The 72,089-nt window shown below is 40.4% G+C and overlaps 2 protein-coding genes across 5 annotated transcripts; one reads left to right on the forward strand and one right to left on the reverse strand.

Moving 5' to 3' along the window:
- Nucleotides 1–11,912: 11,912 nt before the first annotated feature.
- LOC149397657 (Calcineurin-like metallo-phosphoesterase superfamily protein) lies at nucleotides 11,913–16,535 on the reverse strand. Of its 4 annotated transcripts, none has more exons than XM_089615797.1 (9): nucleotides 16,391–16,535; nucleotides 16,229–16,279; nucleotides 15,845–15,866; nucleotides 15,101–15,215; nucleotides 14,965–14,997; nucleotides 14,159–14,287; nucleotides 13,412–13,518; nucleotides 13,248–13,319; nucleotides 11,913–12,554 (listed from the first exon to the last, which is right to left on the reverse strand). In XM_089615797.1, the coding sequence occupies exons 1-9, from the start codon at nucleotides 16,508–16,510 to the stop codon at nucleotides 12,169–12,171; spliced, it is 1,035 nt and encodes a 344-aa protein (XP_089471923.1). In that variant the 5' UTR covers nucleotides 16,511–16,535; the 3' UTR covers nucleotides 11,913–12,168. The 4 variants fall into 4 exon arrangements, with proteins under 4 accessions (XP_089471923.1, XP_089471924.1, XP_089471925.1 ...); XM_089615798.1 differs by having other exon boundaries at nucleotides 15,841–15,866; nucleotides 16,391–16,529; XM_089615799.1 differs by lacking the exon at nucleotides 14,159–14,287.
- A 17,897-nt stretch (nucleotides 16,536–34,432) lies between these two features.
- Nucleotides 34,433–36,948, forward strand: LOC149397658 (epoxide hydrolase 2-like). The gene is made up of 3 exons (XM_089615929.1): nucleotides 34,433–34,990; nucleotides 35,637–35,875; nucleotides 36,510–36,948. The coding sequence occupies exons 1-3, from the start codon at nucleotides 34,526–34,528 to the stop codon at nucleotides 36,754–36,756; spliced, it is 951 nt and encodes a 316-aa protein (XP_089472055.1). The 5' UTR covers nucleotides 34,433–34,525; the 3' UTR covers nucleotides 36,757–36,948.
- The last annotated feature ends 35,141 nt before the right edge of the window (nucleotides 36,949–72,089 follow it).

Here is a 72,089-nt window from a genome sequence, read left to right on the forward strand (position 1 = left end):
AATTGTGAGAATATCCTTCATAACCACAAAAGCTTCGTGACAGTGAAGCTCTAGGAAGTCTATTTTCCTCAAACACCCGGCGGAAACAACTAAAAGTTCACCGCCCGGGGCCTCCCGAGCAATGAACTTGGGGGGCTAATGTTGTCGGTCGTTTTCGGAAAATCCGAGACACCAAGAAGGCACGTCGCTCAAAGGGCCGATGGTCAGGCCGGAGGTCCTGAAGAGCGGCAAGTCTTCAAGCCCTCGCCCAAACTCTTGACTCCTTGAGTCGAGTCTAGCCCCTCGAGTTGAGACTTGAGTCGGCTCCCCGAGTTGAGCCTCGCTCCTCGAGTTGAGACTTCATACAGTCTCCTCGAGTCGAGCTTTGCTCCTCGAGTTGAGCCTTGAGTCAGTCTCCCCGAGTCGAGCTTCGCTCCTCGAGTCGAGTCACTCTCGTCAAGTGGAAACCTTCATATTTCGCGTGGGAAGAATGGTATTCGAAGACCCCTAAAGGCCCGCAAGAGTCTGGCAAGACGAGCCATTCGCCGCGCACACAGCACGCTACGCCGGCCAGCCGCGCAGCAAGCAGCGCGCCGCGCCATCAAGGCAGCGCGCCGCGCCAGGCAGGCGCGCGCCGCGCCAAGACGCGCCCGCGCCGCACGCTCCATGCGTCGCGCATCCTGCGCCGCGTGTTGTCAATGGTGCCCACAAGAAGAGTTGTAATCTTTATTTTGTACATTTGATGTAATAAAGTCTCATGAAGACTCTTGCTTGTAATTGCCTATTCATTCATTAATAAAGTTGAAACGTTCATTCATTCTTTCTTTGTTTGAAGCTTTATGATAAAACCTTAGTCTTTTAGTCCATAAACAAACTAAACAACTAACGAAGAGACAAATGTAGATTTGCATGAACAAACTCTTCGTAGTTTGCTTAAAACGATATATTCGCAATCTTAGGGCAAAGGACTATTGACCTCAGTACAATTGTTCGAAGAATCTATGATGTCTGGTTATGAGGCATTGAGAGTTGGAGACTCTATAGTTCTTCTAGGTATCTTCCGGAGGTACTGAATTGACCAGTGCACTTCTAGAGACAAGATAAGAACAAACAATTTAACCTCTTATGTCTCGAAGTCACTATGTATGAATTGCATCATGCTTACCTTAATCCTGAAATGAGACATGCCATTTCACACCTTAGTATTCTCATTTGAGAAAGTCAGAGTTCGGACTCACTATGTGATTCCGAACAGGGCCTATTGGTGAAGTACTAAGTTGTGAGTATGTCATGAGTAACTTTGTGAAGTTCTCATAGATATGGAATTCATGTACAAGATTGCTGAAACGCAATGTATGTCACCTCATGCTTTGTTCCTTGGAGTGTGAATAAATGAACTGGCCAGTGTCCAAATTGAGTCCTGACTCTTTTGGATGAAACAATGTGACTTGTTAGCTCCTCGTCAATACATTGTTTCTAACTTATTCACAAGCGACAAAGGAGTTGAGGAAATAACAGCTAGAAGGGTAAAATGGTAATTTAGTAAATCCCGACTAGCTGATGACATTCATGAAGGGTAGCACAGATAATATTCAGTGGATCCGCTCATCATAATTAGGTCGAATTCTTGAGTAGAAAACAAATTCATTTGAACCGAGAGATTTTCAGTGTCAGCTCTTTAGTGGAGTCAGTTGGCATTAAGCTAAACTTGGAAAAGGTTTGTGAACTTTTGAGTCCAAGTGTTTAGCTCAAGCTTTGTTCATTTGGGTCCATGAGGTCACTGTCACGAATCACATCGATAGGAATAGTTAAACTGGAGGCTAAGTCAAAACAAGAACGAAAATAGTTAAAAAGGTATTTTTGTATTTTGAGACAAAGGATGAAATGAATGTCAATAAATTTTTTGACAAGTTCATTTGATGACTTAATGTCACTCGGCCATGACTTGATCATTGGGCCTTGTGAATTAATTTCATTTCATAAGAATTTTATTGAAAATTCTTAATGGGCCTTTTTCATGTTCTCATGAATAAATGAAGAAGCTTCTAGAAGCTCCTTCTAGACACATGTTGGGCACCCAACATACCTAAGGAAAGAGAGTTTATTTTGTGCATAAATGTATTTAGATACTTGCTAAAAGAAAAAGAGGAAACAAATTTGCATATGCATGCATAGGGGAATCGGCCATGTTGAGAGAAAAGGCAAGCCTTGAACAAAATAGGAAACAAATCAAGGCTTCTAGAAGCCTTGTGTTGGCCGAGTGTCTCAAAGGGAAAAAGAGGAAATTGGCTCATTGTAGACAAGCCGAAAAATAAAAAGATGTGTAATCTCAAACTTTCAAGTGTTCGAGTGAGTTGAAGTTCACACTTCCCTCATGCACTTTCCCGAAATAGAAAATAGGAAAAGATCGAGTATGTACCTTGTGCCTTTATGCACTAATACTACTCTGAACATGTCGATCTAGGATTCTCTTCTAGTTGTCCGCTCTGTCGCTCTCTAACTAGGAAATCCGTTTCCGAACTTATAAGAGTCGATGAACCAACTCCAAAAACTAAGTGGGAGGGTTATACTTGTTGTTTGTAACCCACGATCCCCAACACTAATGAAAGAAGCAATTAAGGTGGGACTAAGAGCCGCTCTTGCGACCCTCACTTAAATGGGAGTACTCCAAGGCGTTATTGCTTCGATCATTGCTCAATGAGCTATGTCCGAGAGTGAGACGATGATGGCAAGGCCTCCCCTTGGGGGATTGTTTTTCAAAGTTGACCTTTTGGACTAAGTGGTTGGTTGCACACTTAGGCTCAATCCCTAGTAATCCTCCCTTGAGGCTCTGCGAAAGGATGTGAGTGATCAAACCAATTTAAAAGGTGGCTAGTCAAAATAGATGTATTGACATCTTGGCTTAGCATTAATGATGTGTCATTTACTTATAAAAGGAGATTTTTTGCGGCCTTCTCTTGATGGAGTAAATTATCGTTTGGTTTATAACACCTTTGGATTTTATAAAAGTCTTAATAAAACTTAAATCCTAAACCAAAGACTAATCATAAACTTGTTTCAACTTTTATAGGCAATATGTCTCTCAACCCTCTCTCAACCATTCTTTCCTCGAATAAACTCGAAGGCGACAATTACGTCGACTGGAAACGTAACCTCGACATAGTCCTTACTGTCGACAAGCACAAATGGGTTCTCACCACCCCCTGTCCTCAAACGAATGATGATTCGACGCAAGAGGAGAAAGACGCCCTGGCGGCCTGGCTTCGATCCGATGAGATTGCGAGATGCTATATTTTGGCATCGATGAACAATGTGTTGCAACAACATTATCGTGATTACGAAACTGCCACCGATATGCTCTACAATCTCCATGAGATGTTTGGAGGGCAAGGACGTCAAGCTAGGCAACAAGCGGTCCGACAATTCATGAACTGTCGTATGAAGGCTGGAACTCCCGTTAGAGATCATATGATGCTGATCATTAGCTATCTAAACGAAATGGAGATCCTTGGACCCGAGATTGATGGGGAGACTAAAATAGATATGATCTTGGAAACTCTCCCCGAAACCTTTGATACCTTCAAGTTGAATTATTCCATGAACAAGCTGGAGTACACTGTTACCGAGCTCATGAAGGAACTTCAAACCGCTGAGGCACTCAGTAAGAAAAAGAGGGCTCAAGGAGAAGTACATGCTACTGCCTCCACCTTTGGATCTAAGAAGAGACCTCGCAATGCCGAGAAGAAGAACCAACCTAAGGTTCAAACGAAGAAGAAGGCGCCAAAGGCTCCGAAGGTGGACAAGTCTAAAGACAAGTGCCACCACTGCAATGAGCCTGGTCACTGGCGTAGGAACTGTCCTGCCTACCTCAAAACCAAAGTAAAAGGTATTGTACTTGTTACTGAAGCTTGTTTAGTAGTTGATAATGTATCATCATGGATTATTGACTCCGCTGCTACTAACCATATTTGCTGCTCCTTGACTGGTTTTAGGACAAGCAAAAACTTAGAGGATGGCGACTTCTGCTTCAAGTGGGGTGATGGGAGCGTGGTGTCTGCGAAGGCTGTGGGATCCGTGACGCTATCTTTTGAAGATCGAACTTTAAATTTGAATAATGTTTATTATGTTCCTTCCTTTGGGAAAAACCTAATATCTGTTGCTCAACTTTTCGAGCAAAATTATTGTTTAAAGTTTATAATGAATGGAATTCGTATTTCTTTTTCTAATTCTTTCGTCACTGATGCATGTATGAAGAATGGTCTTTTTTACATCTATCCCACTCAACCTTCTCTTTTAGACACCGAAATAGAAAATGATCTAATTAGGGAGCCAAAGAGGATCAAACTTTCTGAATCCTCCGATCTAACAAAATCAACATACCTCTGGTACTTGAGACTTGGTCATATCAGTCTAGATAGGATTAAGAGACTTGTGAGGGACGGTCCACTCCAAGACTCTGCAATAGGTTCACTACCTACTTGTGAATCCTGCATAGAAGGAAAAATGACTAAGCGACCTTTCTCCGATAAGGGTCGAAGAGCCACTGAGTTGCTGGAACTAGTACATTATGATGTATGTGGTCCGCTCAACCAACAGGCACGTGGAGGATACGAATACTTCGTTACCTTCACCGATGATTACTCGCGATATGGTTTTGTCTATTTGCTCAAACACAAATACGGGACTTTTAACGTATTTAAGGTCTTTAGGGCTTTAGTGGAAAAGCAAACTGGCAAAGTGATCAAAACACTTCGATCTGATCGAGGTGGTGAGTATATGTCTGGAGAGTTCGATGACTTTATTAAAGAAGAAGGAATCGCTTCTCAGCTTACCGCACCTGGCACACCTCAACAAAATGGAGTGTCAGAGAGAAGGAACCAAACTCTTATGGAGATGGTTAGATCAATGATGAGTTACTCATCACTCCCTCTTTCCTTTTGGGGATATGCCCTCGAAACAGCCGCTTACATTCTGAACCAAGTTCCGTCTAAAACGGTTCCTGGTACTCCTTATGAACGATGGACTGGCCGTAAAGTGAATCTTGGCCGCATCAGAATTTGGGGTTGCCCTGCACACGTGCTGAGGCAAAAGACTAGCAAGTTGGCTAGTAGGTCAGAATTGTGCTTGTTTGTGGGATATCCAAAGGAAACCAAGGGTTTCATCTTCTATAGTCCCGAGGACGATAAGACTTTCGTTAGCACGAATGCTCGTTTCCTTGAGGAGGACTTTATGAAGGATGCAAAACCTAGAAGCAAAATTGTGCTTGAAGAAAAGGTGGGTGAGGAAGCTTCTACCTCATCTGTAAGAACTGTTCCTACCCCAACTGAAACACAACCTAACTCATCAGAATCTCGTCAAGTAGTACTTCGACGTAGTGGGAGGGCTACTCAAAAGCCTGACAGGTACATGTCTTATGGAGACTCTCTTGTAGCCGTCTCTAACATGGATGATCCTGTTTCCTATAGCCAAGCGATGGCTTGTTCTGAATCAAACATTTGGCTTGACGCCATGAAAGTTGAAATGCACTCGATGTATATCAACAAAGTCTGGAAACTTGTAGACCTTCCTGAAGGGATTAAACCTGTAGGGTGTAAGTGGATATACAAGAAGAAAAGGGGTCCTGATGGGAACGTCGAGACGTTCAAAGCACGACTTGTGGCGAAGGGTTATACCCAACAAGAAGGGATTGACTATGAAGATACCTTCTCGCCAGTCGCGATGCTTAAATCCATCCGCATACTCCTATCCATAGCTGCAGCTCTCGACTATGAGATCTGGCAAATGGATGTCAAGATAGCCTTTCTGAATGGCAATCTTGACGAGCGCATTTACATGGCTCAACCAGACGGTTTCGTGGAAGAAATTCAAGAGACCAAGGTTTGTGAGTTGCTTAAGTCCATTTATGGATTAAAGCAAGCATCTAGGTCATGGAATATTAGATTCGATGAAACTGTAAAGAGCTTTGGCTTTGAACAGTCAATAGATGAGCCTTGTGTTTACAAGTTAATACACGAAGGCAAAGTTGTGTTTCTGGTACTATATGTCGATGATATACTACTCATTGGTAATGACGTGGGTAAGTTATCTGAGGTTAAGGTCTGGCTCGCAAAGCAATTCGATATGAAGGATCTAGGAGAAGCCGCGTACATTCTGGGGATCCAAATCTTTCGAGATAGGAAAAACCGGACCCTGTCGCTCTCTCAAGCATCTTATATTGATAAGGTGATGGATCGCTTCTCGATGCAAGACTCCAAGAAGGGCCAAACACCCTTTAGGCATGGAGTCTCACTCTCTAAGGACTAGTCTCCCAAGACTGCACAAGAGATTGAAGACATGAGGAAAATTCCTTACGCCTCTGCCGTAGGAAGCCTCTTGTATGCTATGCTTTGCACTAGACCTGACATCTGTTTCGCCGTTGGCGTAGTTAGCTGTTTCCAATCCAACCCTGGACCCGAGCACTGGATTGTTGTTAAGCATGTTCTTAAGTATCTTCAAAGAACTAGGAACTTGATGCTTACATACTCAGGTACTGACCTGACTATGACGGGATATACCGACTCCGATTTTCAAGCGGATAACGATTCCAGGAAATCCACTTCGGGATCTGTGTTCATCCTTAATGGTGGAGCTGTTGTGTGGAGAAGTATTAAGCAATCTTGCATTGCTGACTCCACAATGGAAGCAGAATATGTGGCTGCTTGTGAAGCATCCAAAGAGGCTGTATGGCTTAGAAAATTCCTTAAGTATTTGGAAGTTATTCCAAACGTCGACGAGCCCATGACCCTTTATTGTGATAATAGTGGGGCTGTCGCTAACTCAAAGGAACCTAGAAGCCATAAGCGCTCTAAGCATATTGAGAGGAAATACCATTTGATTCGAGAGATCGTGCAGCGCGGAGACGTGGAAGTGAAGAAGATCTCAACGGTGGACAACCTAGCAGATCCATTCACAAAGGCCCTAGCGAACAAGGTCTTCGACCAACATCGAGAGGGATTAGGCATGAAAGACTACACACATCTTCTTTGAGTCAAGTGGGAGTTTGTTGTCAATGGTGCCCACAAGAATCTTGAGTTGTAATCTTTATATTATGCATTTGATGTAATAAAGTCTCATGAAGACTCTTGCTTGTAATTGCTTATTCATTAATAAAAAGTTGAAACGTTCATTCAATCTTCCTTGTCTGAAGCTTTATGATAAAACAATAGTCTTTAGTCCATAAACAAACGAAGAGACAAATGTAGATTTGCATGAACAAACTCTTCGTAGTTTGCTTAAAACGATATATTCGCAATCTAAGGGTCAAAGGACTATTGACCTCAGTATGATTGTTAGGAGAATCTATGATGTCTGGTTATGGGGCATTGAGAGTTGGAGACTCTATAGTTCTTCTAGGTATCTTCCGAAGGTACTGAAATGACCAGTGCACTTCTAGAGACAAGATAAGAACAAACAATTTAACCTCTTATGTCTCGAAGTCACTATGTATGAATTGCATCATGCTTACCTTAATCCTGAAATGAGACATGCCATTTCACAGCTTACGTATTCTCATTTGAGAAAGTCAGAGTTCGGACTCACTATGTGATTCCGAACAGGGCCTATTGGTGAAGTACTAAGTTGTGAGAATGTCATGAGTAACTTTGTGAAGTTCTCATAGATATGGAATTCATGTACAAGATTGCTGAAATGCAATGTATGTCACCTCATGCTTTGTTCCTTGGAGTGTGAATAAATGAACTGGCCAGTGTCCAAATTGAGTCTTGACTCTTTTGGATGAAACGATGTGACTTGTTAGCTCCTCGTCAATACATTGTTTCTAACTTATTCACAAGCGACAAAGGAGTTGAGGAAATAACAGCTAGAAGGGTAAAATGGTAATTTAGTAAATCCTGACTAGCTGATGACATTCATGAAGGGTAAACATAGATAAAATTCAGTGGATCCGCTCATCATAATTAGGTTGAATTCTTGAGTAGAAAATAAATTCATTTGAACCGAGAGATTTTCAGTGTCAACTCTTTAGTGGAGTCAGTTGGCATTAAGCTAAACTTGGAAAAGGTTTGTGAACTTTTGAGTCCAAGTGTTTAGCTCAAGCTTTGTTCATTTGGGTCCATGAGGTCACTGTCACGAATCACATCGAGTAGGAATAGTTAAACTGGAAGCTAAGTCAAAACAAGAAAGAAAATTGTCAAAAGGGTATTTTTGTCTTTTGAAACATATGATGAAATGAATGTCAATAAATTTTTTTGACAAGGTCATTTGATGACATGCATCACTCGGCCAATACTAGTCTTATTGCGCCATGTGGATTAATTTCATTTCATAAGAATTTTATTGAAAATTCTTAATGGGCCTTTTTCATGTTCTCATGAACAAATAAAGAAGCTTCTAGAAGCTCCTTCTAGAGGACATGTTGGGCGCGTACTACCCAAGAGATAGAGAGAATATTTTGTGCATATATGTATCAAGATACTTGCCAAAAGAAAAAGAGGAAACAAATTTGCATGAGGATGCTTTAGGGTAATCGGCCAAGAGAGAGACAAGGCAAGGCAAGGCAAGGAACAAAAATGGAAACAAATCCAAGCCTTCTAGAAGGCATCCTTGGCCGAGCATCTCAAGTGGAAAAAGGAGGTAATTGGCTCATGAATATGTGATATTCTATAGAAGAGGAAACTACCTTATAGAAGGTGAGACCTCTCCTATAAATAGGAGCCCCTTTTCTTCACAATTCATTCATCCAAGTTTAAGAGATTTGAGAGACTCTCTCTCTAGAACTTTGGCCGAACTCCTCTCTCTCTCTAGTTTATTTTCGATTTTGTTTTGGCACCTAGGTCCTCATTTGACCTAGAGTTTAGCTCTGCGACTTCAAGACTCGTTCTTAAGTCGTAGTGTTTAAAAGTGCCCACTCACTAATTCCTTTTCTCTCGAGTGATTTAGTGATAGAAACTTTCGTGGTTGCTCGAGGTGCCGAGGAAAGAAAGAGGGACGTGTTGCGAGGGGAGATGAGCGTTGCAACTTTCTAAGAGCTTCTCAAAGATCAAGCTTCAAGAAAGGTTAGTAATCTTCTTAGCTCATAATAGTTTTTAATTACGTGTACTTGCTCTTTGTCTAGGTTAGTAAAAACTGTTTTTACTTGTAAAAGAAAATTTTTAAAATTCTGCCTCTTACCGAAGCCTTAATTATTTTCTTAAACCCTAGATCGATTCCAACATTCACAACTTAGTACTTCACCAATAGGTCATGTTCAGAATCACATAATGAGTCCGAACTCTGACTTTCTCAAATGAGAATACGTAAGCTATGAAATGACATGTCTCATTTCAGGATTGAGGTAAGCATGATGCAATTCATACGTAGTGACCTCGAGACATAAGAGGTTAAATGGTTTGTTCTTATTCTGTCTCTAGAAGTGCACTGGTCAATTCAGTACCTTCAGAAGATACCTAGAAGAAATATAGAGTCTCCAACTCTCTATGCCCCATAACCAGACATCATAGATTCTCCTAACAATCGTACTGAGATTAATAGTCATTTGATCCTTAGATTGCGAATACATTGTTTTAAGCAAACCATGAAGAGTTTGTTTATGCAAATCTACATTTGTCTCTTCATATGTTGTTAGGTTTGTTTAAGGACTAAAAACTATAGTTTAACATAAAGCTTCAAACAGACAATGGAGAATGAATGAACGTTTCAACTTTTATTAAAGATTTAGCAGTTACAAGCAAGAGTCTTCGTGAGACTTTATTACATCAAATGTACATAAGTAAAGACTACTACACTTCTTGTGGGCACCATTGACAACATCATGTGGCCTTCACAGTAGTGGAGAAGGAGAACACGTCCACTTGGACATGATTTATGATGCTGCTTCATGTAGATCTCAATGTCTAGAACGCGACATGATTCACTATGATGAGTGAAAGACTAAAAGGACTCGAGAAGGCATTGACAGATGTGTTTCCAGGGGTGGAGTCTAGGTTCTATCTTAATGGATGTCTAGTTCATGTCAATATGACCAATTTTTTTTATGTTACACAACACAATTAAGAACCTACTTTTGATGGCCACTTTTTGTGCATAATATGATATAAAGATGTGTTGATGTTATGGTCAGTGTTTTGTGAACAAATTAGTGCCATATTGTGCTTGATATTATGCAGAATCATTTTTAAAATATTATGCAAGATCATTGCTCATTCTGTCCATTATGTCCACTTGATATTGTGCTTGATATTTATGCAATTTAGTATCCATTTTGTGCCAAAATATTGAGCCAATATATTACGAAAAATAAGGGCTACAAAACATACTATTACAATCTGAATAATATCTGTTCCAATACAATTATCATCACAAGCACAAAAACACAAACAACACAAGAATTCAATAAGCTCTTTCATTCAAGAGTACTTCAATGAAAGCTAATACATTCACCAAAACAAGCAGAGCAACAACACAACTAATAAAGTTATCATCACAAGCACAAAAATAGCCAAAACAGATCTCCAATGGAAGCTACGACATTCACTCATATGTTTAACCTATTCTTCTTCTTCTTCTTCTTCTTCTTCTTCTTCATTCGCCATCCTCTATTTTCCAATCCCGAATTCCAATTGATTTAATCTTCAGAGCAATCATGGTATCACATGCTTTGATATCTCACAAATTTAAGGGTCTACTCACTCTCAAAAAGTGCACGCACCCTCATTTCATTCTAAAAGTAAGAAAACGAAAACAAAAATTAAAGAACAAATATGAAAATACCTAAATAACAACATTTCATTCATTATCTTTCCCTTGTAGCAGCTAACAAACCTTCTGCAATGATTCATATCAGTCCACGACGTTTTCACAACCACCGTCGATTCATTACCTTTCCCTTGTAGCAGCTATGCCACAAAAACACCTACGAACCCGCAATTGCGAATCCTCGCTCTTCGTTTGCCACCGTCAATTCATATTGCGAATCCTCGCTCTTCCCTTGTAGCAGCTATGCCACAAAAACACCTACGAATCCGCGATTGCGAATCCTCACTCTTCGTTTGCCACCATCGATTTATATTGCTACTACTATTTACGAAACACGAGTTCGCATCTTCCATTTGTGCGATTATGAAGTTATCCAAAAGAAAAAGAAGAAGATGAAAACTGAAGATTTTAGGGATTTTGAATTTGGGGATTTCAGATTCTATTCCAATGTATATTTAAAAGGAATGATTTTATTTGTTTTATTTTTTCATTGCGAAATGTAAAATAAAATTCATGTTTTTATTAGTATTATTTGTTTTCAGATGCCTATGATCATCACAACCTTCCACGTGTATAGACATCCAAAATTGACGATGCTGGCATTGACGGAAGTATAGAAACTTGACATTAGGTACTTATAAGTGTAACGACTCGTAAACATTATGTATTTATGCCGCTATATTCTCTATATGTAAACCTACAGATGAACAAAATTCACTAATGGTAAATGATTATATCACATAAGCTGTAAGTCGCAAGTTCTTATTTTTACCATACAATGGTAAATTCTTTTCAATTTACATAAAACTATGCGCAAAACAAAGCGTCAATAAAACTTGCTCAAATCAATTGTGGGAAAAATTGAGTATCATCAGTAGTGCTCGAGAAAAAAAAAATGCTCGAAAGAAACACATGAAATGAAAGGCAAAGGCAATGCATACTTTCTTGAAAGATAAAATATTCACCCTGGGTGGACGAATCTGTCAGGTCAGATTTTAATATTCAATCAACCAACATAGAGGGTTAAAGTGAATAAATGAGCATGAATAGTTGCTTTAATGGCGACCTGGAATCTTGCAGAACTTGATTCAGCAATATTGTCTTCTCTCTTATCTTCTAGTTTAAAGATTCAGCAATATATTATAGTGAAACACAGAAATAAACCAGGCAAACGTTGCAAATAATAATAAAATAAAATAAAATAAAAAATCTGTCATTAGACAATCAAACATTTGTTCTGTACACAATAAAGATGTACAAAAGTACAAATATATTGCAGAATATATATCAGGCCTTATATACACCAAAAAGACCTTTTTTTACTCACAGCATTTACGGGAATATGCTAATTTTTCATGATGAGTGGAATCTTTAATGTAAGTGTGTGTGACAAAGGAATCAGACCAGAATATGAGACCCAAGGCAGATAATAGAGTTCTAGTCACTGTTTCTTTTGAACAGCAAGTGCTCTTCTTCCAATTCGGTATGGTCTCCAATAACAGAGACCCAGCTCTCAGTGACCTTGTCAACTCTTCCATCCAAAATGTCAACTAAAGTGAACACTCTAAAAGTGCCTTTGGGCTCTTGCAGGGAAAGATTGGCCATGTCATCGGCGATGTCGGTGCTGATGTTTCTCCGATCTATTGATGGTCTTACCCTCGGAACCACAGCACCATTCAGATAAACGGTTTGGTCGGAACCGACCACTATCGTTTTCCGGAGACCGTTCCCTTTTGCAAGCTGTTTGTGCATGTGACCAAACACTACCAACGGGACTGAGGCTTTGTTGTTCGCTTTTATGAGGGAAATCGCCTGTTCTAAATCTGCACCACAAATGTATTGTAAGGTACAAGATGTGGGATGGTCTCTGTTAAGGACCTTCGTAATTCGTTGATACACGACAGTATGGAAATTGGAAATACAGCATAATAATCACTACTATATTGATTTCATCCTCCCAAGGCTGTGTTTGGAATCCACATTTCGCGATAAAAGATGAAAATTTGAAGGAATGAGTGAGGGAAAATCAGAATTCTCAACTATGTTTGGAAGTCAAAGGAGATTCCAAGGGAAAGATAATGGAATCCTTCGTCTTAAATCCCAAGGAAAGCCCTGACATTTTTTTTAATTTTTGCTTGGTTTTTCATTTTCCACGCTTTTTTCAAAGGAAAATAAATCCTAACTATAGTTATAAACTTTTCCTCGGATTTTCCTCAATCCAAACAACAAATGAAAAACATAGTACATTTTCATCTTTTTTCCCTCAGTTTTTCTAGGTTCCGAATATTTCCTAAAGAAATCTTTCTAATATATATGGACTAACATGGTACTGCTAATTCTGAAATGACCCATTAACTAAGTAGTAGTTATTAGAAGTATTTTAGACCTCTAAATCTTAACAGCCTCATAAGACTAATGGACGCTTTGTTGAAGAACTAACACTGGAATCTCATCATTTAATGCAGAGAAGATTAGCGATCTTTATCAAATCATAAGTTTAAAACCCAAGTTGCTACCTGAATCACCGTGATCGCCGGCTCCATAAACCCAATCTTTTCCACATATGTCGTCATAATTAGAACCGAGCCCTACAGCAAGTATTGACCACGAAAATTTCCTTCAGGCAAAATCCATAGATGATAACAGAAGTACGGAACCTTTTATGTCTGTAGATATTCACCTGTAGGTCCATTATGTGCAAGAAGGATGAGAAAATGATCGTCCGGTGCACTCAAAGCCGCTTTATGGATTTTCTTAGCACTTCTATCCGTGTCTTCAACTCCATATCTAACAGCATGTAGTGAAAGATTAAAAATCAAACTAAAAAGGGACATTTCTGAAAAATCAAGGTTTAATCCTGCAGATTGAAGATATAATGAACGATTTGTTGTTAATACCATAATTAGCAGGCCTAAATACAGTCAGCGATATTGTGGTTATTCTTCAGCAAAGCTGCTCACACCATATATGTTAGTTTTAAGATCTACCCACTTTTACATTTTTTAAAATTTTTATACTTAATTGTGACATTATTCGGCGATCACTTTCAACCCTGACACATGAAAGCTCATGAAAAACTGAAAACACAGCAGTTACAAACTCTGGTCAAACAAGATTATACAATTTGATGGTTGATCTACGGAGACTTTTTACTGTTTCATTATACGAGACGTCCATTATCACCTTCTACACTTTGTAACACAATATAACTCGCATCTCCCCACTCTAATCGAACTACTAAAACGAATAGTTTGATACAGTCCTCGGTTCTGAACCAACAAAACAGGGTAAACCACATATATAATATGATCCAACAGGACCTGATTAGCACAGAATCTATAAAAATGAAATTGGGAAACATCTAATAACAGAAAAAGATTACTGATAAAAGAAAAATCAAGAGATATTGGAGTACTATGTTAAGTACCTTGCAGATAGAAGTTTTTTCCTGAATAACTTGCCGCTTCCCCCGGCAGAAAATGGCCGTCCACCGACAACACTCACTCTCACCGATGGAAAGTTCAAACACTTATAGCCTACATGGGCATCACCAAGACTGAACACCATAAATTATATTAGTTGTCACCATTATTTCTTCTATATTTCCAAAAATTAAGCTTGAGGTATCAGTAATTTGAATATGATCAACAGACTAGTGCACTGTCATTAATTTTTTCAGGCTCAAACTCCTTTCATTTTGTTTTATGTCCTCTACGAGGCTACAACTGCATTACATCCCTTTTCAGTCTTCAACTGATTTCTCCGAATCAATTTACATTTTTTCTAAGTGCTCTGTAGTTGACTTTTGCTAGCTCTGTTGAAGCGTAGAACTCAGTAAAATGATAGACAAATGATTGAAGCAAGTAGAACTCACTACTTGCTTAATTTCGACAAATGATTGGCATTCTAAAAGAGAAGTAGCAACTGGTTCAGGAAACAATCGTCTTGATTCTTTGCAGTAATGGTTGGTGAGATATACAGCAGTAATCTAGGATGTAATGTTTTAAAGTTGTAGTGATAGACTCCAAATTCAACACATATTCTGGAAAAATAAAAATGCCTTGAATGTAATATCCAATTCACTGATTAGCTTTTGTCCTTTATGGTTATTTCTCATATTTGAGCAACTAATATCCATTTCATTAGAGTCAATTGTTTGATTGTGACTGCGCTTGTAGGATTCCTATTAAGCATAAACCAACAAAATAGTTTTAGCAGCCATATAGAGGTTACCTCTCAAGCTGAAGTTGAACACCGTCCTTTTTCCTGTTTTCCAGTTCAAAGCTTAGTTTAACTTGATAAAGAAATTTTTCAGCACTGCATCTGTCTTAAAGATTACTAATTCTAGTCCTGTGATGCACAAACTTACTTTACGGAAAACTGTTGAGTGTACCAGGCGTCGTGGTTCCCAAGGATAACCGCCTTGGGAAATTTCAGATTCGCTACACTTTGAACAAGTTCAACATTCTCTTCCCCAAAATCACCTACTAAATGTTGGAAAAAGAAACAAAGCAAAGTTAGAAGCGAATCCAGATTAGGCCAAAATCATTAGTATTGATGAGTGAGAAATACACAATCACGGAATATGTTTCAGCATATCCGATGCTGTTGGACAATTTTCCTATGAATTATCCTAGCCCAGACAAAACTCAAAATACCGGCTCTGACAAGAGTCAACACTACGAGAGTCATCAGAGAGACCCGTCATCCTCAACGCTTCAAGGATGAGGATTTGCCGCCTCTTGTAGTACATGTTTTTTCTCATCTGAGTTGTTACTCTTTTATCACTTGAGAAAAATACTTCAAGTCAGATTCTGCTTTTGGGTGTGTAGCGACCCGGGAATAATGACAAATGGACTAAGTTGAATAATTTTTCATTTGTCTCATGTCACAGCTCTTTACTCCGAGTTCATGAACTTTACCAGTCCCATTGCTAACAACAAGCATTCGTGGGTTCAACTCTAGTAAAGTGTAGCAGAATAACAAGCATTTCGAAAATTACTTACAAATTGGTTTCACCTAAATTACCAAACTAATAAATGAAACCCAAAATGCAAGCCATCAAATTTTTTTTATTAGAAGCACATGAACTGATACAGAGAATAGAACCTGCCTGTGAAGAGCACCAAATCTGGCTGCAAATGCAATTCATAACAGATCAAAATCAGCTACACTGAAAATTTTGAAATAACATAATAAAGAATGCATATATAACGTAATAGACATTGGTTTTTGGAAGAACAAGTAAAGAAAAGTCGTTGTAAGAATGAAAAATACCGAAATTTAACAAGTCGACATACACGTGGTATGATCACCTCAAATTTATAAATACGAAGTCTGAATTTCGCTCTAAATTCGTGACTGAAGTTCTTATTTGCAATCAAAATCGATTTTCACATTAATTTTACTTGTAGAACTCACAAATTTCGCAGCTTGAATTTAAATTTCCTACTGCTAAGATGAAAATGAAATAAGAGAGTTAGAATAGAACTAATACCTGGAGTAATTCAAGTGCTTTTGTATCTTCTTCGAGGTGCCAATCATTATGCTTCAATAATAAAAAAAAGATCAGTCCAAATAAATTCATGTATGTATATATATACATATCAATGTATAAATATATATATATAGAGAGAGAGGGAGAGACTGAGAGACTTACAACATCGCCGACGACGGCGATTCGAGCTTTGGCAGGCATGGAAGTGCGAGAAGAGAGAGAAGGGTTTGGGTGGGGGAGAGGAGGAGAGAGGATTGGCGCGTGTAATAACGTGCTCAGCATCAGCTTATATTTTTTTTTTCTTTTTTCTTTCTTTTAATTTGCTGTAACTGTTGATGAAGAAGAAAGATTGGTTGGTCAAAGTCAAACAAAGGGATTGCAAAAAGTCAACTATACTGGTACCGATTCTCAACATTTATCAACGTAACCCATTTACTCAAGGATTAACATACTCCCGTCTTCAGGTTTACTGGTTTACCTTTTAACTTCTATTATGCCGTAATAATGTCAAAATTTACAAATTATCGTTACTATTGATAAACCGTTACCGTTGAGATAAATAGCTAAAAAAAAGTATTTTTCGTGGTGTATTTATTATATAATTTTGAAAAAAAAATTCACAAACATATATATTATAAAATGTTCGATCCATACTTAATTTTGAGATTGGTTGTTTTGCAGTAGGCAATACTCATACCAAGTCATCACCTGAGCATATGTCGTAATGAACGTCTCCATATGACGGTCGTTGTTATACTGCTATATTGATTGTACATGAACTTAAATTCTTAAAAAATAAAAGCATAAGAAACACCCTAACTTTGGCCAAGAACTAAACCATTTACCAGAGCAAAATTTGCAGTATTTGTGGTATATTTGCAAAATTTGCGGTAAATGTACAATTTAACTTATATTTTGGGTGATAAATTTCGGGCATTTGCGATATAGGAAGATATTTGCGGTTTTTGTGTGATATTTATGTGACAAACAAGGTAAGTTGCAAAATATATTCAAAACGATAGCGCGAGCGTATGGATGCGGAATTTCACGCGGTATATGCGCGATAAATGCGGTATTTAAAACTTTGCATTTACTACATGGTTTCATTTTTGGTTACGCCCACCATCGATCTCATCCTTGGTGTTGGAATAGATCTAGGATTATGAATAATTTATTGCTTCTAGTAAGCGGCGGAATATAGAAAATTCTTTAAAACATGTAAAACGATTTTACTACCTAGACAAATTGCATGAACATATAATCTAAAATAAATTATAATGAGTTTTCACTCGGTACCAACCTCGCTTGAAGCTCGAGCATTGAGAAGCTTCTGGATTGGTTGAATCGCCCGTCTCCCCACTTAGATTGTATTCTTCGAGTCTTCTTGAATCCGAGTAACCACGATAGTTTCTCCCACTAGAGTCTTTGAGTTTAGAAAGAATTTAGTGTGTGGGCACTATTAAACACAATGACTCAAGACCTAGTCTTAGAGCCAAAGAGCTAATATAAAACGCTAGGTCTAATGCGGACCTAAGTGCGAAAACAAAATAGCAAGAAGAAGAGGGGGAGAGAGAGGGGGGACGGCCAATCTAGAGAGAGAAAGTGTCACCAAAAACTTGTTTCAACATTATGAATGTGGTGTGGTATTTATAGGAGAAGAGATTGACTTGAAGAGGTAATTTCCTCTTTTCTATTATGGTTGAATATCACATATTCATGAGCACAATATTTGTTTCTCATTCCTATCATAAAAATACAAAGGCTGAAAATTTGTTTCCCTTTTTTCTTCTCTTGGACGTCCAACATCATATTGCATGTGCTATAAATTTGTTTCCTCTTTTCTTTTTTTGGCAAGTATCTTCATACATCAATGCACAAAATAATTTCCCTCTTTCTTTTAATGGAGGCCACGAAATTGTCATCTAGAACATGCTTCTAGATGTTTCTTTATTTGTTCAAGACAATACAAGAAAAACCCATGTAGAATTTTCACATAAAATTCCATAAAATGAAATTCAATCCCCAAGGCCCAAAACTAATCTTAGCCATGTGAAGTAATTCACATTATCATCATATGATAATGTCCAAAATCTCATTTTGACATTTATACCATCTTATGTCCTAATGGACAAAACTACTCTTTACACAATTTTCGTAAATTCGTCTAGTTCAACACTTGAACTTGTTTTGACTTAGCTGCTAATTTAACAAATTCTACTCTAATAACTTGTGGTAGTGACTTCATGGATCCAAATGAACAAAGCTTGGGCTAGCATACTTGGACACAAAGTTCACAAACATTTTCCAAGTTCTAGCTTAATATCAACTGACTCCACTAAAGAGTTGACATTGAAAATCTCTCAGTTCAAATGAATATATTTTCTACTCAAAATACTACTTAATTGTGATGAGTGGATCCATTGAATATTATCTATGTTTATACTTCATGAATATCATCGACTAGATGAGATTTATAAAATTACCATTTTACCCTTCTAGTTGTTATTTCCTCAACTCATTTATCACTTGTGAATAAGTTAGAAACAATGTATTGACAATGAGATAACAAGTCACATTGATTCATCCAAAAGAGTCAAAATACTACTTAATTGTGATGAGTGGATCCATTGAATATTATCTATGTTTAACCTTCATGAATATCATCAACTAGATGGGATTTATAAAATTACCATTTTACCCTTCTAGTTGTTATTTCCTCAACTCATTTGTCACTTGTGAATAAGTTAGAAACAATGTATTGAAAATGAGATAACAAGTCATATTGATTCATCCAAAAGAGTCATGACTCAATTTGGACGCTGGCCAGTTCATTTATTCACATTCCAAGGAACAAAACATGAGGTGATATACATTGCATTTTAGCAATCTTGTACATGAATTCCATATCTATGAGATCTTCACAAAGTTGTTCATGAAATATTCATAACTTAGTAGTTCATCAATAGGTCTTGTCTATATCACATAGTGAATCTAGAACTATGACTTTCTCAAATGAAAGTATGTACGCTATGAAGTGACATGTCTCATTTCAGGATTGAGGTAAGCATGATGCAATTCATACATAGTGACTTTGAGACAGAAGAGGTTAAATGGTTTGTTCTTATACTGTCTTTAGAAGTGCACTGGTCAATTCAGTATCTTCAGAAGATACCTAATAAGAACTATAGAGTCTCCAACTCTCTATGTCTCATAACCAGACATCATAGGTTCTTCTAACAATCATTCTGAGATCAATAACCCTTTGATCCTTAGATTGTGAACATACTGTTTTAAGGAAACCATGAAGAGTTTGTTCATGCAAATTGTTGTCAATGGTGCCCACAAGAAGAGTTGTAGTATTTATTTTGTACATTTGATGTAATAAAGTCTCATGAAGACTCTTGCTTGTAATTGCCTATCTATTCATTAATAAAGTTGAAACGTTCATTCATTCTTTCTTTGTTTGAAGCTTTATGATAAAACCTTAGTCTTTTAGTCCATAAACAAACTTAACAACTTACGAAGAGACAAATGTAGATTTGCATGAACAAACTCTTCGTAGTTTGCTTAAAACGATATATTCGCAATCTTAGGGTCAAAGGACTATTGACCTCAGTATGATTGTTAGAAGAATCTATGATGTCTGGTTATGAGGCATTGAGAGTTGGGGACTCTATAGTTCTTCTACGTATCTTCCGAAGGTACTGAATTGACCAGTGCACTTCTAGAGACAATATAAGAACAAACCATTTAACCTCTTATGTCTCGAAGTCACAATGTATGAATTGCATCATGCTTACCTTAATCCTGAAATGAGACATGCCATTTCACACCTTAGTATTCTCATTTGAGAAAGTCAAAGTTCGGACTCACTATGTGATTCCGAACAAGGCCTATTGGTGAAGTACTAAGTTGTGTGTCTGTCATGAGTAACTTTGTGAAGTTCTCATAGATATGGAATTCATGTACAAGATTGCTGAAATGCAATGTATGTCACCTCATGCTTTGTTCCTTGGAGTGTGAATAAATGAACTGGCCAGTGTCCAAATTGAGTCCTGACTCTTTTGGATGAAACAATGTGACTTGTTAGCTCCTCGTCAATACATTGTTTCTAACTTATTCACAAGCGACAAAGGAGTTGAGGAAATAACAGCTAGAAGGGTAAAATGGTAATTTAGTAAATCCCGACTAGCTGATGACATTCATGAAGGGTAAACATAGATAATATTCAGTGGATCCGCTCATCATAATTAGGTCGAATTCTTGAGTAGAAAACAAATTCATTTGAACCGAGAGATTTTCAGTGTCAGCTCTTTAGTGGAGTCAGTTGGCATTAAGCTAAACTTGGAAAAGGTTTGTGATGGAGAATCCCTTCGAGAGAATGAATGGAGCCTCGGATCAAAGCGGAACGAATGTGGAGTCGTCTCGAGAGTCGAAAAACTTGATCAATTTGGTCTTGAATTTGCAATTTCGGGTGTTGTTTGTGGATTTATGGTTTGTATAGATTTTGGTCGAATTCAGATAAGGGCCGTAGAGGTTGTATGGAATGAAAATCGCCACAATAGTTTATGATTCGAACTATTGATAAGATTGGATGAACAAGAACGCCACAAGGAGTTGCCTTGATAAGTTCTTCGTTTAGGGCTTAAAATTTCAGAGAACTAATACTCACACAATTGTTTGATAATCAAAGATGGTCTGTTTTCTTCTTCCACACAATTGATACAAATACTCAATTCGAGATTATGGTTACAAAAACCAAAGAGACGCCATAAATCTCGAATTAACACAAAAAAACGAAATAACTCTCAGACCATAAACTCACAAACGGTTGCAAGAAAACCAACAGTCTCACACACACATAAAATTCGTTTATCCCTTTGGGCTTGACTCTATTTCGGATTATTTCCTTGAGTTTGGGCTGAGATCATGTTGACGATTCTGGGCTCTTCTATGGCAATATTTTGGACTCCAAATTTGTGAAGTAGGCTGGTCACTTGCTCTTTGAATCTCTTGGTTCGGGCTCGCGTCATTGGGCCCTCCGGTGTATCCTTGATTGAATGCGAATGCATGATCGTGGTGATGTCCTCATCATTGCCCCCGGGTTGGAAAGGATTTGCCCTCAAATCCAAATCTGCATGAAAAGGAGACAAATCAGCAACATTAAAAGTAGCACTCACATTATACTTACCTTGGAGATCAAGTTTGTATGCATTGTCGTTGATTTTCGACACCACTTGGAATGGACCGTCGCCGCGGGGGAGTAACTTGGACTTGCGTTGTTCTGGAAAACGTTCCTTGCGCATGTGAATCCAAACCCAATCTCCGGGCTGAAACAAAACTTTTGTGCGCCCTTTGTTTCCTTGCTTTGCATATTGATCGTTGCGTCGCTCAATGTTGGCCCGAACTTTTTCGTGGAGAGATTGTACAAAATCAGCCTTCCGTGCGCCATCGAGATTAACCTGTTGAGAACTAGGCAAAGGAAACAAATCCAAAGGCGTAATAGGATTGAAACCATACACAATTTCGAAAGGTGAAAATGTAGTGGCTGAATGCTTGCTGTGATTGTATGCAAATTCGACATGAGGCAAACATTCTTCCCAAGACTTAAGATTAGTTTTGATTATGGCACGCAACAAAGTAGACAATGTTCTATTCACAACTTCCGTTTGCCCATCAGTTTGGGGGTGACAAGTGGTAGAGAAAAGTAATTTCGTACCTAATTTCGCCCACAATGTCTTCCAAAAATAACTCAAGAATTTCGCATCACGATCGGAAACAATGGTTTTAGGCATACCGTGGAGTCGTACGATGTCGCGGAAGAACAAGTTGGCGATGTTGGAAGCATCGCTGGTCTTCTTGCAAGGGCTGAAATGCGCCATCTTGGAGAACCGATCAACGACAACAAAAATGGAATCATTTTCCTTGCTAGATCGAGGCAAACCTAAAACAAAGTCCATAGATAAATCAATCCAAGGAGAAGTAGAAACGGGAAGAGGAGTGTACATACCATGGGGCTGACTTTTTGATTTAGCCTTTTTACAAACAATGCAATTTCCACAAATTCGTTCAACATCTTTTCGCATGTTCGGCCAATAAAAATTTGATTGCAAAATAGGCAGCGTTTTAGCAACACCAAAATGACCCATCAAACCACCACTATGTGCCTCACGAACAAGTAATTCACGCATAGAACCACTAGGCAAACATAGCTTGTTTTTGTAAAACAAAAATCCATCATGCAAATAAAATTTTCCAAAAGCTTTTTGTGAACAGTTTGCATGAATTTCACCAAAATCCGAATCATCTTTGTACAACTCTTTTATTATTTCAAAACCCAACAAGTGTGCACTCAAAGATGAAAGTAAAACATACCTCCGAGAAAGGGCGTCGGCTACCACATTCTCTTTACCTGATTTGTACCGAATGACGTAAGGAAAAGGTTCGATGAACTCTACCCACGTCGCATGTCGTTTATTCAACTTGTGTTGTCCTTTGAGGTACTTTAAGGACTCGTGGTCGGTGTGAATGATGAACTCTTTGGAAAGGAGATAGTGTTGCCATGTTTCCAAAGCGCGGATGAGTGCGTAGAGCTCTTTGTCGTAGGTCGGGTAATTCAGCGATGCGCCTTTCAATTTCTCGCTGAAATACGCCAAGGGACGTCCTTGTTGCATAAGGACAGCGCCAATACCAATGCCTGAAGCGTCGCATTGAATTTCGAAGGGCTGGTCAAAATTGGGCAGCGCCAAAAGAGGAGGATTGATGAGGCGCTCTTTCAAAGTTTGGAATGCTCCCTCTTGCTCGTATCCCCATTGGAATCCCACATCTTTTTTGATTAATTCGGTCAAAGGGGCTGCGATGGTGCTGAAATTGGGAACAAAGCGACGGTAAAATCCCGCAAGGCCGTGGAAGCTTCTAACTTGTTGCACGGTCGTTGGTGTTGGCCACTCTTGAATTGCCTTGACTTTCGCGCTATCCACGGAGATTCCTTTAGCGCTGACTACGAAACCAAGAAACACAACTTCGTCCGTGCAAAAAGAGCATTTGGACAAGTTAGCATATAATTGTTCTTTGCGCAACACTTCAAAAACCATGTTCAAATGAATCATGTGGTCATCAAAAGTCATACTATAAATCAAGATATCATCGAAATAAACAACCACAAATTTCCCAATGAAAGAACGAAGTACATGGTTCATTAAGCGCATGAAAGTACTCGGAGCATTTGTTAAACCAAACGGCATGACTAACCACTCGTATAAACCTTGTTATGTTTTGAAAGCTGTTTTCCATTCATCACCCTCTTTCATTCTTATTTGGTGATAACCACTTCGCAAGTCAATTTTTGTAAAAACACACGCACCATGCAATTCATCAAGCATATCATCTAATCTAGGGATAGGAAATCGATACTTTACCGTGATGAAGTTGATGGCGCGACAATCTACACACATGCGCCAACTGCCATCTTTTTTTGGGACGAGGAGAACGGGCACCGCGCATGGACTCAAGCTCTCGCGGATGTATCCTTTGGCCATGAGGTCATCAATTTGTCGCTGGAGCTTCTTTGTCTCGGTTGGATTAACACGGTACGCTGGACGATTTGGAAGGGCAGCGCCGGGGACTAAGTCAATTTGATGTTCGATGCCGCGGATTGGTGGCAAACCGGATGGAACATCATCGGGAAAAACGTCCGCAAAATCCTGTAACAATTCCACAACAAGACTAGGCAAACTTTTGTCAAGTTGGTCAGCGTGTAAAAGATGTCCTTTGTGCAAGAACATCAGAATCGGTTTTTCATTAAAAATTGCCTTTTTAACCTTGCTTGCACTCACTAAAAAATTTTGTTTTCTCTCATGGGTTTTGACCAGAGTTTGATTGGCTTTTTCTTTGGTACTCGTGGTCTGTTTGGGAGAATGGCTAATGTGTTTAATGTGGTTGGCATTTTGGTGGAGGTGAGCTTGATCTTTGAGGACTTGGGATGGAGAAAGTGGGGAAAGAACAATCTGATGGTTTTTGTGCACGAATTTGTATTTGTTGGAAAGACCGTCATGAACAGTACGTCGGTCGAATTGCCAAGGGCGGCCAAGGAGGAGGTGACACACTTCCATTGGGGCAACGTCGCATAAAACTTCGTCCTCGTATTTGCCAATTTTGAAAGGGACAAGGACCTGGTCGGTGACGCGTACTTCGCCACTATCGTTCAACCAATGGAGCTTGTACGGGTGAGGATGCTTGGAGGTTGGCAAGGACAGCTTGTGGACAAGGATGGTGCTTGCGACGTTGGTGCAGCTGCCGCTATCAATAATGAGGCTGCACACTTTGTCATGGATATGGCAGCGAGTGTGGAAGATGGATTCTCGCTGCGCGTGCTCATCATCGTCTTTGGCGGAAACACTAAGCACTCGCCGGGTGACCAAGGTGAGTTGTTCATCTTCAACTTCAACCTCGGTTGAACATGTCGTGGTAATAATGGGTCGGAATGAACCGCTTGCGCATGACTGTTTTCATCTCGTCCCATGTGGCAATGGGCTGTTCGCCGGCACGTCGTCTACTAGTGGAAATCTGCTCCCACCATATCAAGGCATAGTCACTGAATTCCGTGGCGGCTAGCTTCACCTTCCTCAAATCCGAATATTGGTGACAATCGAAAATGAGTTCAATCTTCCGCTCCCAATCAAAGTAAGCGTCGGGGTCGTTCTTGCCGTTGAAGGAAGGAACACGCATTTTGATGCCCCGGAAATCATCATGATGGTGACGGTGGTGTGCATGAGCTCGTCCTCGAGGGTGATCAAAATCCAAAACATCGGAAACAACTTGTTCGTCGTCGTCGTTCGTCCAAGTTCCACGATGCGCTGGTGGAAGGCCTCGTCCGCGTGTTTGTCCGCGGCGTGATGGAAAACCACGTCTTTGGTCTCCTTGGTGGTAGAACGGGTTCTCGAAGTCAGGTGCTTGCTGTTGCTCGGTGTGCACAAATTCGGCAGTTTGATGTTGTTCGATGTTGTCTAAGCGGGCAAGAATCGGATCGAGGAACCGCTGCATGGTGTGGACAAGGTCGTCCATCGTCAAAGGTGGTTGTGAGGATGAAGCACTATCTCGTCGAGGAGTTGTCATGAATCTGCGTAAATGAACAGTAGTATATATACGATATATAAGATTAATGGTCCTCACAAAATCACTCCCTTACGTGTTTCGCTCGTAATATAGAAATTCACTCGTGTTTGGACACTCAAATATGGCTTTTGCTATAATGTAACACTCTGCCTTTTTCCGCTCGTAAGTCCTCTTAAAATTTTAAAACTCAAACAGAAAAACGATCAAGGTGGTGGTGGCTGAAGGAAAAAGCTTGAAAAAAAAAAAGGTAAAATTTTCGACGGTGAACAGTAAAATCCGTACAAAATGGTAAAAAAAAAAATCACTTTCGTGAGAGGGAGCTCAAAACGCTCAGAATCACACCAGGATGCCAAAAATACAATAAAATTTCTTCTGGAATTTTTTTTTTTTTTTCTGGAATGGTATATGCTAAAAGATTGAGGAGAAGAAGTATTCTGGGATATATAATCTGGAAGAAAGTATTTTGAAGGAAATGAAAAGAGATAAATTAAACACACAAGAGAAAAAAAAAATTAAAAGTTTTCTGGAGAGATAGAGTTTTCTGGAGGGACAAAACTTTCTGGAGAGAATTTCTGGAGGAAAACTTTCTGGAGAGAATAACTCTTTCTGGAGGAAAACTTTCTGGAGATTTTTTTTTTTTTTTTGCGTTTTTCTTTTTTTTTTAAGAAAGGGTAAAAAAAAAATGACTACTTGAGAGCCTAAGCTCTGATACCAAATGATGGAGAATCCCTTCGAGAGAATGAATGGAGCCTCGGATCAAAGCGGAACGAACGTGGAGTCGTCTCGAGAGTCGAAAAACTTGATCAATTTGGTCTTGAATTTGCAATTTCGGGTGTTGTTTGTGGATTTATGGTTTGTATAGATTTTGGTCGAATTCAGATAAGGGTCGTAGAGGTTGTATGGAATGAAAATCGCCACAATAGTTTATGACTCGAACTATTGATAAGATTGGATGAACAAGAACGCCACAAGGAGTTGCCTTGATAAGTTCTTCGTTTAGGGCTTAAAATTTCAGAGAACTAATACTCACACAATTGTTTGATAATCAAAGATGGTCTGTTTTCTTCTTCCACACAATTGATACAAATACTCAATTCGAGATTATGGTTACAAAAACCAAAGAGACGCCATAAATCTCGAATTAACACAAAAAAACGAAATAACTCTCAGACCATAAACTCACAAACGGTTGCAAGAAAACCAACAGTCTCACACACACATAAAATTCGTTTATCCCTTTGGGCTTGACTCTATTTCGGATTATTTCCTTGAGTTTGGGCTGAGATCATGTTGACGATTCTGGGCTCTTCTATGGCAATATTTTGGGCTCCAAATTTGTGAAGTAGGCTGGTCACTTGCTCTTTGAATCTCTTGGTTCGGGCTCGCGTCATTGGGCCCTCCGGTGTATCCTTGATTGGATGCGAATGCATGTTCGTGGTGATGTCCTCATCAGTTTGTGAACTTTTGAGTCCAAGTTTTTAGCTCAAGCTTTGTTCATTTGGGTCCATGAGGTCACTGTCACGAATCACATCGATAGGAATAGTTAAACTGGAAGCTAAGTCAAAACAAGAACGGAAATAGTCAAAAGGGTATTTTTGTCTTTTGAGACATATGATGAAATGAATGTCAATAAATTTTTTGACAAGTTCATTTGATGACTTAATGTCACTTGGCCATAACTTGATTATTGGGCCTTGTGAATTAATTTCATTTCATAAGAATTTTATTGAAAATTCTTAATGGGCTTTTCTCATGTTGTCATGAACAAATGAAGAAGCTTCTAGAAGCTCCTTCTAGATGAGAATAGGCGCCCATAATACCCAAGGAAAGAGAGTTTATTTTGTGCATAAATGTATTTAGATACTTGCCAAAAGAAAAAGAGGAAACAAATTTGCATGTAGATGCACAAGGAATTTCGGCCAAGAGAGTAATGGGCAAGCCAAGGAACAAAAAAGGAAACAAATCCAAGCCTCTAGGAGGCAGCCTTGGGCGCCCAACATGGAATGGGAAATAAGGGATTTTTGGTCATGAATATGTGATATTCTATAGAAGAGGAAAGTACCTTATTGAAGGTAAAACCTCTCCTATAAATAGGAGCCCCATTCCTCACATTTCATTCATCCTAAGTTTAAGAGATTGAGAGACTCTCTCTCTAGAACTTGGCCGAAAATCCTCTCTCTCTCTCTCTAGTTTATTTTCGATTTTTTCTTGTCTTGGCACCTAGGTCCTCACTCGACCTAGTGTTTAGCTCTGCGACTTCGAGACTTGTTCTTAAGTCGTAGTGTTTAAAAGTGCCCACTCATTGATTCCTTTTATTTCGAGTGATTTAGTGATAGAAACTATCGTGGTTGCTCGAGGTGCCGAGGAAAGAAAGAGAGACGTGCTGCGAGGGGAGACGAGCGTTGCAAACTTTCCACAAGCTTCTTCAAAGTTCAAGCTTCAAGAAAGGTTAGTAAACTTCTAGCTCATATTGGTTTTTAATTACATGTACTTGCACTTGTCTAGGTTAGTAAAAACTGTTTTACTTGTAAAAGAAAATTTTTAAAATTCCGCCGCTTACCGAAGCGTTAATTATTTTCTCAAACCCTAGATCGATTCCAACACAAATATGTATTTGACCCTTCATTAATTGTTAGGTTTATTTAATGACTAAAGACTAAGGTTTATCATAAAGCTTCAAGCAAAAAGAAGAATGATTGAAAGTTTCAACTCTTTATTAATTAATCAGCATATACAAGCAAGAGTCTTCGTGAGACTTTATTACATCAAATGCATATAAGCAACAACTACTACTCTTCTTGTCGGCATCAATGCCAACAAACTCCCACTTGACTCAAAGAAGATGTGTGTAATATACGAACTTTTGTAACGCTCGACTTGTGAATTTGAATAAAATAAACGAGTTTTATTTTGAATCAAATTCTAGTTGCACATGAGACGTCCTTAATTTTTTAAATATCTTGGAAAAAAAATAATAATCATAAATATATTTAAGGTCGATGAAATTTCGGAATAATGATATTCGAGTAAACTCGATATTATTTTCCGAATAAAATTATTCGGAACATACTCGGAGATTTGAAATCTCAAGAGTGAAAATAAATTCCGAAGTCCCTTAAATATATTTAAGATGACGGAAATTAATAAGAAATTCTCGGTTATTTTTCAAGATTATTTTTTTATTAATTAAGGACGAGTTTGAGAGTATTTAATTTGAAAGGACTTAAGTGCAACAAAGTGAGGGACGAGAGTGAAAGAAAAAGATTTAAGAGGGGTTATTTCAGGAGACATGTGGCCCAATGGAGTGCTGCCACGTGACGATCTTATCCTCTTCTTTTCTCCTCTACCTTAAGGGTCCTAAAGCATTTGCTTTAGGCCCATAAGGGAAGAGAAGGCATACAAGGCAAAAAAAAGGCCCAAAAATCTGAAATGCTTCAAACACCAAATAAAGCTGACTTTTGGTCTTTTGTATTCATTAGGTTATTTTAACGTCTTGTCTTCCTTCTCATTAATAAAATAAAAGTTACATACGTCATGGTTGTAATTGTTTAAGTTATAGCTATAAATATAAAAACAATAAAATAGAACGGTTTCACCTTCTTGATGAGTTAAAATACTTTCAGTATAATATTTATTCTGCCACAAGTTTGGGCCTAATTTTAAAATTTTGCTTTAGGCCTATAAATATGTTTAGCCGGGCCTGCGGCCACGTAACCCCTTTCTCTTTCTTCTTTCCTTCTTCTTCTTTCTTTCTTCTCTCCTTCTTCTCACCCGCGCTGAGTACCTATAGGAAAAGAAAAATAAAATAAAATTCAAGCAACAAAAGCTTGCTCGGCCTTTAATCCTCATCATCACCGATCCTCTTCACCCGACCTCAACCTCTTCTTCCTCTCTCTTCGCCGAACTCCATCTTCTCCAGCCGAGTCTCCATCTCCGCGCGCGCCACCGAGGAGAAGATCGAGGTCACCGAGAGCCACGGTGACGCCGGAGCAAGAGAAAACGCCGGGGAAGGCGTGGTGACTCACCGGGGAAGCTTATATCACGAGTTGAGGTGAGGATTTCATCTCCTTGGTTTGATTGAAATCTAGGGTTCATAGCTCAAATTGGGGGTTTTTGATCCGAGATGAAATCTGAGATTTTGGTTGGTTTTGATTGTTCATTGAGCTTGATTGTTGTTGATTATGAGATGAATTTGAGGATTGAGCACGAAATTCTTGGTTGGATTGGATTTTTGGCCAAAAATTTTTTTTTAGGGTTCATGGAAGTAAAATGTTTTGGGGCTTTTTGATTCTGAAGGGTTGTTGATGAATTTGAGACTGTTGTGAACACGTTGATGGCTGGATATTGATTGAAAATGGCTGGTTGGATTTATGAGAAATTTTGGACGAATTTTGGTTGTTTGTTTTATCTTGGCCGTGTGAATATTGTTAAGGATTTGAGTTGGCCGTGTTTATGTCTTGGCCGTGAGCTTGGTTGGCTTGTTTTTGGCCGTGAGTTATTTTGGATGTTTTGAATTTGAGGCTTGGTTGTTGTCTTGGCCGAGGACTTGTCTTGACCGGGTTGTGTTTCGTGAATCTGAGCCTCGGGTTTTGAAATTTGAACTTTATGACGAGTCTAAAATTTTTATGACAAGTCTAGAAAATTTTGTGACAAGTCTAAAATTTTTTATGACGAGTCTCGAAATTTTATGACAAGTCTAAAGATTTTGTGACAAGTTGGTTGGATTCGTGTTTGGTTGTTTGACTTGCTTGGGTTCGAGTTTTTGAGTCGAGATGTCGGAATTGGATTTAAGGAATTAACTCGTGATCGGATTACGCGGTTTGATGACAGATTTGGTCGGACGAGCGGGAACCGGACGAGTCAAAGGCGACGAAGCCGTATTTTGGAGTTTTCAAGAAAAGAGTTATCGAAATTAAAGCTCGATTAACTCGTGAGTTTTTTTAAATCGCTTATAGCGTTTAAATACTCTTAGTTGGTTATTTCCATATTCATTTATTTAAATAAATAATTTATGATTATTTATTTAATAACGTTCGAGAATTTAATTTAATTATTCATTTTGGAATTCTCGGTTATTTTAATTTCGGATTAATTAACTTATTTAAGACTCATAATTATTATTTAATTTTATTTCGTATTATTCTCGATACGAAAGTATACCAGTCTTGAATAAGTTTAACTTCCGAAAAACCGGAGAATAATAAATTAAATTCTCGAATACCGAACTCAAACCTAATCTCGACAACGAACCCTATCTTTTTCAAGTAATCTCGAATCCAATAACTAACGGACTTCCAACCTCGGATGCTAGTTCTTTTGACTTTCGACAAGTGTCAAGTATTCCGAAGAACGTGAAAAGCAAGACATCGTTGGAAGTTGTCGAACTTTCTGTCAAGCTATTCCAGGTAAGCGTGGAGACATAAGTCAACTACTTACCAAGTGAATAATCCTGTTTATGTGCATTTATGTGTTAATAATAATAAAGAGTAGGAAAAGCCTTAATAAAACACAAACAATGAAGATTAAGGCATTGGCCACTCTTTATGGAAAATTTTAGTTGGGTTTTTACCCATATGTTCAAACGCTAACTTGAACCAGCCACGTTGCTACTTTGTTGTAGTTAGATCCCTCTGCTAACCATAGACTTTGGCTAGATCTGAGGTGACAGGAGAGCAGGTTGGACTCTCGGATTCGAGCCGAGGGTAGAAGTACCAGGAGTCACGTCTTGAGTCTTCAACCTAAAACACTTAACGAGCATGAAAGGGAAACAATAATTCTTTCGGGATTTAACTCGAGACGCTCTCATGTACATGCTTAGTTGTGTACTCTATACGCTAGAGTACCCAAAGATTAAAAACGTTGTCGGTGGTACCTACAAGTCAATGACTTGTATGAAGCAGATTTAAAAATTCGTGCGCTGAGTACTCTTTACGCAATGGGTAAAGGTCGCGATTCGCGAGCTTATTGCGAGACTGGAGACTCGGCGGTAGCTGATGCAGGCACCGTATGGCGGAATGGGTGAAGGTCGCGATTCGCGAGCTCATTGCCGTCAGAGCCTAGTATGCACTGACGTCATAGTGAAAAGGAAATGGTACCACTAGTGGATCCCAGACAATACGAAAACTCTAGGCCAGCGGAAGACGGCTGCTCGAAGTCTGAAGTTTGTCTCTTGCCATTCCGGAGGTTAGAACAGAGAAATGTATAACCTTGCGGAGTGACAAGTGTTAGCTAGGATGTGATCACACATTATGCATGCTATAGAATTAGCGGCAATGGCATCCTGAATTCTTATGCGATTGTTTGCACGTCACATGGCTCTGCATTAGATGTTTTCCTTTCATAGGTTAGACTCCCGCTTATTGAGTCAATCGACTCATAGTTTTATGACCCTTGGTAATGTAGATAAGGGAAAAGCTTTTAAGCGGGAAACGAGATTGAAGGCCGAGACCGAGCACATATTGCCTTGACCTACGGGCTATGGGGTTTCTTAACCGGTGGTTAGTGTCTTTTGTTAAAACGTTCCGGAACGTATTTGTATAAGAGTCGCTATAAGACTCTAAGTTATAAAAGCGAAAAATTTTCCCGGATTTTCGCAAACTATTTTTATATATAAAAGTACTATGATCTATTGTTTAATATGTATTGTATTGGAGTCGATCGGGCGCGGCTCGTGGGCGAGCTGTCGCTCGCGGGTCGTGACGATGTGAGTAGTCCTTCATGCCCAATCCCTCTCGATGCTGGTCAAAGACCTTGCTGGCTAAAGCTTTGGTGAATGGATTTGCCAAGTTTTCCACCGTCGAGATCTTCTTCACCTCCACGTCTCTGCGCTACACGATCTCTCAAATCAAATGGTATTTTCTCTCAATAAGCTTAGATCGCTTATGGCTTTGAGGTTCCTTTGAGTTATCGACAACCTCACTGTTATCACAATAAAGTGTCATGGGTTCGTCGACTTTTGGAATGACTTCTAATATTTAAGGAATTTTCTAAGCCATACAGCCTCTTTGGATGCTTCACAAGAAGCCACATATTCTGCTTCTGTTGTGGAGTCAGCAATGCAAGATTACTTGATACTCCTCCAAACAACAGATCCATCACTCAGGATGAACACAGATCTTGAAGTAGATTTCCTGGAATCCTTATCCGCATGAAAATCGGAGTCGTATATCCCGTCATAGTCTGGTCAGTACCTGAATATGTAAGCATCAAGTTCCTAGTTCCCGAAGATACTTAAGAACATGCTTGACAGCAATCCAGTGCTCGGGTCCACGGTTGGACTGAAAACGGCTTACTACGCTAACTGCAAAGCAGATATCTTGTCTAGTACAAAGCATAGCATACATGAGACTTCCTATGGCTAAGGCGTAAGGAATCTTTCTCATGTCCTCAATATCTTTTGCAGTCTTGGGAGACTGGTCCTTAGAGAGTGAGAATCCATGCCTAAAGGGTGTTTGACCCTTCTTGGAGTCTTGCATCAAGAAGCGATCCATCACCTTATCAATATAAGATGCTTGAGATATAGTCCGGTTCTTCCGATCTCGAAAGATCTGAATCCTCAGAATGTACACGGCTTCTCCTAGATCCTTCATATCGAATTGCTTTGCTAGCCGGATTTTAACCTCAGATAACTTACTCACGTCATTGCTTATGAGTAATATATCATCGACATACAATACTAGAAACACAATCTTGCCCTCGTGCATTAACTTATAAACACAAGGCTCATCTATCAACTGCTCAAAACTGAAGCTCTTCATAGTTTCATCGAATCTAATATTCCATGACCTAGATGCTTGCTTTAATCCATAAATCCACTTAAGCAACTCACAAACCTAGGTCTCTTGACCTCTTTCCATGAAACCATGTAGTTGAGCCATATAAATGCGCTCGTCAAGATTTCCAGTCAGAAAGGCAGTCTTAACATCCATTTGCCAGATCTCATAGTCGAGAGCTGCAACAATTGATAGAAGTATGCGGATGGATTTAAACATCGTGACTGGTGAGAAGGTTTCTTCATAGTCAATCCCTTCTTGTTGGGTATAACCCTTAGTCACAAGTCGTGCTTTGAACGTCTCGAGCGTTTCAACCACCACAAGTTTCTCAATGATCAAATTTCATAAAGGTTAGTAAACGTGTAATCGCTTTTAGATAGTTTTGATAATAACATGTGCATGCTCTTTGTCTAGGTTAGTAAAATCGTTTTACTTGTTTAAAAGAAAATTTTTATTTTCCGTCGCTTGCTCGAAGTGTTTAATCTTTTCTTAACTCTGGATCAATTCTAACACTCTGTGCTTCTCAAGATGCCATCCTTAGCCTGAAGCACCCTCTGCAAGATTTCTCACTCTCAGAGATTCTGAAACTCTCCTGGGGACTCCCGAGCATCGCTTCTTCTGATCGAGCGCTTAATCTAGAGCCCAAGCGCGCTCCCAGGATTTTCTACTGAAAATCCCCTACGCGTCTAGCACACTAGACGCGTCCACCATTTTCGACAGAAAATCGCTTGCGCGTCCTGCACACCTGCCACGACAAAGAACTCTCGATTGAGAGTCTCGCACGCCTCCAAAAGAGAGAAAACACACATTCTCTCTCGGGTCACTCGATCCTAGTGTTCTGAGATATCTCCGAGGACCACTCTGTGCACTGTCTCGTATGTCGAGCACACCCTCCAGGTTCCGCGCCCAACGTTACATACGTCTTGAACTAACAGAAGGCAATCTCGTCTGTCATTTTCGACTTCGCTTTCACTGACTTCGTGGGCGTCTTCTTCGTAGGCAATTTCTCCTTTGATCTCATCATTCTCGGATTTAGGTATTCATTCAAACAGGGTTTCATTTTATTTGTTGTGTCAAATCCACTATCAAAATTTTCTAAAATATCTACTATTATTTATTTACCGAATTCTTTTATTAATTATTTTTATAATTTCTTTTCTGAACTCAATTTTTTTAATTTTCAAAATATTCTTTTATGCAAGATTACTATAGAACCTTTTTTATTTTTAATCTCAGCACATGTCTAAAATCATATTGTTTTGACGACTTTACTAACAGAAGGATTATAAATAAAATGGTGTATGATTTAAAGGGGTGAGGAGGTAGTTTTAAAAAATGCGAGAGTCACTTGTTTTTTTTTTAATAATTGATTTGAGACAGACTATCCCATTACCACCAATCAATAAAAATCATGGACAAGTTCGAGCACTCAACGGTGACAACGAACGGCGTGAGAATCCACCTGGCGTCATGCGGTTCAGGTCCGGCGATCTTGTTCCTCCACGGCTTCCCGGAGCTGTGGCTGTCGTGGCGCCACCAGATGGCGTCCCTCTCGGCGCGTGGCTACCGCTGCATCGCGCCTGACCTCCGCGGCTACGGTGACTCTGACGCGCCACCGAAGAAAGAGGCCTACACGCCGATGCACGTCGTCGGAGACCTCATCGGAGTTCTGGATGGGCTAGGGATCGACAAGGCCTTCGTGGTGGGCCACGACTGGGGGGCTATGATGGCCTGGTACTTTTGCCTCTTTAGGCCTGACAGGGTTAACGCTTTGGTCAGTCTCGGAATCCCCTATTTTCCCAGAAACCCTGAGATGAGCTTTCTCGATGGGTTTTGGGCTTTCTTCGGCGACGATTTCTATATCGTAAGGTTTCAGGTGTGTCATATTACTATTATTATTTATTTTCTTTGCAATAGGTACATTACATCATCTTGTATGCGTAATAATATATATTCATATGAAAACAATAACACCATAATTAAAATAAAAACAAAATAGAAAAATTATCTTCATAATAAATTAGCTGTGTCTAAAAACTTGAATTAATTAAAGGGTATTCAACGTTAATCATCTTCCAAACTATTCAAAGAGACATTTTTCATTGCTCTAACCCTGCTTCTTTTCTTTGGAACAAAGATTGATAGTTAGCTGCAATAGTCGAAATGAAATTTGAGAGTTATTTATATTTGCTTTTAATAGGCAGAGTAATGAAATTGACTTTTGGGCAGTGTCTGAAATCTGAATTTTAGGAAGAAAAATTAAAGAGAATTCAAAGGCAGTTGAAAATTTGCAGGAAAATTTTGGGGGAAAGAGAATGGAGAGAGTGAGAAGAAAGATGAACAAATTTGCTTGGATTCTCATATTGCACTCGTTTTTCCCAAGAAAAATATGAACTCTCAATTTTAGTGACACATTTTCGCTCAAATACTGTCCCAAATTTTATTTTCCTTGATCCACGTTACCAATAGCATTAATGAATAATATTGTGTACGAGCCTTTTTCTTTGGTTATTTCTTTGTAGGAACCAGGAAAGATGGAAGAAGAAATCGCTGAGGCAGGAACCGAGAGAGCACTCAAAAAGTTTTACACGTCATTTGGTATAACACCTCTGCTCATATCCAAAGCTGTTGGGCTCAAAGGTCTTGAAATTCCGGAAATGATGCCCTCTTGGCTCTCGGACGATTACCTCGATCATTGCATCGCTAAATTCAACCAAACCGGCTTCACTGGAGGACTAAATTACTATCGAGCCATGAACCTGTAAGAAAATTATATATTCCTCCGGTGTTATTATTTTTAAGAAATTAAATTATTTTTTTTTGAGACAGAATTCATTAGATTAGCGTATAACTGGAGATTAATGCAGGTGAGTTAAAATCCTTAAGATAAATATTGAAAAAGAGAGGACAAACATGTGTTGTTGACTTAGTTTGGTGGCATTGCGTACGTCTCTCGTTAGAATCTTTCTCAAGTTATGATGATTCAAACTCCACAAATGTAAAAAGCACGTTGAGATTTATATGTTGTTCTCTATAATTTATATATAAATGTAAACTGTAATCTGTAATGCGAGAAACTAAAAAACACTAGGAAATTACATGTAAAATGCACCAAAATTTTTAGGTACATCAAATTTCAAAAAGTTATACGCATTCAATGATTGTCATATTATTAATGATTTTTTTGTTTTATTTTTAGCTTGCACTCTGAGAAAACTTGGAAGTATTTGCATGACGAGGGCATATAAAAAAATGCACTTAAATGTAGTTTGGAAAATGGATTTATGTAATGACAATTTATGTTCTACGTAATTTTAATTATTAATTATCGATCTCATATATCAGCGTTCAAAAAGTGTTATGTTCTGTAATCATTCACCCTTGTGACTCTACAGCACATGGGAACTAACGGCGCCGTGGAACAAAGCGCAAATCATAGTTCCGGTGAAATTCGTGATTGGGGACGAAGATGGCAGCTACCATTTACCCGGCATCAAAGACTACATCGAAGGTGGTGGCTTCAAGAAAGACGTGCCTTTTCTTGAAGAGGTTGTTGTAATTAAGGGTGTTGCTCACTTCATCAACCAAGCTAGGCCAGACGAAATTAGTTCTCTCATTTACGACTTTATTAAAAAGTTATAATTTTATCTACTAGTTAAACAAGCATGTAGATAAATTGCTGGAAATATTGTAATTAAAGAGCATTTATTTATAATTGTATGGCTGATTTGCGGCTAAAATTTGTGTTGGGCCTACTCATCAAAATTGAATAATTTTAGGATATTCGTAATCTTCGTAGCGAAGGGTATAAGATCGGATATTTATATGTTAAAATCGGAGGTAAGATGAATGAGAATTTGATGCTCAAAATGTGTGGGAAAATACCTATACTTATAAAGGATAAATGGGAAGTGTTGTGTTGTGGGTGCTTTTACAATAGTCTCACATGGAATGAGAATAGACAAATGTGTGAGCTTATATAGCTAATTTTTTCAAAAGGGTTTGGATTCCCAAGGGTGACCTGGTTTTGTAAAGAGGCCACGGCATAAGGAAACCCATGTTCACCACGCGCGCCCGCACCGCCGTTCGTCTATCCTGTCAGGCGGACTGGGCCGAACAGGGTGGTTGGTTGGGCTTGGGCCTACCAATTATTTTTTTCCTTCCCGAATTTATTTATAAAATAAGTAAATATTAGTTTGTGTATTAAGTGCTATGGTTTAAATGTGTAACTAAGCACTAATGAGCATCAAATTAAACCGTTCAATTGCACATAAGGTGCATTAACCATGCACTAATGAGTATCTCAGATTCAGCTCCCAGACTTAGTGACACAAACAGAAAAAGGTCCAAATGATCGATCCATGTATAACAGCCCTAATAGCCGTGGTGCTGGTCTCGTGGAGATTTGAAATTGATCGTTGTAAGGGGTCTAGACGATCGAGGTTTCACCCCGATAGACTCGACACTTTATATTAAGAAATAAAAGATCAGTTGGCCAAGAGAGAGGGCACCGAAAACGAATAGCAAAGTGAGATAGGAACGACGTCAATGGTACCGCTCAAGTTTCCCCGAAATCGTGACCCAAGGGTCAATATAACTTTTTAGCCGAGGGTATCCCGTAGTGGGATTGGCCCACCTTCCGCCAGATGCCTTATTAAAGAAAGTAAAGTTGCAAAAACCATCGGTGGATCCCAGACGAAAAAGAGAGATAGATGTCCAAGTTGTACACGACGAGATTATTAAGACTGAGTCGTTTAATTGTTACTTATGTGCTTTAGATTAATCTAGTATGGAATGGATTAATCATAGTTAGGTAGATGTATGTATTTTCTTATATATTTGCTTTATATACCTTGCATCTTAATTGCTGTGTTATATAAATATATATATATATATAATATATATATATATATATATATATATATATATATATATATATTTGTTTTATATACCTTGCATCTTATTATAACATGTTAGTTGTTCTACTTATTGAGTTTTCAAACTCATAGGAATATCTATAATGTTGTAGATAAAGGCAAAGGAAAAATGTAAGGATAAGAAGGGTTCGTTTAGTGTTGACCAAGAGTAGAGAACGCTCAAGACTTTTGTTTTATCTTATAAACAAGTCGTTGTTTATTCTAAGCGTTTTGATGTATTTGGTTAACGAATCTTTTGAACACAATATTGTAAATATTTTTTGTGACAACTTATGGAACGCTATGTTTTAGATGTCTTGAAACATTAAGGTCAAAGTATATTTAATATTTTATAACTAAATCGTGGTAATTTAAATAGTATTGATTATATTATATATTATAAAGTATTACAAAATAAAATAAAAAAATTGAGTACAACTCTTTAAAAAAAAATCGCTAACTATAGTAAGAGAAGCTGACGCACATCCCTTAAAGAGTAAGAAAGAAGCTCCTAGGGGACGGGTGTCAAAATATGGTATCAGAGCAAAACATGGTAAACTAGGCGAATCACAATGATTAATTGATATTTTTAAGATTTTAATTGGCTATACACTTTGTCTTAAACTTTATATATATGCTTACTGAGATGTGAAACTAATAATGTGCTCTATAGATTGTAGATGCAAAATGAGATGTGAAACTAATAATGTGCTCTATAGATTGTTGATGCAAAATGAGCGAAGGAAGCAAAGCACAATCAAAAGTTGAGTAGTAGCCATTGGGCTCAGTTCCATCTTATGCATCACAAGCGAGTAGTGCCAAATGCCTTCACGAATTGACTATGGATATGATCCCTGCTGGTTCTAGACCGTTCTATTGAGAGATTGGCAATATCACTGTTGATGACTGGTTTGCGCATACATTGAGTTGGATGAACGATACGTGGATTCCTTACCAGTATCGTGGATAGGTTGATGCTCTTCTACTGAGAGGAGAAGCGGCACGATAATTGTTGAACATAATTTATACGTGATTACAACCCGTTTTTGAGCTTAAATCTCGTGCATTCTAGAGTGATTTTCGTGTGTTAAATATGTTTTTGAGTGACTTACAATTTTGAGATAATATTTTGGTGTTAAATATGTTGTTGGGTCATGGCCCAACGTTTCGGAGCAATTCAAGATGATTCAGACACGTTAGGGCAACTTAGAGGAAAACAATAAATATGACGTCCTGCTCTGCACGACTTTGAGATTTTGAATCGAAGATTTTGAATTATCCAGTCAGAATTGGATAAATATTTTTTCTTAGCTTTCCAACACATATTTATTTGTAAAAATCGAGCATCGGAGTAAGAAATTACGGACGATTCAAAATCACTGCATAACTGCCCAATTTCAGCGCGCCGCAGTGCCCAAAAATCACAGTTTTCAACAATTTTCCGATTTTTTAATTTTTTTGACCCTAGGATCTCATCTAAGGCTCCTAATAGCTTCAAAAATTATTCTAAACCCTATATAAATGAATTTAGAACCTAAAAAACACATTTTTATTTTTGTTTTAGTTTTTATTATATTGTTTGCTCGTTGGGAGAGAAGGAAAGCCGGAGAAGGAGCCGTTCATCATCACCATCACCTCATCGCTAAAATCAGTGTTTTCCCATCTTCTTCTCTTTAATTCTATAACTCCTGTTTCCATTTGATGGATAAATTACTTCCCTAGGGCTAATTACGGTTCACATGTATTGAAGACGAACAATTGATTCAATACTTCTTATTGGGTAACCTATCTCTTAACCCTTACAATATGTTTACTAGTGCGGAATAAAAGAATACACGAACAATTGCTAATCTTTAATGCAAAAAAAATTACCAGGATACTCAAAATTATTTAATAACAAAAAATTTAATATTTAAGACAAGCACAATCAACACAAACCATAAGACGATTTAGTAATACATACCTTTCGGCTCAGCTACAGATCCTCCACGCTCCTAACTTTTAAATCTCCTTGCTTATCGGATTTCTCGGCGGTTCCTTGCTCTTTGGATCTCCAAGCTCTTGGATTCCTCGTCGACTCCTCGCTCTTTGGATCTTCAGATCTCCAAGCACTCGAACTCCTCGGCGACTCCATGCACTTTGGATCTCCAAGCTTTCGGACTCCTCGATTGCTCATCGGTTGATCAATACCACAATCTTCCAAGATGTAATCTCTGGAAGGAAAGAGACCAATGTGTGGACCAACTCTTTTCTCAATAATTACTCCAACAAGGTGTTGGAATAATTCTTTCTTTCTTTGGGAGATGGTATGAACAAATTTTTCAACTCCAGGAGAGAGGAAAAATGTGCACGACCAAAGAGAGGGAGACGCATGAATTCCAAGGGTGAAATTGTGATGAGTTGAACGATTTTGTCACTACCCCAAGCCCCTCTATTTATAGCTTTCTAGCTTAATTAAAATAGAATATGCACTTACTTCCTTTGATCTTATTCTACTTAATGTGAGATATTTATTCTATGACTAGAACAAATCAAATATCTTCAATGTACTTTAATAAATAGAATATCCGGTTCACATATGATATTAATTTACTTCTCACCTTAGAATATATTAATCTTATAATTGATTAATATGGAATATCTCCATGATATTCCCAATAAATAACATCATTAATATATTATTTATTTCTCACAGTAAGAGATACTATTCTATAAATATGATAGTAGATAATATCTTCATGATACTCTCAATAAATAAGATAATTAATATATAATTTGTTTATCACAATAGGATATACTATTCCATAAAAGGAAAAGCAGAGAATATCTCCATCATACTATCATAAATAATTACTACATTAAATACTCACCAAATCCGATCATATTTAATATAGAATATTTATTTCTGATTTGACAAAAGCCGCAATACAATTAGTTTTGATTAAACAAATCCAAGGCCATGTTCCATAATGTACACGCGTACAACAAGCCCTATTGGGCCTTGTAGGATGATCTATAGCATTTCCAATTCTTAGAATCTCATCCACGCAAGCTCAAAGATTGTTAGCTTCTGGATGTGCCAGTTATCTCGCCAAGATCGTGGATACGACTAACGAAGAAAAACAAAGCCCATACGACATATGTTGAACGAGAATTCTTGTCTGTCTTACCGGTTTACCTCCAAAAGACCTATTCAAGAAAAAGAAATAGAGTTTACACTTGAACTCTTACCAGGTACTGCTTCAATTTCCAAAGCCCTCCTATAGGATGCTCTCGCTGAGTTAAAGGAATTAAAAGTTAAACTACAAGAGTTAATATATAAAGGTTTTGTGAAACCTAGTTTCTCACCATGGGGAGCACAAGTCTTATTTATAAGCAAGAAGGATGCTTCCCTTCAATTATGTATAGACTATAAGGGCATTAATCAGGTCACAATCAAGAATAAAGATCCATTATCACGGATTGATGATATTTTTGATCAGTTGGCAACTGCGTTCATATTCTTGAAGATCGACTTACAATTAGGTTATCACTAACTTACAGGGTACGCAAAGAAGATATTCCTAAAATCGCCTTAAGAACTCGTTATGGGCATTATAAATTCTTGGTAATGTCATTTGGATTAATGAATGCTCCAGCCGCATTTATGGATATGATGAATCGAGCCTTCACATATACTTAGATAAGTTCGTCATCATCTTCATCAATGATATCCTAATATACTCACGGGTTGAGGATGAGCACGCTCAACACTTGGTGTTGATTCCAAAGAGACTGCAAGACAAAAGTTGTACACAAAATTTTCTAATTGCGATTTTTGGCTGAGTCAAGTAATATTCATAGGACACATGGTATCCCAGGAAGGAAAACGTGTAGTGTCATGCCCCGCGAGGCCGCGACCCAGTCAAGTCGCATATCACGTAATCACCAAATAATAAATAAATATCAAGCAGATAAATAAATAAAAAAACATAATAACCGTAAATACTTATATTAAACATAAGTTAAGTTAAACATAAGCTAGGTGTGATAATAAATAAGTATAAAAGTGGTTATACAAAAATCTTGGGGAATTTTTTCGTTTTTCGTTTTCGAAGTTTAAGTCTTATAGTGACTCTTATATATATATATATATATATATATATATATATATATATATATATATATATATATATATATATATATAAGCCCTCCTAGCATTACATATATATATATATATATATATATATATATATATATATATATATGTAATGCTTATATATATATATATATATATATATATATATATATATATATATTACCCTTCTCTACATTACCAAGGGTCATAAACCTATGAGTCGATTGACTCAGTAAGCGGGAGTCTAGCGTAGGAAAGAAAAAGCAAACTAATGCCATGTTACGTGCGAACAAGCATATACGAATGCATAATGCAACTCTAATTAGTACTAGAGTATGACTAATGTGTACACACTCTAACTAGTACTTGTCATCCGTATGGTTACACACTCCCCCGCTGTAACCTTTGAAACGACAAGAGACCAACCTTAGACTTCGAGCAGTAGTCGTCCTGCGGTCTAACAGTTTTAACACTTGTCTGGGATTCACTAATAGTACCATCTTCATTATGACGTCGGCGCGTGCTGGTCTCTTTCAGCAATGAGCTCGCGATTTGCGATGCAGTGCCGCTGCAGCATGGGGCACTCAAAGGGCGAGTCTTCAGCCGAAAATGAGCTTGCATTTCGTGAAGCGGTCTCATTATGGAACGGGGCGCTCGATGGGCCTCCGCTTCAGTACCCAGCGCCATTTGGGCCGGCATGGTCCTCGATATAAGACAATGACTTGTAGGTACCACCAAAAAATAGTTCATTATGGTTTGGGGTACTCTGCATCATTCAGAGTACACACCTATGCTAGTTACATGACAATAACTCAAGATAAACCTTGAAAGAATTATTGTTTCCCTTTTACGCTCCTTAGTGTTTTAAGTTGAAGAATCAGGATGTAACTCCCGGTATTTCTACCCTCGATTCAAATTCGAGAGTCAATTTATGCTCTCATGTCTCCCCCGTTCTAACGGGTAAGGCAAAGAACTTAAGGGACAATTATATCACGTTGCAGAGGCTGAGTTTCAGTAAATCTATGTTTGAACTTAACGGGAAAACCCAAAACTAAGTTTTCAAGAAAAGTGGCCGAAGCCTTAATCTTTGAGTTTGTTCGTTTTTAAGGCTTTCACGTACTCTTGTTTACCTTCACATAAATGCACGTAAACATGATTATTTCCTTAGTGAGTAGTTGACTTAGGTTTCCGCACTTACCTGGAATAGTTTTGCAGCATCACTTGTTGTCTTGAGGAATCGCTTCGATTCGCACGCTTCTCAAGGCTACTTGACACGTCTTGGAACGTTGAAGAGTTTGAGGTTCGTTGTCGGGATTGGTTGCAAGTCGTTTCGAGGTTCGAGAATTTAATTTATTTATTCCCGGTCTTTCGAAAATTAATCCTTATTTAAGACCCATAAACTTTTGTACCGAAAACCGTACGAAACAATATTTCATTATTTTATTTTCAACGAGTCTTAAATAAATAGTCTTAAATCATACAAATCATGATTTTTAGATTATTGACTTAAATTAAATTCCTGAACGTCTTGGAGAATAAACCACAATTATTTAAAATAAAATACAATAATTAGATCTACGACCTAACTCGAGAGTACTAAATGCTACAAAGCGAATGATGATATTCATGAGTTAGATCGGGATCTACTCTTTCTCTTTTCTATCTCTAGCCTCGATATTCTCGATCACGTCGGCTCTTGCTCGTCCCCTCTCGGTTTACGAACAAGCTATGGATTCAAATAGAATATCGAGTCAGATTGACGATATCAACCCATTCTCAAACCATAAATCTAAGGGTTATTAAGCTATATAGCCATATCGCTATAGTGGTTTTCTAAAATAGCCCACCTTTCGTTAATATGTTGTAAATTGCCAGGGCCCCTTATTTACAATAGATGAAAATACACTTATATCCAAGCCGTTTCCCGCTCGATATTATTACCCCATTAATTAAAAAAGGAAATCAAATTTCGGCCTTAACTTCTCGCGCGGATATCGAGGGATATTCATTTACACCAGAAATAAACCATCACACGTAACCCGATTCAATACACAATAAAAAAAAAAGAAAAAAAGAAATGGAAAGAAACCCTAAGCGACGATTCGACATCAAACGAGAAATCTGACCGGCGTTTGGAGATCTAAGACCGAGTTCACAACCGACGGCCAATAACAAAAAAACAAGGTATGCATGAACTATTTTCTTGCATGCGACAACATTTTCTTTGTCACCGAAAAAGTATTTTCTTTTGTTTGCTTTATTTTGGGCATAGGGTTAGACTAGATACGGGTTTTGAGATTCCTTTTTTTTAAATGAAATGGATAATCGGTTTTGGGGACTGGAAATGGGTTTGATTTTTTTTATGTTTCGAGAGTGAAAAAGGGTCTCGTGTGATCAATGAAATTTGGGTTTGGTTTTATAGAATGAAAATAAGTATTGTTTAAAATATAGAATTGGGTTTTGGTTTTCTCAACTTTAGTTGTATTGGATTTGTAAAAAAATTCTAGGTTTTGGTTTGTAAATCTAAGAAACTATTTTTCTTGAATCAGTTGATCGATATGGACGTTACTTAGAAGATCTGTATGTAAATATGTTATTATGATGTTAATAAGCATGTTTTCAAAATGGGTATTCGGTTTGGGGACTGAAAATGGGTTTGATTTTTAAGTTTCGAGAGTGAAAAAGGGTCTCGAGTGGTAAATGAAATTTGGGTTTGGTAAGTGAAAATAAATATTGCTTAAAATAATGGAAATGGGTTTTGGTTTTCTCGACTGTAGTTGTTATGGATTTGTAAAAAAAAATGGGGTTTTGGTTTGTAAATCTAAGAAACTATTTTTCTTGAATAAGTTGATCGATTTTGACGTTACTTAGAAGATCTGTCTGTAAATATGTTTTTCCAATGTTAATAAGCATGTTTTCAAAATGGGTATTAACCATTATTGTTTTCCAGTACGTACACTGATATCCTCTCCCGATTAAGTAGTAAAATGGCAAAAAATCTCCTGCCAAAAAGAAGGTGAAAACATATGTAAGAAAAGAGAAAGAGACAGGGAAGAAAATGAAACCGTCAAAGGTATGATGTTAATTGTTTTTGTATTGTTAATAATATGGTATCTGTTAATGGATTGATAATATATATTATTTACTAATAATTTAGTTCTTGTGCAAGATTGGTGAACTTATAGTGGAAAGAGAAAATTGGGACTACAAACAAAGGATTATAGTTCATTCCCTATGAACAAAGGATTATAGTTCATTCGCAATTCAACGTGGTGAGCTTATAGCTTAATGTCCCTGCTGGAAACCAAACAACAAATGGAATTATTCAATCAAGGACCATTCTCCAAGTTTCAACACTTACGTGGCGAGGTCTACCCGAAGAAATTGGCGCATTTACTGTTTCTAAGTCAAGTAGAATCCGGTGATGTAGATGAACTGTATTTCAACATCAGCGGAAACATATTGGTGTTCATATGTATGACTTTGAGTTAATTTCAGGTTAGTGATGTAAATCATAGTATGACTATAATTTATTTACCACTATAGTTGTTAACAATCTGTCCAAATGTTATGGCAGGGTTAAATTGCGATCGTGTTACGTGCATCATGGATAAGCTACGTACTGATAATCCTCTTAAAGACGAATACTTCAAAGTGAACGGTACACAACGTGCACAATACTTGCTCGGGATCCTAAACAGCAAGTACGGTGGTACTGACGAAGAAAAGATGGCACTCGTGAATCTGGCCATCTTAGAGACAGTTATTTTGCCAAGGGAACGCCAAGCAAAGATTCCCGATGACCACCTAAAGATGGCCATTGACAGTGAGTTGTTCAATAGCTATCCATGGGGCAGAGTAAGCTACAATGCACTATGCCATTCTCTAAAGAAGTCAAAGCACTATTCAGCAGACAAAACAAGATTCAATATTGATGGATTCTTACATCCATTGCTCGCTTGGGCATATGAAGTCATTCCTGAATTTGAAACCCAAGGTTTCACATCTAGGAAAAATTTGTTGAGCATACCTCGTATCCTGAAGTGGAATTTCAATTACAGCCCCAAATATGACGAACTCCTACGTCATATATTCGACAATGATGAGGTATATCATTTACATAGATATAACTGTAAATCAATAATTATGTAAATTTGTTAACCAGATTAAGTATCTCTGTGTGGAAGCTTCGTATCCTTTAAGTTAATGCTACAGAGGATGAGCAAGCCGAAGGATTCATCGAGCGAATAGAAGCTAAGTCTCCAGAACTAATTCCCACACCAATTGACAAAGGAAAAGGGGTTGCTAGAAGTTCAAAAAGGTTATGAAAGTTTCATGCCAAGCCAAAATATAGATGATGTCAACATGAAGCTGGAGTATGCCCTTCAAACAATAGAAAACCTGAAAAAAAGAGTAGATGAAGCGCACGAGAAGTATGATATCCTTTTGGATGTATTCCAAGTTTACATCCGAAAGGAGTACTACAACAACGCAACAACAATGCAAGCAGATAATGAAAAGGTAGTAAATATTTATTATTTACACTTTATTGCCTAGCTAACATTTTGTAAACAGGGCCCAAAAAATATAACACCGGCAAAACAAGGCAAAGAACCACAACCCTCGGACGCCGCAACACCAAAGCAAGTAAGTCATAACTTTATTTGTAAATAAGTTATTAAATAAATTATGACCTATGTTATTAACTAGTTATACACAATAATAAACAGGATACACCACCAAAAATAGGTGATGATGGTCTAAATGTCCGAATACCTGAGAATAATGAGGTAATTCCTTTATACGTGTATCCAGAATTTTTTTAGTACAAAGTTTTTAACATCTCGATCCATAAACAGGCTCAAAAGGTGAATAAAGTAACAAAACCAAAGCCAACACAGATTACATTGACAAACATGGTAAATAAAACTTATTAATAGATTTTAATAATATTATGCATTTGCCAAAAATTGACAAGTCATTTTTATTCATTTACAGATGCAGCGAAAAAGACCAACGCAAGTGGAATTGCTATCCCCTGATTCTATTGCAATGGTAAAATTGTAAATAGTATGGTAATATATATATATAGTTGTATAAAATAATTAAAACGCAGTCTCATAACATAATTCACATGATATTTCACCGCTGCTTGGAGAAGAGAAGGCATCCCGTTATAGTCCGGTTAGAAACTGTTAATTACACGACAATTGATCATTCATGTTAAAACTAAATAGAACTTGTCACAGGATGACAACAAGAAGCTGCAAGATGATTGAGTATTTACAGTAAATGATGTGTTGAAAAGGATACCTAACGACTATGAATTTGAACAACTTCCACAGGATGTTCATGATAAGGTAGCCGGGCCTGAAGTTCAACAGAATCAAGTCCACAAACGCTTGAGAAAAAATGGGAAACCCGGGCCAAAGCCATCATTGAAGAATGAACAACCAAGCATTCCACAATCAAAGCAACAATCTATCAGAAATGGTGAAAAACATCCTGTCACTGATGTTGGCATTAGCAACCCAAAGGTAATAATCAAGAAGGTTTTAAGTGCAGTTAATTATATTACTCATTTATTTACTGTTAATAACTTGTAAATGAACAGGCAATGGACTATCGTGAAGTTGAACCTACTCTGCCAAAAAAGATAACAAAGACGGTGCCTAATCCACAAACCATCAAAGATTGACCTAAACGAACGTGTAGGAAATCAGTCTTTATAAAAAGACCATATATCAAAGAAAAGAAAGCTAAGAGGAAATAAGGCGACACAGCTCCCATAGTGTTGGAATTGATCTAGGGTTTAAGAAAAAGTTTAACGCTTCGGGTAAGCGGCGGAAATTTAAAAATTTTCTTTTGACAAGTAAAACAATTTTACTAACCTAGACAAAGAGCAAGTACACGTAAATAAAAACTATTATGAGCATAATAAATTTACTAACCTTTTTAGAAGCTTGAACGTTGAGAAGCCTTTGGAAGGTTGCAACGTTCGTCTCCCCTCGCAGCACGTCTCTCTTCTTTCCTCGGCAACACGAGCAACCACGACAGTTTCTATCACAAGAATCACTCGAGAGAAAAGGAATTAGTGAGTGGGCACTTTTAAACACGACGACTCGAGAACAAGGCTCAAAGTCGAAGAGCTAAAAACGCTAGGTCAAATGTGGACCTAGGTACCAAAACAAAAACCAAAAATTAACTAGAGAGAGAGAGAGAGGATCGGCCAAGTTCTAAAGAGAGAGGCTCTCAATCTCTTAAACTTTGGAATGAATGAAATGAGAATAATAAGGCCCCTATTTATAGGAGGCTTTACCTTAAATAAGATAGTTTCCTCCTCTATAGAATATCACATATTCATGAGCAAATATTGCCTTATTCCTTCATGAGTCACACGACCAAGGGAGCCTTCTAGAAGGCTTGGATTTGTTTCCTCTTTTGTTCCCTTGCCTTGCCTTGACTTGTTAGGCCGAATTCTCTCTTACCCCATATAGGAAATTTGTTTCCTCTTTTTATTTTGGCAAGTATCTTGATACATTTATGCACAAAATATTCTCTCTTTCTTTGGGTGATGGGCGCCCAAGAGGCTCTCTAGAAGGGGCTTCTAGAAGCTTCTTCTTTTGTTCATGACAACATGAAAAAGGCCCATTCGGAATTATTCAATAAAATTCTTATGAAATGAAATTAATCCACAAGGCCCAAATGAACAAAGCTTGAGCTAAATACTTGGACTCAAAAGTTCACAAACCTTTTCCAAGTTTAGCTTAATGTCAACTGACTCCACTAAAGAGTTGACACTGAAAATCTATCGGTTCAAATGAATATAATTTCTACTCAAGAATTCAACCCAATTGTAATGAGTGGATCCACAGAATTTTATCAGTGTTTACCCTTCATGAATATCATCAGCAAGTCGGGATTTACAAAGTTACCATTTTACCCTTCTTGCTGTTATTTCCTCAACTTCTTTGTCGCTTATGAATAAGTTAGAAACTATGTGTTGACGAGGAGCTAACAAGTCACATTGTTTCATAAAAAAAAAAGTCAAGACTCAATTTGGACACTGGTCTGTTCATTTATTCACATTCCAAGGAAAAAAGCATAAGGTGATATACATTGCATTTCAGCAATCTTGTACATGAATTCCATATCTATGAGAACTTCACAAAGTTACTCATGACATTCTCACAACTTAGTACTTCACCAATAGGCCCTGTTCATAATCACATAGTGAGTCCGAACTCTGACTTTCTCAAATGAGAATACGTAAGCTGTGAAATGACATGTCTCATTTCAGGATTAAGGTAAGTACGATGCAATTCATACGTAGTGACTTCGAGACATAAGAAGTTAAATGGTTTGTTCTTATATTGTCTCTAGAAGTACACTGGTCAATTCAGTACCTTCGGAAGATACCTAGAAGAGCTATAGAGTCTCCAACTCTCAATGCCCTATAACCAGACATGATAGATTCTCCTAACAATCGTACTGAGGTCAATAGTCCTTTGACCCTTAGATTGCGAATATATCGTTTTAAGCAAACTACGAAGAGTTTGTTCATGCAAATCTACATTTGTGTCTTCGTAAGTTGTTAAGTTTGTTTATGGACTAAAGACTAATGTTTTATCATAAAGCTTCAAACAGACGAAGAAGAATGAATGAACGTTTCAACTTTTTTATTAATGAATAAGCAATTACAAGCAAGAGTCTTTGTGAGACTTTATTACATCAAATGTACAAGATAAAGACTACAACTCTTCTTGTGGGCACCATTGACAACACATTGAACCTAAAGGCAACGAAGAAGATAACAGCGCGGATGAACCTAACAGCCAACCTTTATTCTCGTTAGGAATATGAGAATTTGACAACACCTAAAACTTTAGTATAATATGTAATTTATGTGTATTTTTGTCACCATAAGACTTTATGGAAAACTTGTGTGCTAATATTTTTGGTTGATTTACTAGGCATCATTTTGGCTTTACTGTAGATGCATATAAAAACTGTATGCCATGGTGTAATTTACAATATCCTTTCCATGATTATTAAACATGTATGCCATGGTAAATTTACAATATCCTTTCCAGGATTATTAAACATGTATGCCATGGTGTAAATTACAATTTCCTTTCCAGAATTATTATAGTAAATTAGTTGTAAATATAAAGAAGTATAAATAAAACATAACAAAATTTCAAAGATAAACTTTATAACCATAGGATTAATATAATAAAGTAGTTGTGTTATCGGCACGTCCCGGCTCGGTGAAGCGGCAACAGTCGCGATAGCGGCCGATCTTGGATCCCCCCCTCGGCGCACGGTCGGCCCTTGGCCGTCACTCGGCCAATGGCCGGCCCAGGACCAGCACTCGGCCATTGGCCGGGCTTGGGAAGTAACTTGGTCGGCCCTGGGCCGTCACTCGGCCAATGGCCGGCCCAGGGCCAGCACTCGGCCATTGGCCGGGCCTGGGAAGTCGCTCGGCCGGCCCTGGGCCGTCACTCGGCCAGTCCTGAACCTTCACTCGGCCAAGGGGCCTTCAAAACGTCCCTTGGTCGCCTATAAATACAGAGGCCCTCCTCTCCAAAAGGTAATCCAAATTTGAGTACTGAAATGCTGCTGAACTCATAACTCACTCGTTTCTCTCAAGTCACTTCTCTCTAAACACGTAACCTCTTTTACCCACCTCAATCCTACTAATGTTGAGCGTCGGAGAGGTAAACAGAGGCACCTCCTCTGTTTCCCCTTTGTAGTTCACGCTTTCTTTCTCACTTTTCAGGTGTTGAGACGAGACATGCATTATCAACAGCTAAGGGAAGACTTGGGATACCAAGTCCGACACGCTCGAACTGAAGCGAGATCACTTGGTCCGACCTTAGGTCTGACCGCTTTCGGTTCCTAAATCGTTGTCCGAAAACGAGAGACAAAATTTTGGCGCTAGAAGGAGGGGACCTCCCGACCTTGGCGACGCTCTCCCTTCCAATCCATTTTCTTGCTTCCTCTACGACTCTCGAGAGATGAGTCAAATTCCTACTACCTCCGCAGGTACTCGAGCGACGGGCTCGAGATACGGCCTCTGAAGCCTCGCGCATCGCCTAGGAGGGCAGCCTCGTGACAACGAGAGCCAGCCCCAAGACCCGGCGAATGACCCCGAGGCCGCGCTCCGAGAGGACACGGCTCGAAGGCTCGCCGAGCTCCTAGACCGTCATGGCGTTGACGGCACGCTTATCGCCGACCTTCTCGGCTATGACGTCGAGGAGATAACCGCCCAAGGCGACTCCGACCCCGACTATGTGGGGCAATCAAGAATCGATGAGGCAACGCCCAGCCTTGCCCAGTCTCGGTCCGAAAGGACGAATGGCGCCCCGGTCGGACCGTCTCACCCGGCGCGGCAATACGCACGGTAACACTCCCGAGGTCTTGCCCCCTCGGTTTCAAGAGGCGGCCGGACATGGCCCCTCGCCGGGGAGAGAGCCACCCTCGGGGATGATGGGGCCGATAGCCGAAGCGCTCGCCGTACAATCCGGCCAAGGGCAACTTCGCCTCGTCAAGCGCCAAGCGGAGACCTGAGGGAGGGAGCGTCTGACGGCGCAGAGAAACTCTTGAGGGGAGGATCTCCGCCAAAGGCTCAACTCCCGAAGGGACGCGCTCCCTGCCACCACTCTTGGCCAACCTCAGGCCAACGCCAGGGATCAAGCGTCCAATGAGCGTCAACCGGCGACTCCTGCGGTCCTGGCGATCAGCCCAGCCAACGGGCTTGACATGGTGACGATGATCCAAAGCCTTCAAAACCAGATTATCGAGATGAGGGAGTCAGGGAGGCAAAGGCCTTATGGACGGATCGAGGAGTCATACTCTCCCTTCGCTGCTCCAATCCTCGCGCAGCTTTACGTGGGGAATTTCAAACTACCGTCCATCCCTCCCTACGACGGACGGACGGACCTGAACTTCCACATCCAGCATTACGAGACGTGGATGACTATGCAGGGACAATCGGACGCCACTCTATGTCAAGCCTTTAGCCTGACCCTCACAAGGTCGGGATTCGAATGGTTCCGGAGCCTAAGACCGGGGTGCGTCTCGTCCTTCAAGGCCTTGCGAGAGGCCTTCCTTGCTCGGTTCGCCACTCTCGTGGCGCAAAAGAAGTCGAAAACCTACCTCCTGTCTATCCGGCAGGGGAGAGACGAGACCTTTGTTGGAATTGATCTAGGGTTTAAGAAAAAGTTTAACGCTTCGCAAAGCGGCGGAATTTTAAAAATTTTCTTTTCAAATAAAAACAATTTTTTACTAACCTAGACAAAGAGCAAGCACATGTAAATATAAACTATTATGAGCATAGAAGTTTACTAACCTTTCTTGAAGCTTGAACTTTGAGAAGCTTTTGTAAAGTTGCAACGCTCGTCTCCCTCGCAGCACGTCTCTCTTTCTTTCCTCGGCAACTCGAGCAACCACGAAAGTTTCTATCACTAAATCACTCGAAATAAAAGGAATCAGTGAGTGGGCACTTTTAAACACTACGACTTAAGAACAAGTCTTGAAGTCACAAAGCTAAACTCTAGGTCAAATGAGGACCTAGGTGCCAAAACAATAAAACGAAATTGACTAGAGAGAGAGAGGAGAGAAGTCGGCCACAATGTCTAGAGAGAGAGTCTCTCAATCTATAACTTGTGTGGGATGAGAAAACAATGAGAATGAGAGCCCTATTTATAGGAGAAGGGTTGGCCTTAGAAAAAGAAGTTTCCTCTTTTTTCCAAGCATTCATGAGCAATCCCTTATTGCCCATTTTCTCCTATATGCGCCCAAGTCTCATTTCCTTTAAGGGATTTGTTTCCTAATTTGTTTCCTCTTCTTTGGCCGAATTCCCTTAAGCATCATCATGCAAATTTGTTTCCTCTGTTTCTTTTGGCAAGTATCTTGATACATTTATGCACAAAATATTCTCTCTTCCTATGGGTATGTTGGGCGCCTATTTCTCATCTAGAAGGAGCTTCTAAAAGCTTCTTCATTTGTTCATGACAACATGAGAAAAGCCCATTAAGAATTTTCAATAAAATTCTTATGAAATGAAATTAATCCACAAGGCCCAATTAATCTTATTATGGCCGAGTGTTACTTGTCATCAAATGACCATGTCAAAAAATTTATTGACATTCATTTCATCCTATGTCTCAAAAGACAAAAATACCCTTTTGACAATTTTTGTTCTTGTTTTGACTTAGCTTCCAGTTTAACTATTCCTACTCGATGTGATTCGTGACAGTGACCTCATGGACCCAAATGAACAAAGCTTGAGCTAAATACTTGGACTCAAAAGTTCACAAACCTTTTCCAAGTTTAGCTTAATGTCAACTGACTCCACTAAAGAGTTGACACTGAAAATCTCTCGGTTCAAATGAATTTATTTTCTACTAAAGAATTCAACCTAATTGTAATGAGCGGATCCACATAATATTATCAGTGTTTACCCTTCATGAATGTCATCAGCTAGTCGGGATTTACTAAATTACCATTTTACCCTTCTAGCTGTTATTTCCTCAACTCCTTTGTCGCTTGTGAATAAGTTAGAAACAATGTATTTGACGAGGAGCTAACAAGTCACATTGTTTCATCCAAAAGAGACAAGACTCAATTTGCACAATGGCCAGTTCATTTATTCACACTCCAAGGAACAAAGCATGAGGTGACATACATTGCATTTCAGCAATCTTGTACATGAATTCCATATCTATGAGAACTTCACAAAGTTACTCATGACATTCTCACAACTTAGTACTTCACCAATAGGCCTTGTTCGGAATCACATAGTGAGTCCAAACTCTGACTTTCTCAAATGAGAATACTAAGGTGTGAAATGACATGTCTCATTTCAGGATTAAGGTAAGCACGATGCAATTCATACGTAGTGACTTCGAGACATAAGAGCTTAAATGGTTTGTTCTTATCTTGTCTCTAGAAGTGCACTGGTCAATTCAGTACCTTCGGAAGATACCTAGAAGAACTATAGAGTCTCCAACTCTCAATGCCTCATAACCAGACATCATAGATTCTTCTAACAATCATACTGAGGTCAATAGTCCTTTGACCCTTAGATTGCGAATATATCGTTTTAAGCAAACTACGAAGAGTTTGTTCATGCAAATCTACATTTGTCTCTTCGTAAGTTGTTTAGTTTGTTTATGGACTAAAGACTAAGGTTTTATCATAAAGCTTCAAACAAGGAAGATTGAATGAACGTTTCAACTTTTTATTAATGAATAAGCAATTACAAGCAAGAGTCTTTATGAGACTTTATTACATCAGATGTACAATATAAAGATTACAACTCTTCTTGTGGGCACCATTGACAACAACCTTGAGGCGATACTTCGCTCGCTTCACTAAAGAATCCCACAAGGTCGAAGGGTTCGACGACAAGGACGCCATCACGGCGATCACAGAGGGAGCTCGCACAAGCGACTTCCTCAAGTCTATTGTTGGAAAGGTCCTGCGGGACATGGCAGAGCTGATGTCGAGAGCCCGTACCTACATGGGGATTGAGGACTACCTCGATGACCGAGACGACCGGAAGTCAGGGGGACAAAGCGGTCGCCGTCACGACGATCAGGACGGAGATCGTCCCGACCCTCGAAAGAGGAGGAACAAGGGAGGCCAGGCCCCTAACGGTCGCTCCCTCCATGGACCGAGACCCTCACATGTCGATAGCTTCCGAAAGTTTTCGGCGTTCACCCCTCTGAACACTCCACAAGAGCGGATCCTAGCTCTGCACCGCGACAAGCTAGGAAGCCCCGCTCCTCTCATGAAAGATCCCGCGAAGCGGGATCGAAGTAAATTCTGCGAATACCATCAAGACCATGAGCGCCTGACGTCCGAATGTTACCATCTCAAACGTTAGATCGAAGCCATCATTCAAGACGGGAAGTTGAAGGAATATGTCCTTAGAACGATCGGGACAGCCGCAGCAAACGGAGAACGCCCGTGGGAGGAAAAGAATGGTTTGGCGACGGTAACCGTCACAGATTGGACGGCGAACCAAGAACTAGAGAGCTCGCAAATGCACGTCGTGGGCTCGATCATGGGCTGCACGGAGTTCGGGGACTCGAGCACGCAAAGAAAGAATTACGTGCGAGAAGTCTCCCAGGGGAAGATAGCGCACAACATCAACCACACGTACGAGTCCATGTTCTTCACTAACCAGGAGGCGGTGCGAGTGCTACTCCCACATAATGACGCGATAGTCGTCTCGGCCCCGGCAGAATCCTGATCGACAACAGCAGCTCTGCCGACATTATCTTCAAATCGGCTTTGGATAGGATGAAGCTGACAGGACTGAGACCGACCCCGATCTCGACCCCACTCTTCGGTTCTCCAGGGAGAGGGTCATGACGGAGGGCACCATCGACCTCCGGTTACCTTCGGGACACCTGGGGGGATTGAGGTCACCCACGTCATGTCATTCCTGGTTGTGGACCAGCCATCGGCATACAACATCATCGTAGGCCGCCCAACTCTCAATCGGTTGAAGGCCATAACTTCCACCTACCACCTAATGATGAAATTCCCAACCGAGAAAGGAATCGTCATAATGTTGGGAGACCAATCAATGGCAAGGATGTGCTACATCCAGGGTGTGGATGGTAAGGGGAAGGGGAAGACGGTGAGCACCGTCTTCCAGCTCGGAGACAATTCCCATGCAAGATCGCGGAAGGGGGCACCTTCGGGGAATTGGACCAGAGGGACGATGTCGAGCGTCAGAAGGTGGAGACACCGGATGACCTCGTTCCCGTCGTGCTGGATGACACCAAACCTGACCAAGTAGTCAAGGTAGGCGCCCAGCTCTCGTCCGAAATCCGACTCTAGCTCGCAGCCTTCCTCCGCGAGTTCAAAGACGTCTTCGCGTGGACACAAGCCGACATGCCGGGGATCGACCCTGAGATAATGGTGGATTTGTAGTCATGGTGAAGAAGCCTAATGGGAAGTGGTGGATTTGTATCGATTACAAAGACCTCAACAAGGCCTGCCCGAAAGACAGCTTTCCTCTCCCGAGAATTGAGCAACTCGTGGATGCCACGACGGGCCATGAACTGCTAAGCTTCATGGAAGCCTACTCAGGCTACAATCAGATCCGCATGCATGAGCCGGATCAGATCAAGACCACCTTTATCACAAACCGCGGACTCTACTGCTACAAGGTCATGCCCTTTGGCCTAAAAAACGCGGGTGCGATATTTCAAAGGTTGGTGAACCGAATGTTCGCCAACCAGATTGGCAAAACAATGGAGGTTTACGTGGACGACATGTTAGTCAAAAGCCTCAAGGCCCACGACCACGTTCAAGACCTCAGGGAGATGTTCGCAATCTTGCGGCGCTACAAGATGAAGCTCAATCCCAATAAGTGCGCTTTTGGGGTTGAGTTCGGAAAATTCCTGGGCTACATGGTGAGCCGCCGCGGGATCGAAGCTAATCCCGAGAAGATCAAGACGATCTTGGAAATGAGGTCGCCACAAAAAGTCGAGGAAGTACAGAGTTTGATGGGAAGGATCGCCGCCTTAACGCGATTCGTTTCCAAGGCAACCGACATGTGCTAACCATTTTTCAAAGCATTAAAGAAGACCGACGGGTTCGTGTGGACGAAGTAGTGTGAGGAGGCATTCCGCGAAATGAAAACCTACTTCAGCTCTCCTCCGTTCCTTGCGAAACCAAACGACGGTGAGACCTTGTATGTCTACCTCACGGTTTTCGACAGAGCCGTGAGCGCGGTCCTGGTGCGCGAAGAAAACAAGGCCCAATGGCCGGTCTATTACGTAAGCAAGGCGCTCCTCGACGCCGAGACTCGATGCCCGGAAATCGAGAGATTGTCCCTCGCTCTTGTCATGAGCGTGAGAAAACTGCGCCCTTACTTATAAGCACATCCAATCGTAGTGCGCACGGGACATCCCATCGAGAAGGCCTTCCAAAAAGGGACCTCGTCACGGATGGCCATATGGTCCCAAGAGCTGGGCGAGTACGGGGTCGAGTTTCAACCGAGAACCGCTATCAAAGGCCAGGCCCTCGCCGACTTTGTGGCCGAATTCACCAACGCGCCCTCGACAGACAAGCACAACGAAGACGACGAGCACGAGGAAGACAAGGAGAACGACCACAATGGGTCGTCGAAGAAGAGGACCATTGACCCGATAGGGCCGGCATGGGACTTACACGTAGATGGCGTGTCGGACGCCCGGGGGGCTGGCGCCGACGTCGTGCTCACAAATCCCGATAGGGAAAAACTGAGATACGCCCTGCAATTCGAGTTAAAGGCCTCCAACAACGAGGCAGAGTACGAGGCTTTGATCGTTGGCTTGGAGTTGGCGAACAAGCTAGGAGTCTAAAACTTGTGCATCCATTACGACTCACAGTTGATTGTGAACCAGGTTAAAGGTGACTACGTAGCCAAGGATCCGAACATGGTCGCATATCTGTCAAAGACTCAGAAAAATCTGGAGGCCCTGTCATGGTTCGAGATAGTCCAGATTCCCCGAGAGGCGAACATTGACGTCGACGCCCTGGCGCGCCTTACGTCAGGGATAGATGAAGAGGGAGAGGGCAGCGTCCCGATAGAAGTACTAACTCGACCCTACGTCTCGAGAGGCGACGTAGGGGTGGTCGAAGAAACTCCGCCCCCCTCGTGGATGACGCCACTCGTGGAGTACCTCAAGCGAGGAGTCGTTCCTGAAGACAAGGAAGAGGCTAGAAAGTTGAGAAGCTTGGCGCCGAAATACACGATGAGGGAGGACAACCTATTCAAGAGAGGATACTCTATGCCCCTTCTCCGATGCTTGACTGAGGTCGAGGTGAAGAAAGCGCTCCGCGAGGTGCACGAAGGGGTGTGCGGAAACCACGCCGCCGGACAGTCTTTGTCCCTGAAGTTGCTAAGGCTCGGGTACTTTTGGCCTATCTTGAAAAAAGACTCCCACGAGTGGGCCAAAAGATGCGACAAATGCCAAAGGTTTGCCCACATCCCGCGCCAAGCGCCGACCCCACTGTGCCCGATCGTCGTACCTCGACCCTTCGCGAAATGGGGAATAGACCTCATTGGTGAGCTTCCTACGGCCCCAAGACAATACAGGCACGCGATCGTGGCTATCGATTACTTCACAAAATGGGTAGAGGCCGAACCGCTAGAAAAGATCACGGAGGCAAACACGACTAACTTCATCTGGAAGAACATTGTCTGCCGCTTCGGAATCCCCGCATCGATCGTGACCGACAACGGAAAACAATTCGATAATGCACGCGACCGGGACATATGCGAACAGTTGGGCATTAGCAAGACTTTCTCCTCTCCCTGTCATCCTCAGGCCAACGGTCAAGCCGAGGAACTCCCCATGGTCCTCTGGGCATACCGGACTATCGCACAGAACGCAACCGGCGAAACCCCTTTCGCATTAGCATTCGGCATCGAGGCCGTGGTACTCGTCGAGACCAAGCTGCCAACCGTGGCATTAGTTTCATTCTCTCTCTCTCTCTCTCTCTCTCTCTCTCTCCACCTTCACTTTCATCCTCCGATATCTGGAGCGCGCGGTCGTCGTCCCCGAGATCGACGAGCATGTCCTCGTCGGAGAGCAAAGTCGCCAGGGACGTGGCCTCCAGGATTGTTGCTTCTTCCTAGCCTGATTAGTAGGGACTAGGGAAGGAATGAACCTCGCTAACGTGTCAAACGTTTTCATATATTCTGATACCAACATTGAACCTTGTCATTGGCTCACAAGCTCACGTACCTTGTCCGACAAGCTAGCTTCACTCAGTTACTTCAAATGGAACAGATTGAGGAAATGGACCCACGTCATTGAGTGGACATCCTTAGACGACGCCATTACTTCCCACCAGCCCCTAGCCTCATCCTCCAGTTGATTCACAGCGCAATCCATTCTCTCGGTATCAGACAGCTGCATGTAGTTGAAGATCTGCTGCATCTTCTTGACCCAGTTCTCAGCTGCAGCTGGATCAACATGGCCGTCAACGTCGAAGGCTTCTGCTTACGAAACCTCTCGTATACCGGCTCGCTCACAGGAGGAACGACGTCATGAATCTGCAAGTTGAGCTCCTCAGGAGGATCCACAGGCACTGGCGGTGGATTCTCTTGTCGTTCTCTTGGAACTGGAGGCGCTAGGTGTTGTTATGGCGGCGCGTTCAGTCTCGTTAAGAGTTCTGCGATCATGCGGTTCTGCTCATCTAGCTGCTGCGCGAGCCTCCGATTCATCTCATCTCGTTGGGTCGCGTCGGTAGCTTGTCTCTCCAGCGCGCGTCTGATTTTAGTGAGATCCGCCGCTGTAACATTCTCGGCATTAGACGGGTCTTGTCAAGGCCCCATGCCTGCTCAATTCTACACCTGGAAGAGGGCATGGTTAAAATCCAAGTCACAACCTTGAGAATGCATAACCAACATGGACTAGCCTCTCAAGGCCTAGTCAAACGAGATTTAAACACAAAATGCTAGTTCTCTCGTTACACACACAAAGCAACCACTCTCGTGGTTGACAAGCAAACGTCTACGCAGCTGGGTCGTCTGAAGGCTCAGCGGGATCCTCCTCGGAATCTCCCTCGTCACAGTCAACCTTCTCGTCATCATGCGGAACAACCACCGGAAAAGCAATCATCGGAGGTAAGGTACTCATATACCACATCGTGTCACGACGAGGAACTCAGTCTGCATTTGCAAGACAGCAAACGAGGGACAATTACATCCAGCGTCAGATATTGGAGCTCTACACACAGCTCCCAATACTCGATACCTCACTGAAGTCTATCCTCGAGCACATCGGACACCGGTCCACAATCTCCTGGACAATCGATTTCCATATCGGACAACCGACTCCAACCCGAGCTAGTAGTATCCGTAAGCTTACTCCTACCACTCGTCCCTCTCTCCTGGCCCCGAACGTGTATTGTACCACCTTCTGGAACATCTCACTATCATGGCTAATAATGCCATCAGCGGTGAAACGAGTCCATCGACTCATCGTCGGCCAATAAGGAGGGGTCATCGCGATATAGACGAATCTCATCGGGGAGAAGAGATCTAACTCCTAGAAACTCATCCTGCATCATGTCGAACCTATCTCTAGATAGGTCGACTATAAGCCCAACAATATCACATGACATACACGCGACCTATACCGAGAACATGTATCCCAAGTCTACAGAAATGACTAAACCTGGGGCTCTGATACCACAAAATCTATCATGACCCGCGACCGACAGCTCGCCCACGAACCGCGACTGATCAACTCAAATCTGTACATAACTCATAATATAAACACATAAGTTAAACATAATATCTCATAAGATTATATAATAAAATAGTTTGCGAAAATTCGGGGAAATTTTTCGCTTTAATAACTTAGAGTCTTATAGCGACTCCTATATAAAGATGTTCCGGAACGTTTTATCAGAAGATACTAACCCCCGAATAAGAAACCCCATAGCCCATAGGTCAAGGCAATACGCGCTCGGTCTCGGTCTTCAATCTTGTTTCCCGCTTACCAGCTTTTCTCATATCTACATTACCAAGGGTCATAAAACTTTGAGTCGATTGACTCAGTAAGTGGGAGTCTATCTATACAGTAAAATGACTAATGCCATGTGACGTGCAAACAAACACATAAGAATGCATTGATGCAAATCTAACTAGTTCTGGAGCAAAATAATGTGTGCACACTCTAACTAGTACTTGTCGTCTTTAATGTTACACACATCCCCCGCTATAACCTTCAGAACGAAAAGAGACCAGCCTTAGACTTCGAGCAGTAGTCGTCTGGCGGCCTAAGAGTTTTAACGTCAGCCTAGCACCCACTGGTGGTACTTTCTTCATCATGACGTCAGCGCCACTGGTCTCTGGCATAGTGAGCTCGCGAACTGCGACCTTCAGCCACTACGCCCCGGGGCGCTCAGGGCAGCTCCCAGTGAGTCTTCCAGCTAGCAATGAGCTCGCGATGCGCGACCTTCACCCATTGCTTCGAGTACTCGGCGCACGGACCGGTATGGCCCGCTAAGCACAAGTCGATGACTTGTGAGTACCACCGACACGAGTTTAATTAAAGTTTGGGTACTCTGCAGCTAGCTGCGTACACGTTAAACTTATATATGGAAGACCGTAACGGGATAAACCCCTAAAGAATTTATTGTTTCCCTTTGAAGCTCGTTAAGTGTTTTAAGCTGAAAGCTCGAAATGTGACTTTCGAACTCTCTACTCTCGATTGAATTCGAGAGTCTATCGCTCTTCCGTCCTCTCGATTCTAACCTACTTTATAGAGTTAGAAGAGAGGTCTAACTATACACATAGAAAACGTGGCTGGTTCAAGTTAGCATTTGAACCTAACGGGCGTACCCGAACTAAGTTTTCAAGCAAGAGTGGCCGAACCCTTAACTTTTAAGTTTATTCATTTTAGGGCTTTCACCTAGTCTTGTTTACTAGCAAACAAATGCACAAACAAACAGGGTTATTCCCTTGGTAAGTAGTTGACTTAGGTCTCCTCACTTACTCGGAAAAAGATCGTCTGAAAATTTGTTGACCTCCGGAATTTCCTTGCTTTTCACGCTTCCCGCGACTCTACACGTCCTGGAGCGTTAACACGTTCTGAAGCGTCGAGAAACTAAAACCCAAAGTTGAAATCTCATTAGTCAATGATTCGGGAGGTGATGACAAGCTTAAGGTTTGTTATCAGGATTCACTGCGAGTCGGTTCAGGGGTTCGAGAATTTAATTCACTTATTTCTCGGCTTTTCGGAATTTAAACTTATTCAAGACTCGTACGAATTCGTACCAGAGAATGAGTACAAAATAAAATCCAAATCATAATTTTAACGAGTCTTAAATAAATTAAAGGAATAATCCGAAAATAATATAAACCGAGAATTCTTAATTTAATTAACCAGAAATTAAATTCTCGAACATTCTTAAATAAATAATTAATAATCCCTGAATACAATCTCAAATCCAAAATAAAAACTCGAGTCTAACGCTATAAAGCGATAAACAACTCACGAGTCAGATCGAGCTTTAAAATCTTTTTCTAAATTCACTACTCTTCGGCTTCGACGCGCTCAGTTTTCGCCGATGCTCGCTTGCTTTGACTTGATCTGCGACTGAGCTGTGAAATTCATAAATGAACATCGAGTCAATTCCTAAATTCCAAGCTCCTCACCTCTCCTTGCTTGATAAATCCGGCCTCCTCCACAAGCTCTCTCTTCCTCTCGGCGTTCCTCCTAGCTAGCGGCGGTGCACACTTCACGACGGGGGTTTGCACGAGAGACGGCGGGCCCAGCTCCTGGGCTCGTTCCTTGACGGGGGTCCGCGCGAGAGACGGTGGGGTCAGCTCGTCTGGCCCTCGCGCTGAAGAACTGAGGCTTAGAGGTTGCTCGCGAGCTTATCCCGTGGCCAAGATCTCATTCAATCTTTCTTCTCTTTTTTTTTCCTTTCCTCTGGTTTGTTTTGGATGCCGCGCGGTTGAGGAAGAGAAGAAGAGAAGAAATGATGTGAAGAAAGAAGAAGAAGAAGAACGTAGAAGATAGAAGAAGAAGGAGGAAAAAATAATTTATTCATTAAATCCCCTTTTTCCATCTTTTAAATCCACCTCGAACTCAAAGATTTCTTTCAAATTGGTCCTTAATTTTTCCCGTTACAACTCTATCCGTTGTGACTTAGTTCTTTAATTAAATCCGTGACCGATCGGATTTTAATTAAATAATTAAACCGAGAATTTTCTCGTTTGTTTTCGATTAATTTAAATATATCTAAGGTTTCTCGGAAATAATTCTCGTCCTTGAGAATTTATTTTCTTAAATTAAATTCCGGAATATTTCCTCGGAAAATAATTATTATTCGAGACGAGCTCGATAAATCCTTTATTTATTTCGAGATTTTCCATTACCTTAAAATAATTTAAATTAACTCGACAAACTTATACGTCCACAATTCATTCAAGAACTTACTTGTAACACACGGAAGTTCATTTATTAAACGTAAATTTACAAACGGTGAGATTCAAAAGTTATCCTTTACACTCAGTCTGGCGATAATTACACTTTTCGTTAGTATTGGAGATCGTGGGTTGTAAATAACAAGTATAACCCTCCCACTTAGTTTTTTGAGTTGGCACATCGTCTCTAATATATTTCAGAAACATGCTTTCCTAGTTCTTAGAGAGATAGAGTGGACTTCTAGAAAGGAATCTTAGATCTTCATGTTCAAAGAAGAGCAATGTTAGTGCATAAATGCACAAGGTACATACTCCGACATTTTCCTATTTTCTATTCGGGAAAGTGCATGAGGGAAGTGTGAACTTCAACTCACTCGAACACTTGAAAGTTTGAGATTACACATCTTTATTTTTTCGGCTTGTCTTCGAGGAGACCTCCCACTCAAAATTTTCAAGAGCATATAGATTTTGAACATATGTGATATAGATATAGTTTTGAAAACATTTTGAAAAACATATATGATTTGGATGACAAAACATTTTTAAGTTTTGAAAGTCAAAACAATTTTCAACAATCAAACTAGTTTTTAAAGAAATTCAATTCAAGTAAATTTTTCAAAAATCAAAACATTTTAATATTTCACATTACGTTTATTATCTTATGAAAAACAATTTTTGCTCAAGTAAATTTTTGCATTAGAGTTCTATAACTCATGGAGTGGTGTCCGAAATCCGGAATTTAAAAATTCTAAAAAACTGGACTTTCGGAGTAGCCGCGCACCTCAGAGTAAAATCGCCATATCCGACATCCTTTTGACCTAAAACAAACTGTATTGGAAACAAGACAAACAGACATTTAATTTTATTCAAGAATCAATAAATTTCGAATTCTGAGCAGAGAGTTATGCCACTTTTACCGTAGGTTTTTCTCGAGCTCGAAGAAAACTTGAAATAATTAAAGTCCGGATTTGAGTGCAAAAGAATCGAGTGTAACAGAATGTTTTAGAGAGTTGTTAAAGCTTTTATGTGTTTTATTAACATGGTAATAATATAGTATAAAAGTAAATAACAACAAACATAAAACGAAACGAGTAAACAATTTGGATTCACCGGAAAAACCTCGGACGAGGAGGCCTCCGGTAACATATACTCCCACAACAAAGTTATTGTTGGAATTGATCTAGGATTAAGAAAAAATTTAACGCTTCTAGCAAGCGACGGAAAATAAAATTTTCTTTAAACGAGTAAAAACGATTTTTACTAACCTGGACAAAGAGCAAGCACATGTTATTTTTAAATTAAAACTATCTAAGAGAAATTACACGTTTACTAACCTTTATGTAGCTTGATCGTTGAGAAGCTTGTGGAGGTTGAATCGCTCATCTCCCCACGCAGCTCGTCTTTCTTCGTTCTTCGGGAGTTCGAGTAACCACGAAATTTTATATCACATAAATCATTCGAGGTCACTACTACAAATACAGTTTTCCGGTGCGGTTGACTTTTGGGTGCGACTATTCGCACCTAAAAGTCGCACCATAAAGACTTTCAGGTGCGAATAGTCGGACCCAAAAATCAATTAAGCGCTGAAAATTTTTCGGGAAATTTTTGAATTTGGGTGCGAGTAGTCGCACCCAATAGTGTGGTACTACTATTGGGTGCGACTAGTGTGGTACTACTATTGGGTGCGACTAAGTCGCACCCAATACTGTCCCCAAAGTTATAGGTGCGACTAAGTCGTACCTAAATGTCCAAAAAATTTCGGCGGCCAAAACTTCCCCCTTTTTTACAAAATGTCATTGGGTGCGACAAAGTCGCACCCGAAACCACTGACACAGGCCATTGGGTGCGACTATGTCGCACCCAAAGGTTTCATGTCGCACCCAAATTTAAAAGTCTTTATATATAAAGCATGCTCGAAGGGTTTTCATTCGAAAACCCAAATTCGCCCAAAAAAACAAACGCCTCTATCTCGATCTGTCTCCGACTCTCTCCTTCTCTCCCACACCGTCGCCGCCACCACCCCGTCGCCGCCGCCACCACGACGCTCCTCCGACCGCCGCCACGACCCTCTCTCTCTCAACCTCCAACCTCTCGCCGCCACTGCCCTCTCTCTCTCCGGCCACCCCGTCGCCGCCGCCACCACTACGCTCCTCCGACCGGCACGACCCTCTCTCTCTCAGCCTCCGTCACGAGGACCGCCGCCACTGCCCTCTCTCTCTCCGGCCACCCCATCGCAGCCACCAGCTCCGGTGTGGTGCAGAGCTTTCTCGGTCTCACGTTATTTCTCTCTCTCAGCCGCTACACACCGCCGTGCCTCCACCGTGAACTCCGACCACCGAGCTATCTCGTGCTCGGTTGTGCCTTCTCTCGCTCGGGTAAGCTCTCTCAATCTATATCTCTGTGTCTCTCTTAATCTATAATAGCAACTGAGCATTTACAGCATTCATGGATCACATTAACCGTTTTAGTCGGTTTGGAATCGGATTCGTTTTAAAAAAAAACCTTTGCTTTTTGTGCTAAATGATCCGTAATTTCGATTGCGTTACTAATTTTGTGTCAAACAGACCAGCCCCGTCTCGAGCGCACCCACCCTCATCGTAACAGCTTCGAACCCCAGCTCCGCGCTTCTCTCCGTCGACGCTGCTCTCAGTTCCAGCCGGTAATCTCTCTCTCTTAATGTACCTCTCAATCTCTCTCTCTCTCTCTCTTCCTCTCAATTTAACTCTTTGTCCCGTCTCTTGTTGTCTCAGCCTAGTCCCGCTGCCGAGCCTCGCTGCCCAAAACAGGCTCTCGGTGCCTCTCGCTACGAGACAGTCCCACTCCGACAGCCTCTTTCGCTTCGTCCGAGCACGCCTCACCGCAACCTCAAGCCACCGTCCTTGCTCGTCGGCTCTTCAAGAGGTTAGTTCATTTATTTATATTCTTATATGTACTCTAATTAATTAGAAAGTTTAGTTTAGTTCATTTAGTTTAGTAATAATTTACTAAAGTTTAGTTCATTTATTAATTAGAAAGTTAATTAGATAGCAAGTTTAGTTTAGTTAGGTTAGTTTTATATGTTAATTGTAATTTGAAATTATTACTTAATATATAACATTAGTAAATTGTAAATGATATCATTAGTTTACTTAATTTGAAATGTTAATTAGACATTTTAGTTTAGTTAGTAATGTTATATTGTAAATGTTATGTTAATTTTAGTAATGTTAATTTGAATTAATTTGATAACATGTTTAAATTTTATAGTAAAATGCTTAGGTTTGTGATTTAGTAAATTATATGTTTGGATTGAATTAACAAATGTTATGTTAATTTGAATTAATTTAATAACATGTATAGATTGTATAATAAAATGCTTAGGTTTGTGATTTAGTAAATGATATGTTTGGATTGAATTAACAAATGTTATGTTAATTTTAGTAATGTTATAATTTGAATTAATTTAATAACATGTTTAGATTGTATAGTAACATGCTTAGGTTTGTGATTTAGTAAATGATATGTTTGGATTGAATTAACATATGTTATGTTTGAATTAATTTAAGTTGATATAATTAGTTAGGTTGTTGTAAACGAGCCACGGAGGTTCTGTTTAGGGTTTAGTTGATTATTATGATAGTTTTAGATGATTTGTATATGCTTTTAAATGAGTTTGCAGGTTTTTGGTTTGTTAGTATTATAGGGGAATCTCTGCCGAATTTTAGATTGAGTTTCTAGCATATTATTCTCAGATAACATAAAATTCATAATCTCATCTTCATTCATTGATCTTCGTCCCGTAGCAATAAGTAATCGACTTCATTCGTCTTCGTCACTTAGCAACAACTCTTAATAATTATTCTTTTTTTCATTTCGTTTAGCGAAATCAATGTCCAATCCAAGTAGAGATTGGATCACCGAGAACAATCGGTTGTCCTTGCAGTATAAACTCGGAGTTAATGAATTTATCCGCGCTGCAAGAAGATTTCCGAACGATAATTACGAATATCGATGTCCATGCAAGCCTTGCAACAACGTGAGATGGCACGACATTGGGGTTGTAAGGCATCATCTGCTAAACAAAGGGTTTACCCCGGGTTACACAGAATGGTATCATCATGGCGAGGTCGTGCGTTCCGTCGGTCATCTTGAAGAAGTCCCCATCGGAGAAACAACCCAGAGAGGAGTAGGAGGAATACATGCTGCTGTGGAGGATATAAGAGATCACGAGGATTTCGATGGTGTTACGGAGCCGGCTCCGAGCGATGTGCGTGCGGAGGAGCAAGTGGAAGACTTGTTCGCTGAGTTGGAAGCGGAATTGTACCCTGGATGCAAGGAGTTTTCGTCGTTGTCATTCTTGGTTCAGTTGATGCACCTTAAAGTCACGAACCATTGGACGAACAAGTCGTTCACAGAACTGTTGCAGCTTTTGAGGAAGTCTCATCCAGCCGGTAATCGAATACCGGAGAAGCACTACGAGGCAAAAGCGAAGCTGAAGCGTTTTGGCATGGGATACGAGATGATCGACGCGTGCATTAATGACTGTGTCCTATTCCGAAAACATCTCGCGAACGTCGACGTGTGTCCGATATGTAACGAGAGTAGATGGAAGCCAACTGGTAAGAAGATACCGCACAAGATATTGCGATATTTTCCCTTGAAAGATCGATTGAAGCGAATGTACGCATCTCGACACACGGCGCTTCATATGGAGTGGCACGAAAGAGATCGCGTCAGGGAAGCTGGCGTTCTACGACATCCTGCTGATGGTACCGCGTGGAAGAATTTGGACGAGAGATACCCAGGTTTTGCTGCAGAGCCTCGGAACGTGCGGCTTGGGCTAGCTGCGGATGGATTCAACCCGTTTGGGGATATGAGCCTATCATACAGCATGTGGCCTGTAGTATTTACGACGTACAACTTGCCGCCTTGGTTGTGCATGAAGAAAGAGTACCTGATGCTAACACTTCTGATCTCGGGGCCCCATTCACCAGGAAAAGACATGGACGTTTTTTTGCAGCCTGTGGTTGAAGAGTTGAAAGAACTGTGGGAGAATGGAGTCCGCGTTCGTGATGGAGCCAGAGATGAAGTGTTTCGGTTGCGTGCCGCGTTACTTTGGACGATAAACGATTTTCCGGCTAGATCGTATTTATCGGGATGGAGCGGCCAGGGGTATCTCGCTTGCCCTACGTGCAACTTTGACACGCCGTCCCTAAAAATCAGAAACAGGATCGTCTACTACGACCATCGTCGGTTCTTAAAAAGGCGTCACCGATTGAGGAAAAGCAACGATCACTACAAAGATAAGCACGAGAAACGAAATAAACCCGAGAAGTTGACTTCGCAAGACATACTCGCTCAGTTGGCTGGTGTTTCTTGCACGACTACTGGCAAACACGCTGCCTCTGTAGGCAAAAAACGAAAGCGAGCTGAGAGCGAACTGAATTGGACCAAGAAAAGCATCTTTTACGAGTTGCCGTACTGGTCTGAGTCGCAGTTGAAACACAACATGGACGTGATGCACGTAGAGAAGAACGTGTGTGAGAATCTTCTCGGGACGATGCTCAGCTTGGAAAAGAAGAACTATGACACCGAGAAGGCGAGGCTTGACTTGATGGACTTGGGCATCAAGACCGCTTTGCACTTGGAACCAAATGGGAGTGGGTATTACAAACCGCGAGCGTCGTACGTTTTGACCCTTGAGCAGAGACAGCGATTTACAGAGTACTTAAAATCTGTCAAATTTCCCGATGGTCTCGCTGGGAATTTAAAAAAAAATGTGACAACTGATGGAAAGCTACAGGTTTGAAGTCGCATGATTGCCACGTGATCTTGCAAAGATTGTTGGCTGTTGGTATTCGTCCTTTTGTGCCACAACCAATACATGATACGATCACTGAGCTTTGCAACTTTTTCAAGTTGATAAGTTCGAGAACATTAAGAGCTGAAGATCTCGAAAGAGCGCAAGAGTCTATCGTCGAGATCTTATGTAAGCTTGAGATGATATTTCCACCTGCTTTTTTCACGATCATGGTTCACGTGGCGATCCATCTACCAGAGGAAGCGTTGCACGGCGGCCCGGTGCATATGCGGTGGATGTACCCTTTTGAGAGATACCTTGGGACGTTAAAACATTTTGTCAAAAATAGAGCTAGACCAGAAGGCTCTATTGCTGAAGCTTATGTTGTAGAAGAAGCTCTAACGTTCATTGCAAGGTATATTGAAGATAAGAAGGTAGTTGAAGAAGTTCAAGTGCGAGAGCTCTCCGTTTTTCGATCCGAGATGTGTGTGCCTTATGGGATGATGAACGCGATAGTATTAGACGATGAGCAAAGAGAAAAGGCGGAGTGGTACATCTATACCAACTGTCCTGAAGTGGATCCGTATTTGGTGTAAGTAATCGATCCACTTGCTTCTCTAACTTATTTCATTGTTGTATTTTCTTTACGCAATGTTTTAAACATGCAACAGCGAGCATTTGGATTTCCTAAACGAATCTGGAGTTCGCGATATTGAAGCGGAGCATAGAAAGGGATTCAAAGATTGGTTTGCGAACAAGGTAATAACACAATAACCCGGTTTTTTATAAACACATAAGTGCTAACCAATACTTTGTTTCGTAATAACCAGATTTTTGAAATGAAAGCTAGTGGGTCTGACGTGTCTGACGAGATCTACTCGCTTTCTATCGGTTCCCTTCAAGTCGCTTATCAATATCCATGCTGCTTTGTTAACGGCGTGAAGTTCATTACTCATCGTCGCGATAATCAACGAGTCACTCAAAATAGCGGTGTATGTGTGCCTGTGGATGATTTCACTTACTACGGTCGTATGGAAGACGTCATAGTGCTGAATTATAGGTACGACTGTCGTGTTGTATTATTCAAATGTATATGGTACGGTGACAAGCACGATGCTCGGCGACTAGTTCACAACGATAAGACTACTGGAGAAACGAGTGCTTTTACCGCGAAACAGTGGTTTACAGAGGAGCCGTACATACTCGCAATTCAAGCGAAACAAGTCTTTTACATCAAAGATCTTGTTTTAGGTGGTAACTGGGAAATCGTTCAGGAATGCAATCATCGAGGGATTTGGGACGTTCCTGAAGTCGACCCCACCACCTCAGCCTCGATTCCGTTGACAATAGAATTGTCAAACATCGATCGTCTGAATCATCGACATGAAATCGAAGATGCTGAGCTAGTAAATATCGTTGACGATGGTGAGGAAGACGATGATGATCATGAGGAATGCATCGTTTTTTAGGGAGAAGATGTTGATGTTGATGTTGATGTTGATATAGGTAGTGATGACGATGAATGAGAACTATCTATGTAACCACGGTTTTCCTCCGCCATATGTGAGGTTTTATAATAAAATATATCCGTGGTGTCACCCACGTTTTTGTATGATGTTGTTTCCTTTTGTTTTGTGATGTATGTTCACAAATGTTGTTTTATTTTATACGATGTCAATTTACAAATGTTGTTTTCATTTTATAGGATGTCGACCGCTTCAGGTTCTGGTGGAGATTCGCCACAGAGACCGGATTCTCAAGGTCCGCCACAGGAACCTGAGTCCCAAGGTCCTAAGAAATCAAGGGGACCAACAACCGGCTCGACGTCGGCGCGAGCAACACAGGGGGTACCGGGTGCGAAGGTGGTCAAGTGGGACCCAATAAACCAAACATTCTATCAAGAGATAAGGAAAGAAAATAAAAAAGTTGGACTATTTAACAACCGCCTCGGTGCTTTGGTGAAAGCACATATCCCGCCTACGACTCGTGATTGGAGTGAAGTGACGCCACAGATGTTGGCTGCTATTTTGAGCGCACTTCATTCCGAGTTCAGATTTGTGTACACAGATCTTGACACCGGCGAGGATCTGCCTGCGGATTGCTTTCAGAATACGATTGATCAGGCTATCATTCGGAATGCCAAGATCAGGCGACGCAACCAGAAGTCCAAGCTATCAGAGAAGTTCATATTGGAGTTTTGTGGGAGCACTGAAAACGCTAAGGCGGAAACACCACCGGGATATAAGAAAGAGGATTGGGAGGCGGTGGTAGACGAGTTCGCGACTGACGATTGGAAGGTACGTAATGTATGATTGTAATAAATCACAATATCTTTATCAGATTGAATAATGACAAAATTAATTATTTGCAGAAAAAATCTACTCGCAACAAGGAGAATTCGAAGAAGAAGAAGACGAGGTCGACTCAAGGATCTCTTTCTTTCTTGGCTCATCGTCATTTGAACGTAAGTTATTCTAATTTTGAAATACTTAAGTTGAAATAAATTCAGTACTTATATTTTCATAACAATTACAGAGTAAGGATGATGGGACTTTGGGCTCCGCGTTAACGACGTGGGAGCAAAAACACCATAATAGAAAAGGTGAATGGACGACAGATTGGGCGAGACGAGCACATGTAAGTCATATGTTATAATTAAGAGTACGTTACTTACATAATAATTAATTTTTAATAATTTTTTTATGTGTAAAGGCGCGGATAGTTACTCTACTGGCGGATCTTCAGCGACAAGCAGAAGAGCAAGGCGTAGTCTTTGACCAGGACGCCGCAGAGGAGCACGCGATGCTAGAAATTCTCGGGAACCGTCAAGATTGGTACGTTGGAATAGGTCCAACGGTCCCGAGAACATCTTGGGCTATTGCTCAGGCTCAGGACGAAAGCTCGTCGTCAGGCTCAGGCTCGTCGCGGCGCCGCGTTCCAGATCCAGTGGTTGGCGAGCTCCAAGCTCAGGTGGCGGCACAACAACTCGCTATGGCGGCACAACAACAGCAGATGGAGGAGATGCAGCGACAAATGTTCGCGTTCACGTAGCAGTTTTCGCCCTTGCCTCAGATGTCGTCCGGCACGATGCCACAGATGCCGCAGATGTCGCCCGGCACGATGCCACAGATGCCTCAGACGACGCCGCCGCCTCAGATGCATCCTATGCATCAGACAACGCCGCCATCAGTTTCAATGGCAGAT

The sequence above is a fragment of the Urtica dioica genome, chromosome 5 (assembly GCF_054948205.1).
Source record: "Urtica dioica subsp. dioica isolate 48M chromosome 5, U.dioica_male_clone48M_v1_H2, whole genome shotgun sequence".
NCBI classification, from domain to species: Eukaryota; Viridiplantae; Streptophyta; class Magnoliopsida; order Rosales; family Urticaceae; genus Urtica; species Urtica dioica.

Bases quoted from the DNA above. Each gene is read 5' to 3' on its own strand.
- LOC149397658 (XM_089615929.1), top strand. From the start codon at position 34,526: ATGGACAAGTTCGAGCACTCAACGGTGACAACGAACGGCGTGAGAATC. The intron at 34,991-35,636 runs GTGTGTCATATT...ATTTCTTTGTAG, and splicing joins TCTATATCGTAAGGTTTCAG to GAACCAGGAAAGATGGAAGA. The intron at 35,876-36,509 runs GTAAGAAAATTA...GTGACTCTACAG, and splicing joins TACTATCGAGCCATGAACCT to CACATGGGAACTAACGGCGC.
- LOC149397657 (XM_089615797.1), bottom strand. From the start codon at position 16,510: ATGCTGAGCACGTTATTACACGCGCCAATCCTCTCTCCTCCTCTCCCC. The intron at 14,288-14,964 runs GTAACCTCTATA...TATGGTGTTCAG, and splicing joins GTTCAACTTCAGCTTGAGAG to TCTTGGTGATGCCCATGTAG. The intron at 13,519-14,158 runs GTACTTAACATA...ACATGCTGTTAG, and splicing joins AAAAAACTTCTATCTGCAAG to ATATGGAGTTGAAGACACGG.